The sequence below is a fragment of the Chenopodium quinoa genome, unplaced genomic scaffold (genome assembly GCF_001683475.1).
Source record: "Chenopodium quinoa cultivar QQ74 unplaced genomic scaffold, ASM168347v1, whole genome shotgun sequence".
NCBI classification, from domain to species: Eukaryota; Viridiplantae; Streptophyta; class Magnoliopsida; order Caryophyllales; family Amaranthaceae; genus Chenopodium; species Chenopodium quinoa.
Window position 1 is genome coordinate 29,594 of NW_018742393.1, and position 72,089 is coordinate 101,682.

The 72,089-nt window shown below is 36.5% G+C and overlaps 5 protein-coding genes across 5 annotated transcripts; 4 read left to right on the plus strand and 1 right to left on the minus strand.

The window, feature by feature from the left end:
- Window positions 1–17,453: 17,453 nt before the first annotated feature.
- LOC110701662 lies at window positions 17,454–18,439 on the plus strand. The gene is made up of 3 exons (XM_021879277.1): window positions 17,454–17,918; window positions 18,012–18,242; window positions 18,359–18,439. The coding sequence occupies exons 1-3, from the start codon at window positions 17,454–17,456 to the stop codon at window positions 18,437–18,439; spliced, it is 777 nt and encodes a 258-aa protein (XP_021734969.1).
- Window positions 18,440–21,821: 3,382 nt separating this feature from the next.
- On the minus strand, window positions 21,822–23,394 carry LOC110702040 (MLP-like protein 31). Its single transcript, XM_021879683.1, has 2 exons — window positions 23,074–23,394; window positions 21,822–22,370 (listed from the first exon to the last, which is right to left on the minus strand). Exons 1-2 carry the CDS (start codon window positions 23,261–23,263, stop codon window positions 22,093–22,095), a joined length of 468 nt encoding a protein of 155 aa, XP_021735375.1. The 5' UTR covers window positions 23,264–23,394; the 3' UTR covers window positions 21,822–22,092.
- A 6,202-nt stretch (window positions 23,395–29,596) lies between these two features.
- Window positions 29,597–34,986, plus strand: LOC110701668. The gene is made up of 4 exons (XM_021879284.1): window positions 29,597–29,738; window positions 29,859–30,297; window positions 30,450–30,709; window positions 34,703–34,986. Exons 1-4 carry the CDS (start codon window positions 29,597–29,599, stop codon window positions 34,984–34,986), a joined length of 1,125 nt encoding a protein of 374 aa, XP_021734976.1.
- Window positions 34,987–37,382: 2,396 nt separating this feature from the next.
- On the plus strand, window positions 37,383–39,278 carry LOC110701478 (MLP-like protein 31). The gene is made up of 2 exons (XM_021879128.1): window positions 37,383–37,669; window positions 38,705–39,278. Exons 1-2 carry the CDS (start codon window positions 37,579–37,581, stop codon window positions 38,983–38,985), a joined length of 372 nt encoding a protein of 123 aa, XP_021734820.1. The 5' UTR covers window positions 37,383–37,578; the 3' UTR covers window positions 38,986–39,278.
- A 15,234-nt stretch (window positions 39,279–54,512) lies between these two features.
- LOC110702058 (MLP-like protein 34) lies at window positions 54,513–56,027 on the plus strand. The gene is made up of 2 exons (XM_021879703.1): window positions 54,513–54,891; window positions 55,162–56,027. The coding sequence occupies exons 1-2, from the start codon at window positions 54,705–54,707 to the stop codon at window positions 55,239–55,241; spliced, it is 267 nt and encodes an 88-aa protein (XP_021735395.1). The 5' UTR covers window positions 54,513–54,704; the 3' UTR covers window positions 55,242–56,027.
- The last annotated feature ends 16,062 nt before the right edge of the window (window positions 56,028–72,089 follow it).

Genomic DNA, 72,089 nt, shown 5'->3' on the forward strand with positions numbered 1-72,089 from the left:
GATAGAAATAAAAACCCTAGTGGCCAGTGGTTAATTTGACTAGGTCAATCTTGCAATTGGAGCTGAGTAATTATTTGAGAGCAAGGGTGGGTGGTAAGGTATATATATGTAGTACAAGCTAGTAAAGGTGGAAAAACAAATTATTGAGTGCAACTTGCAAGTGATTTTTACTTTTGATGAGTATGTTGGGGTATCCGACCGAGTATGTAGTATGAACTAGTATAATTTTTCTTAAACCATTTAAAAATCGATCCTTGAGTAGAATGTCTCATGCTTATACCGATGGAATCAAACTTAGTACCATTATTTCATTTTTCCATCATCAAATTAGAGGTTATCAAACTGCGACTTGGTAGTTGGCAAATCATATATAGGATGAAACAAGCAAGTTAATTACTCCGTATATCACTATCAATTATAAACATTATAGTGAATTCACTAATGGGCCGCATCCGCAACAAAGAGAGAAAGTCCACTTCAACTCATAAGATCAAAGGAGGTTTCATCCCAAAACCATATGACAATAGGAGGTTTAGCCCCTTAACCTTATAAAGTGTTTGACTTTCTTAACTTTTATCAATGTGGCACGCTTACATGTGTTATGTGGTAGGATATACTTCAACACTCCTCTTCACATATGCATGTAAGGGTCCTTTAACTCAAGGATCACATGATCTAATTCAATTATTTGGCCCAGAATACTTAATGACACTAAAGGTCCCAAACCATGGGCCTGACAATATACTCAAACCATTAAAGGTCTCAAACCGTATGACTGGCTCTGATACCATGTTAAATAACGATCTAAGCCGCGCCCCTAACCAAGAAAGAGAGTCCCCTTCATGAGACAAAATGCGCTCTAGCCTCATGAAACATCACATGTTACAAAATTAACACTACTAAAAAATAGTCCATTTCCGACGGAAAAATTCCGTCGCAAACGCCCTGAATTCCGATCTGCTGGAAAATCCGTTTTTGACGTCGGAAAAGATTTTGTAGGGAAATGGCCTCTTCCGTTAGAAATTTTCGACGGATACAATTCTGCCGGAAATTCCGTCGAAAAATGCTGCAATAAAATTAAAAAAAGAACATGCCACACCACCACCGACACAGCGTATCACCACCTCCAACCACCTAAAAACCCACTGTCAACAACCCCACCCCCACCCAATTAACCGAACCACACCACCGCCACTCTAACCGAACCACACCACCACCGACCTTAACCGAAACACCCCACCACATACCCTAACCGAACTAGACCCACCTCCTAACCCTAACATAACCAGACCCACCACCTTAACCCACCCCACCTAACCCTAACCCTCCTAAACTAAACCCAGATCTAAAACCACCCAAACTAAACCCGGCTCACCCACCACAGGAAAAAAAAAAACAAAAACAAAAAACACAAACCACTAGATCCCCACACCACGGCCGCACCAGCCACCACATCCACACCCACCATGGCGCCACAACTGAATTTTTTTTTTTAAAAACACACAAAAAACACAAAAAAAAATAAAAAATTTAAAGACTCAAAAAACATACCTTAATAACTGAAATTGGCTTTGAATTCTTGAATTTGGTTTAAATAGGCCAAATTCGATAAACCATTAATTTCCAAAATATCCGTCCAAAAAATATCACCGTCACACCACTCGCTGTCACACCACCCACCGACAAACATCGAGAAAGCTAAGAGAAGAGAAATGAGGAAAGTGAAGAAAGAAGGAGAAGGTGCACGGATCTTGAGTAGAAAAGAGAAGAGAAGAGGCGGAGAAAAAGAGAAACAGAAGGGGCGGAGAGAAAGAGAAGGAGGAGATAGAAAGAGGAGGAGGAGTGGAGAAGAGGAGAGAGAAAGAGAAAGGAGAAGTAGACAGAGAGAAAAGATGAAATGAAGGGGGAGGGGTGTCGGTTTAGGGTTTATAAAAGGTAAGGGTTTCTTTTTTTTTTTTATTATATTCCGACGGAATTTTCCGTCGAAAATTTAATTTACGACAGAATATTTTGTTGGAAAACAAATATATTTCGAAGGATTTATTTCATATTGGAAACTTTCGATGAATTGTTTGAATTCGTCGGAAATTTCCGACGGAATATAAATCTGTCGAAAATTTCGAATTTTCTGACGGAATTATGCGTCCGTTGGAACCGGTCCGTTGGAAATGGGTTGTTTTCTAGTAGTGCAAAAAGGGACCTTACACGTGAGGGGGAGTGTTGAAGTAGGATTCACAAATAACACATGTAAGTGTCCCACATTGAGAAAAGAAGAGAGAGTTAATATAAAGGCTTTATAAGGCTAATAAGGAGCTACTCCCTCCCATTGCCATATGATTTTGGAATGGAACCTCTATTGGTCTTGTGAAGTGGACTCTCTCTCTTGATTTGTGGATGCGGCCCAAACTCGTATTTAACACACACAATATCTAAATTAGTTAGTAGATTCTTTTTTATTTCTTAACAAACCCCTCAGCTTTTACACATAACACATATGGAAGAAGGGCTTCCAACCATTAGGTAGGCCTAATTTTATTCTCAATACGTACCATCAGTTGAAAACTTGATACGGCCAAGCATCCCTTAAATTAATTTGTTGATGTAGTTTTTCCGCTCTTAGCTTGATGAATAAAGTCACATACTCTCGTCCTTCATCGTTTCCTTCACTTGTTAATACTTTGTTGTTGACTTGTTGCTCTAGTTTTACTGCAAATTCGAAGCGTACATCGCGTCAATATCATTAAAAGTTCTGTGTAATATAAAAAGACAAAATTATAATATGTAAGTTGGCAATTTGAACCATAAATCAAGATTAACAAAACAGGATTCCACATTGATATAACGTCTAATCTGCACTTTGCTCAGAACTTATGTTAAAGTTAATTATTGCTCTGTACTTGTGTAGTCATGCATCTTTATTAAAGATTTTTAATTTGGATTTTCCTTATTAACCTCTTTGTTGATAGCTTATGAACTTCTAATATATCTAATATTGCTTGTTTGATGCACTGATCATCAGACTATGGATTTATAAACTGGAAAATGCTTAGTTGAATTGAATAAAACTTGAAATTAAATTATAATTGAAGTAAATTAGTTGCATGTTTTGCATTTGGTTTTTTGCTGACTTTGATTATGAGTTTGTGCTAAAAGGGTAACTAATAATTTGAAGTAGGTTGGAGCTGAGGATAAAGAAAGAAGGATAAAGGCTGTGATTGTGTGGGGTTTGTTGTCACTGTTAGCTTCTAAAGACTCTTAGTCTCTAATAAAGATGAAGGAAAGCAACTCAGTTCATAGAGGTGAGACCTGAGTTATGTGATTAGAGATTCTTAACTTATTTTTTTGGTGAGTAGCTACTTAAAAAAGATGAGCAAAGTTTTGATATTATTTGTATGTATAGCCCCATATTCCCTTTAAGTTCACTGAGTTGCTGATATTTAAAATAAATATCTAAAGTGCAAGTAAATAAGTAATTAGGATAATTTTTTTAATTTGATCATCAAATTCAAATGTGGTGTACAAAAATTTTCAATATTAATACAACTTTTAGTTTGATTGAGAAATTCAAATCATCATTAAATTTGCTTTAAAAAATTGCATAAAACAAAAAAAAGCTTCTATGGGCCTTATTTGTTCGGTTATGAACTGGAGTCTTTTACTCCTATTATTGGCTACCTCTACCCCCATTTTAAGCTTTTTCTAATAGTGTTAGTTTTTTAAAAATTATATTCTAACTTTGTTAATTGATTGGTAATACAGGGCGTACATGTACATGGAAGAAGATATATATTCAAGACAAAGACGAAGAGTTGATCAATTAGCACTTTAGATTGTTTATAGTCATTTGACCCATTTCCCTCTTTAAACGTAGCATTCTATCCTTTGTGTACTGTATCAGATATAGAAAGTGAAACAATTACTGGTATTAGAAATGTACTAGATCATGAATCATAAGTTATTTATTAGGATTTTTAAGAGTAGATATATTGTGTAGTGAAATTCTATTGGATTTTGTTTTTTGGATTTTGATGAGTACAAATGAAATTTTTTTATAAAATCAATTTTCTTCTATATTGATGTCTTGTTTCCTATTAGATTGATTATTGTCTATTGTTGAGTTCACATGTTGATTCATCTTTATTCATTTAATTTATAATTTCACATATAATTTCTTTTAAGGTGTTGCTTTTAAGATATTTGGCATTACTTTTGTATTATTACTAACAAATACAAGTGAAAAGGTTGTTGTATATTATGACATAAGATTACAATTTTAAATTGTCTCCTAAGGTGGCAACACTTTTAATTTGTTTCCTTTGTAAAATTGTTGCCTTAGATATCATTATACCTTGGCTTTTAAAAATGTTGCTTTTGAACTAAAAAATGTTGCCTTATGAATAGACAACGGGGGCATAAACTACGCCTCATATGTGTTGCCTTAGCTACAAGGCAACACTTTTTTGATATTAGGCAATGGTTTTTCATTGTTATCTTTGCTTTGTTTTGTTGTGGTGCAAATTCCGGGTAGGGTCGAGGTTTTACTTCCAGTTGGGCCCTAGAAGGTTTGCTCGTAAAACTTGTTGTGTGCTTTTAAGTTTCTTTTAATATTTGTTTTAAATTCTGCAAAGATTGACCTAAGTGGAACTTATTACAATTCACCCCCCTCTCATAGTAGTTCATCGAAACTAACAGAAGGTAAAGGAGAGCAAGGGTGCCTTATATAGAATTAGGAAAAAGCTAAGAGGTTAATATTCCATCATTTTGAACCACACTCCTTTTGATCAATTTGCATTGTAATTTATTTTATTTTATTTTATTTTTTTTGAGGAAATTTTGCATTGTAAATTCATTCTCCATTATTTCTATGAAAGGAAAATTCTGTATTATCAAGAAGGGCGTCAATCATGTCTGCTCTTAGACCCTACATTGGTTATATACATTGACGCACATAATACTTAAGTAGGACCAACGACCAACTTGATCATATTGAAGACCAACTTGATCATATTGTAGGTGTTGGAATAAAAACTTTGAATTATTTGATATATGTTATGTAAAAATACAGAAACAAAAGATTTGAGGACAGGCAAAAATTTATATTAATACTGTATAAGGGAATTGATAGAGTATATAAATCGATTTTAGGTTAAGCTTTTGACTGAGTTGATGATCATCTAACATGATATCAGAGTTAGCGTGTCACAAAGGTCATAGGTTCAAAAGTCATTGCGTATATAATAAAGGTCATAAGAAATTAATATACTACGTACGTATTTTGTAATGAAAATTTTAATATACTGACCTGGTCAATGTAATTAATAACTCCATAAAGATCACTATATATATTAAAATTATCCTCAGTATGTTTAACATTATGTCGATTAGTTGGTGCATATAGAGTATAGACCTTAGGCTCACACAAATTTTTTCCATTGATAATATGCCAATATTCTAAATATATTTTGTACATTGACATTTGTGTTATTATGAGTATGAGAACTGAGAAGAGTAAGTTTACAGCCTTTACATGAAAACTTGGCAAATAAGTTTAAAGGCCAGGAACAACCCTTTCAAATACTTTAATTAAAAGGGCATAAGAATATGTCTCTCCATTGCATGTTGCATCAAAACACTATCTGAATTTTCTTTCAAACCCAATTTATGTCTAGTGGTTTTTTTTTTTTTTTTTTTTTTTTTTTTTTTTTTTTTTTTTTTTTTTTTTTTGTTATGCCTACATTAGGGTTGATCACTGATCGGATATCCAATCCGATATCCGATTTCGGATCGGATATCCGAATCCGAAAATTTGCAATTTGATATCCGTATCCGATCTGAAATGTTCCGAATATCCGAAAACGGATACTTCAATTATCCGTTATCCGAAATTTTAAAAACCTATATTTTTTAAATATTATTTTTTTCCATTTATTATAATAAACTGTTTCATTCATATATTAAATTATTAATATCAACATTCCTTCAAAAAAAAATTTATTAATATTGACATTCATACTTCAGAAATTTTTTTTATTAATATCGACATCAAATTACTAAATTAGAGGCAGCAGCAACAAGTTAGGAGAGCTCCAAACACAGGAAACAGAAGGAGCAGCTTCAGCTGTTAGACACCACTAGATGGAAGACCGGAAATGCAGCAGCAAACCGACTAACCAGCAGCTTGCAAAGCAGTAACTTTTAGTAGCAGCACATGGGCAGCAGCAAATCGTAGCAAGCAAGCAGCAACAACAAAACATAAGCTCAACAACAGCAAGAGGCAGCAACATCACCAACAGGGAACAACAACAAGCGACTAGGCAGCAACATACAGAGGAGGTAGCAGTAGGATCTCACTTTAAAGAAGGCACCAGCAGCACCAAATGCAGCAACCTGTCAGCCTAGCAGTGTAGCATCAAGAAGCAGCAATGAAAGGCAGGCAGCAAACAGGGAGCAACCCAAACAACAATAGGTCAGCCTTATAATCCCAAGCAAACCAACAACAAACAACATCAAAGCAGCAGCAGTACTGTAAGACAGGTAACAAGCAAAAAGTAAAGCAACAGGGCCAAAACCACTAAACCAATTAACCAAATATTAAACACACATAAAATAATCTCTACAAAGCTCCAAGCCACTACGTCCACGCTCCAAATTAGTAAATTACACCACAAAAAACAAAATAAAAAAATTACAACTTCATCTTATGTATTTCAAGCTCCAATCTCCAATCTTCAAGCTCATCTTCAACTTGTTACATGTAATCATCAACAACGCCACTTGAAGGTTGCTCAATAAGTGGTGATAACTCTACATAACAATTTTTAAAAAGAATATAGAATAAAAAATTCGTTAGGAGTTAAAACTAAATTATGCAAATTAATTAAAAAAAACATAATAACTAATAAAATGTTATACCTTCTTCAATTCTCTCAATATCTTCAAGATTTTATTCAACTACTAAAGGGCCACGAGTATTTCGCAACCAATCTTGAGCACATATCAAAGCTTCAACCATATTTGATGAAAGTGAGCTGTGAAATGGATCAAGTACTCGTCCACCCGTACAAATGCAGATTTAGACGCTACAGTGGATACAAGAATAGCTAACACATCTTTCTCCATAAGAGCTACAATAGGGTATCTTTCCCCACGTTTCTTCCACCAATCTAAGGCATCAAAGCTCTTTCCAATAGTGTTAGGTTCTCTTTCATCATTTAGATACTTATCCAAATCACTCTTTTTCTCAAGATTACTTTGACTTCCTATATCCCTCTTAAATTCAAATTCAGCCATGTCATGCCAATCCTCAAAGCTTTCATGTCTCTTGTAGTCAAATCAACCATATTGGATGGACTTGACCCACTTTGTGTTTGTTGAGAGGCATAATGTTCATACAAAGAATTTAACGCATCCCTAATCTTATCATACAACTCTTTACCCTTATCCAAATCATATTGATCATCAATATCTCACTTCACATATTGCATCTTTCGCCTTGGATCCTGTACAACAGCAACATATAACATCAAATTGATATTATTCACATTTTCCCAATACTTATCATGTTTTCTTTTCATTCCATGGGCCATTAATCTTTCCCCAAGATCACTACTTTCACACTTTTTCTTTATCATCTTTCCAATGGTAACAAGTTCTTGAAAATACACATTAGAAGTAACATACAAGGACCTAGAAAGTCTTAAAGTAGCAACATAAAATATCTTAAGAAAAGGGAGCAAAGAAGCAACACGATCCCAATCATCATCAGTTGGAACACCATTAGACTTTGTCAATTCTACATTAAATTTACCACCATCAGAAGTTTCAAGCAAATCAAAATCCTTACGAAAAATGGAAGCATATTCCAAAATCATGTAAGTTGAGTTCCACCTAGTTTCAACATCTAAGAAAAGATGACGTTTAGACTCAATTTGGTCTTGATTGACACAATTCTTAAACTTCTGCAATCTTGCGGGAGAAGATCTAACAAACCTTACCCCATTTCTTATTCTTTTTATTGACTCATCATTTTCTTTCAAACCCTCCCTCACAATCAAATTGAGAATATGAGATGCACAACGCATATGCACATATTTTCCCCCCAACACATACATCCCCATCTTTCCATCTTTGAAGTTGTCTTCTTATGTACTGAATACCTACATCATTTGAACTAGCATTGTCCACTGTTATAGTCATGACTCTACTAATGCCCCACTCAAGAAAGCATTTTTCTATCCCTTTAATTACCAATAGCCTCACCAGAATGACCGCTAATTAGACAAAAATTTAAGATATTTTTGTGCAATATCCAATTGTCATCCATGAAATGAGCAGTCAAACACATGTAACTCAAGTTTTGACATGATGTCCAAGTATTGGTAGTAAGACAAATGCGAGAAGAAGACTTGGAAAAGTAACTTTTTAGCTTCTTTTTTCCTCTACATATATACGATAACAATCTCTTGCCACAGTAAAATGAGAGGGGAAAACAAAGTTTGGTTGTGCAAATGACATGAAATAGAGAAAACCCTCATGCTCATAACATCTAAAAGGTTTCTCATCTATTATGACCATCTTTGCAAATGCTTTTCTACATTCATCTTGCTTAAATCTCCAAAGATCTAATCTACCTTTTCTCCCATTTACAAATGTCCCCGACATATAGTCATCAACACTACCATCTCCCTTAACTTGTTCAGTTTGTTCACTTTGCAAAGAAAGAAGTCTTTGTGATTTATCAATGTTAGGAGGGTATTCTTTGCACCTTAGAATATGATTTTTCATAACACTTGTACCACTCTTTGAGTCACCACAAACATCAGTTTCACAATAGTTACATTTAGCCATCTTATCCCCATCTCTTGTGAATGACACAAAGTGATCCCAAACCCAAGATCTTTTCTTCTTACCTTTTTTTGGAGCTCCAAGATATATCATCAAGCGCTCTCTCAGTTCGTTGGAATTTGAGCCTCCGAATCAGGTGGAACATCTTGTGGCTTTGGTTGTGAAGCATTTGCCGTGGATGTCAACGGATCATCACTTGAGGGGTTAACACTTGAGGGGGTAGCACTCTTTCCTGTCATATCCGCCATAAATTTGTCACTATGAGAGTATGTTAATATGTGAAAGGCCATATATGACAACTATTGTTAATATGTGAAAGAGCATTTATATAAATCATCTAAAACATGTGATTGACCTTGTACTAAAATATAAATGAACATTCATAAAAAATAACTTACCACTTCACATTAAATCTACATGTCTATATTAGTACAAAATAGATCAAATTTTCTAAAAAATTGTAACAACAAATTTACTCATTTTTAACAAAAACTAGTTAAACTTTATTATACTACTTCTCTGGTCATAATTTTAGAAGTTGTATGTATACCTCTAGTCAATTACACCGCTACAAGAACAACTGCATATTAATCAAACTAGATAAAAGCTGGAATATGAAATAATAATAATAAGCCTGTGCATTATAATGAATGCTGCATATTAATAACGTAAAAGTAACTCATAATTAGTTCTGTATTACTGGGAAATAATTTGTAGATAGTGACAGAGATATGCAATGCATCTTTTATGAATCATGAAGCATCAGAAACCTAGAGAGCAAGACAATAGATATACATAATAGATATATACAAATTAATCAATGGGTGATTCAGAATTTTAGATAGCATTCAACTATTCAAGAAAACCCTAATTTCAGTAGAAGTTGTGAAATTTGTAAAGAGAGATGGAGCTTTACCTGAGCGAGCGTTAGTTGGAAGCAGTCAAGCAGTGCGGCGACCGGCGAGAGGGAATGAGAGAGGAGTCAGGCAGAGAGATAGAGAGAGGGGGCAGCGGCGCGCGAGAGACAGAGAGAATGAGTATGAGGGATTGAGGGTTTAGGGTTTACAGTTTACACATTTTAGATTTTACTATTTTAGGCCCAAAAGGCCAAGCCCATCTTAATTTTCGGATATCAAATCGGATATGGATATCGGATATCCGATTTTATCGGATTTTCGGATATCCGAAATTTGAAAATTTACTATCCGAGTTGGTATCCGATATCCGAATTTTTCGGATCAGATATCCGATCCGAAAAAAAATCTGATCGGATATCCTAAAAAAATGGATTGGATACGGATTTTCCTGCTCAGGCCTAGCCTACATTACATACTGCTTCTACTTCTGAAAGTTTGACTCACTGACTATTTTTGTGGTCAAAATACAAGTAAAATAAATCTGACACATTTGATTATTTATACAACAGAAATAAATTAGCATGTGGCTAGAATCTTATTCAATTCCCCTTATTATAAATTTTTCAAATATCAACTTTTTATAATTTTCATTTATACATAACCGAAAATATTCATAGTCAAACATGTTCATTGGAGACTGCACAAATGCTAAGTGAGTTGAATTTTCAGGAATGGAGGAAGCATATGCATATCAATGTTTTAGGAATATGTGTCACACAAGATCCTATTTTTCTAGTCGCTTATTATGTCCCATTATCGTTGCATCAAAATATATATGCTATTGTTTTTTTTTTTTTTTTTTTTGGAAATTCTACATATTGGCCTCAAGGATCCAATTTTTCTACGTGTTTGACGAACTTTTTTCCAACTCTCTTAAGTGGCACCAAGGTTTTGAAAATTGAAGCAAACAAAAACAATTAATTAAAAGGAATTACGTACCTCTTGATGCTCTTTGCCGCAAAATTCGTTGCAATTTGAGGACTAAAGATGAGCGATGAAAGTGAATATGCTCTGCTATTGTTCCCAAAAAGAGGAAGGGACTTATTTTTTGTAAATTAAAATATTTACAAAATAAACAAAAATATACTTTTTTTTTTAATTGGTTAACCAAAGGGACTCAATTGTTTAACTAAGGGAACTCAATTGTTTTAACCAAGGGAACTCAATTGTTTAACCAAGGAGACTCAATTCTTTCCCTTATTTAATTAAAACCCACCGACAATCCAAGCCCATTCTAGCCCAGTCCCTTTTCCTTCTGTAAAATAAATATTGTTCCCTTTTTCCACATTTTGCAAAAATTGAGTCCCTTGTTTTATATTTAACTCGAATTAAATTTGTATTTTCTTATAACAAAGTACTCCGATCCGCATGCAGCAATAGTACGTAGAAGCTATAAGACCAGTTGATAGCCTGATACACACTTATAAATTGAAAATTTTATAATAAAACATGACGTTTATTTATAGTAAGGCAGCTAATTGTAGCTTATAATCTTGTAATCAACCCCATCAGTGTATATATGCACCATACATAAGCATGAAAGCACTGCGTATCATCATCATCATCATCAAGCGCTGCAAAGATGAGCTTTGAAATCTTTCGCAATGTCGAATGCTAAATCCTTGTGCATAATTGGTTCAGGAGCACCTTCATTCAGCTTCTCATATTCATAGCATAACTTCATAATGGAGTAATCGCCCTCGGCCTTCGGAGTTACTTTTATATTGGTCGAAGGTCTTGTAGTAGCTTTGCAGGATATGTCCGTCCACAATACTGTACGTCTGTACCCCAGCGACCTGTTCTCAAAACCCAGCATCTCAACTCTCTTGGCTGAACTTAATGTGGCCTCACCGTTATTATCTACAATAGCAAATTCCTAAATTATTAAAATTGTTAAGATTTTTCAATCAATATATATCATCAAAATTCGTAAATTGATCATGTATTTAAAAAAAAAAAAATATGTTGAATGTATTTAATTGGTAAAATAAAAAACGCCTTACATAAAGCCCAAATAAAAATAAATGGCCTAGAAGCATTAAAATAATTATTAAAGCTTTTTTTTTTTTTTTTAAATATTTTTAATCAAGGTTTAGAATTTGTATTATTTAGCAAAAATATATATAACTGGGTACCCAAAATTGAAACTAATACTAGGCAGTTCCAACTTTCCAAGGTAGTCTAGTTCCAAATAAAATTAGAGGTCATTTTGAATTTCAAGAATAGATTCCAACTAATTTTGAGTTTGGTTCCTAAAATTGTGATCGAGTATGTACCTAGTTATGCTCACCTCCACTAGTAGAAAAAAAGAAATAGACAACCCTCCTATGGCAACGGTTCATGAAAACCGTTGCCAACTTAAGTGAGCGCCATATTTAATATCCCCCTATGGCAACGGTTAACCGTTGCCAATTGATTAAATTTTTTTTTTTTTTTTAAAAAAAGGGTAGAGTTGGCAACGGTTAACCGTTGCCAATTTTTTTTAAAAAAACCCGGGTTTTTGTATACTACTGTATACTCCCTCATTGAACTCTCTGTTTTTGCTTTCACCTCCAAAAACGCGCGCCTTCCCTCAGCTCTCCCCAAACCATTCCTCCATTGAAGCTTCCATTGAAGGGTCCATTGAAGCTTTTGCCTCCTCACGCACGCAGTGGGTCTAGGTTTGTTCTTCTCCTCACGCACTCAGCTCTTCTCTTCTGCCTCCCTCCACATATGCTTGCATTATTGAAGTATGTAGCAGCTTAGACCTAGCTAGGTAAGTCGTAATAGCGCTCCTCCATTGTTATGGTTTTTGAGGAATTGGTCTTTAGTTAATATTGACAAGTTTCTTGTAATTGCTAGGGTTTGTCAATAATTGCTACTTAACTCCTCCATTTATACGCGCAAGGCTCAGCTCCCCCTCCATTGAACGCATAAGGCTCCCCCTCCACAAATGTAAGGCCTTTTTTAGTTATTGTTGTTGTTTATAAGCTGAGAATTGTATTTAGTACAAGCTACATTTACCTATATTTCTAAATTGTTATGAGAACTTTATTTATCATCACTAATAAAGTTGAGAATTTTATTTTATTTATAGGATAAAATAGTCCTTTTTATTTAAGAGAACAAAGTTGAGAGTTTAGGGTTTAGGGTTTAGGATTTGAATATACTTTTCTTTATGAGTTGCTTCTCACTATATATATGCGTGTTTCAGGCTAAGAAATGGGTGTCAAGGGCTTCTAGGGTAAGATCATCAGTTTGGAGAGTGGGTGGAAAACATCCTGGTATCTTACTCTGACTGTCCTTGTTCTTGCTCACTAATATCATTCTTATCTTTTCCCTTAATCTGGTTTTCTATTTGTGTTCTATATAGGTTACAATAAAAAAGATTATCAGGAATTTTTGGGCGAAGCATAGGCCTTGGCATTGACCTTCTATTTGAGAGTGTTGAGCCTTTATAGGTACTCAGGTATATATATAACTTTATGTGCTTTAAATAAGTTCTTGGTTGCACATTTTTGTGGAGATGGTGTGTGATATAACTTTAGTGCATCTTCCATCATGATGTGTGATTAATCCATTGTTTTTTAATTGATTGCATGTATCATCATATGCCTAGATACCCGTTCAAGGCTTTTTCATTTGGAGAAAGTCTTGAATAGTTCTCGGTTGGGACTGTTCTTGAACGTTTACTCTCACTTAGGTGGTGAATGTATGTCAGTTTTTTCGATTTTAAGGAACATCTTGGCTTAGAATTTCCTCGATCACCATGTTCTCTGGGTACATATGTGGGTAAGTAATTACCTACGTCGTGTATTTGGAGAACTGGGGGGAAATGCTGCCGGATTTTCCTTAAAATTGGAAATCTGACATACATTCACTAGTGAGAGTAAGCGTTCAAGGATGGGTTAGGTTGGAGTGATAAGGACCCTTTGGAAGCATATATGCATTTTTGTATCTATATGAATGTTATATGCATGTTGTGTGTTTGAATTTGATTTATATATATAATAGATGTAGCAATTATACATTATTCATAATATGTTGCCATGTTTAGAGACAATTTACTTAATGGAGAAGGATCGTGGATGGATGTATGGTAGACGTGATACATTGGAATTCTTTAATGGGGTTCAAGAGTTTTGCGAGACGGCTTCATCTTATCAGCGCAGAATGGGTTTCGAGTGCCTCTATTGTCCTTGTGTTGATTGTAATAATGTGAAGGTGGTCAATAGTGTTGATATCATTAGAGATCATGTAGTTTGTCGTGGGTTTAGGGTTAGATATCATGTGTGTATTTGGCATGGTGAAGAAGGAGAGTACAGTGGGGATGTTATTGGGTATGATGTGCATGATGATAGAAGCAATGATATCCGTGTGGACGAGGAATACAAGAATGATGAACATATTGTTGATGATGGTGCTTAGGAGGGATTTGAGGATGATCATGTGGATGAGGTTGAGGATGAAGGTGTGGATGAGATGATGCGTGGTTTTGAAGGTGACATGTTTGAGTCATTATCGAAGGCTTCTAAAAATCCTTTGTATCCTGGGTGCAAAAATACTCCAAACTATCAGCCGTGCTAACTCTTTTTAACATTAAGTCGAAGCATGGGTGGACGGACAGTAGTTTTACTTCCTTGTTGAGCGTGTTAAGTGAGATGTTGCCCGATGGGAATGAAATTCCTAAGTCTTACTATTACGCTAAGAAGCTCATGTGTCCATTTGGTTTGGAGTATAAGAAGATACATGCATGTCCTAATGATTGTATTCTTTACCGAAATGAATATGAACAATTGGAGGAATGTCGAAGATGCAAGAAGTCGCGCGCTACAAGCGCAAGAGTTGCAATGCTGGTACGAAGGGACCTCCTGCTAAGGTGTTGTGGTATCTTCCCATAATTCCAAGGTTTAAGCGTTTGTTTACCAAAAGACGCTAAAAACCTAGGGTGGCATGCAGAGGGAAGAAAGAAAAACAGGATGCTGAAGCACCCAGCCGACTCCCCGCAATAGAAGAACCTTGGTATGAAGTTTGGGGAATTTGGTGATGAAGTCAGAAATTTAAGGCTTGGTTTGTGCACGGACGGGATGAATCCATTTGGCACTCTTAGTACCCAGCACAGCACATGGCCGGTACTTTTAGTGATCTACAATTTGCCTCCTTGGTTGTGCATGAAACGGAAATATGTAATGCTTTCACTCTTGATATCGGGGCCAAGGCAACCTGGAAACGACGTAGATGTGTATCTTGCACCATTGGTTGATGATTTGAGAAAGATGTGGGATGAAGGGGTTTCCGTGTTTGATGCTCATAAGAATGAGATGTTCACATTGCGTGCAGCTCTTATGTGGACCGTTAATGATTTTCCTGCATATGGCAACTTGTCTGGGTATAAGAATAAAGGGAAAAAGGCATGCCCCATTTGTATTGATGATACGCCAAGCAGACGCCTTGATCATTCTTTCAAAGAGGTGTATTTGAGGACAAGAAGGTTGCTCAGGCGCGATCACCCGTACCGTCGGCAGAAAAAGGCTTTCGATGGGACGGTGGAAGAGGGGACTGCTCTTAGGCCACTGACTGGTGAGGAGGTTTACGCTCGGGTTAAGGGTGTACGAACAGTATTTGGGAAATCTGAAAAAGCGGCGGAATCATTTGCTCTCTTTAAAAAAGAATCAATCTTTTGGTTGCTCCCGTACTGGAAAGAACATGACGTTAGGCACTGTCTTGATGTAATGCATATAGAGAAGAATGTGTGTGACACTCTTGTGGGAACGTTGATGAATATTCAAAACAAGACAAAGGACGGAAAGGGTGCACGTTTAGATTTGGAAAAGATAGGGGTGCGTCCAGAATTGTGTGTTCAGCAAAGGGTTAGTAAGGGAAAGGAACAGGAAAAGGAAAAAGAAATGGGTTCGAAAAAGGGAAAGGGGAAGAGCAAGGGAAAGGGAAAGGCCGCGGATGCGTTGAAGAAGAAAAATGAGGGAAAAACCAAAAAGGGGAAGGCCTATTTACCTCCGGCTTGCTACACATTGTCAAGGGTAGAAAACGGATGTTTTGTGAATGTCTGTATGGCATTAAGGTTCCATCAGGGTACGCATCTAACATGAAAAGATTTGTATCCTTAAATGGAGAATTGAAGCTGACAAGTATGAAATCCCATGATTTTCATGTTCTGATGCAAGTTTTTCTACCAATTGCAATACGTGGTATTTTGCCAAAGCACGTGAGGGAAGCTATTACAAGCCTCTGTTCGTTTTTCAATACAATATGTAGCAAAGTGCTTGATCCTTGTACACTTGATGCTTTACAGGCGGATGTGGTTGTGACTTTGTGCAAATTTGAGATGTACTTCCCGCCCTCTTTTTTCGACATAATGGTGCATTTGATTCTTCATTTGGTGCGTGAGATTAAGTTGTGCGGTCCAGTGTTCATGAGGTGGTACTATCCTTTTGAAAGACACATGGGTACATTGCAAGATAAAGTTAGGAATCAGGCTCACCCGGAAGGAAGTATGATTCAAGGGACCGTGGCCGAGGAGATTGGTAATTTTGTGGCCGACTATATAGCCGTTGCGGAACCTATTGGCATTCCTACTTCTTGACATGAAGGGAGACTTGATGGTCATGGCACAATCGGGTCGAAACGAATGTCACCTGATCGAGAGAAGTTCTTACAAGCACACCTATATGTGTTGCACCATGTTGCAGATGTTCACCCATATTTAGACGAGCACATGGCTAGTTTGCGTGATGAGTTTCCGTCGAAAGGTGAAAGGGCACTGATGCAGTTGCACAATAAGAAGTTTGTGAGTTGGTTTCGTGATCGAGTGATGGGTGGAATGGATGAGAGTGTCACAGCTACAGTAAGGTGGCTTGCTTATGGTCGTAGGGATGATGTTCGCTCATTTGAGGGATATGACATAAATGGGTACACATTTTGGACTGAGCGTCAAGATTTGAAATCATCCTCGACCCAAAACAGTGGTGTAACGGTTGTGGCATCGTCAAGGGAGTTTGCAAGTGCTAAGGATAAATCACCCGTTGATGCAGAGTTGTCATACTACGGTCGAATTCAAGAAATATGGGAGCTTGATTATTGTGACTTCACGATTGCTCTTTTCTGGTGTAAGTGGGTTGATAATATCAGGCGTAACGTCAAATTTGATGACTTTACTCTTGTAGATCTTGGCAACCTGAATGATAGTGCGGAACCATTCATCCTTGCATCTCAAGCTAAGCAGGTGTTTTACGTATCTGACCTACCGACTTAAAATGGTCTATTGTGCTAGCCGGCAAAAGAAGAATCCTTGGCGTTGGAGATGTCGAGGATGAGGAAGAATATGATGCCTTTGATGACTCGGCACCTTTCACTGTTCCTAGACCTGCTGTGCCAAATGAGACAGACGACCAAGCCAATTACATGAGATCAGACCACGATGAAGGAATATTAGATTGAGGTACTGTATATTTTCTGTTAGTTTGAACTGCAGGCGTAGAAAGAATTAAAAAATCACATTTTAGGTGAAAATGAATGAAATTGTTGAAATACTTGCCCATTTTTCTTATATTCTTTTAAATGAATAAAGTAACTTGCTTCACCATTTTCTATGTTTATTTGTATTATAATTCAGCAATTTAGTTATGATTATAAGTTTACCTTACAATTCAGCAGCTAATAACGTGTTATGTTTGTAATGACAGGTTTTAACATCGAATGACGGACGATCAATACTGTGTTCGAGTTGAGGATGCTGAATCTAATGATGATGATTCATCTAATGATGGGGACCAGCTGTATGATGGGAACAAGGAACCTGATTTGGGTGAGCCAGAAGATCAGGCGCAAGATGTATTGGAGAGAATGCTGATAGATGAGTTTGAAATTTCAGCTGAGCAAGCGCCTCTAATCGATAATGCCATTATGGAGCTGTTTCGTGAGGATCAAAGTGGGAGGGGGGTGCAGGCACCAGCGAAGAAAAAGCAGAGGGGTCCGACGACAGCTTTCAAGAAACCTGTCGGTCCCATGGTCTTGAAGTATGACAGGGTAGGGCAACCCTCAGGTAAATGGCGTCGTCAGTATGCTGGTCAAGTTGGGATTTGTGCGCGCAAAATCCCCATTACGCTTCGTATGAGCGACGTACCTACAGGCTTGATTGACACGTTTTGGAATGATACCAGGGTAAGTTTTTTTTATTTCACATTATTTATAAACAATTTCAATTTATTGTTATGTTATGGGCAAACTAATAATGTTTGTTATTTGTGCTTGCAGAGTCTATTTAACATTCCAAATGAGTACGCCAAGCGAAGGGTGTTTGAATCATTACTTGCGGCAAGATTCAGAAGCTTCAAGTGTAACTTAGTTCGTCGGTTTATCACAAATAAACTTGTGAGGAAACAAAAGAACAAGAAAGGAGGTGGCAGTGATGATGATGTTATCGATGAAGAGAAACTCCCATGGAAAATATGGCCTAGCATATCGAAGGATAATTGGGAAGCTTTCGTTCTTCAAAAATGTAAAAAAGAAGAAATTGTAAGTTTAAAGAACTCTGATGAAAATTGTGTTGTAATTTATCGTCTTTTTTATTAGTAATGAAACTAACATATCTTTTTATGTAGGAAATGAGGGAGCAGAATTCCAAGAATGCATTGCAAAAGCAATACCACCATCATATGGGAGCAATGACGTATGATAAATAGAGGGATACGTGGGTGAGTGAAGGATTATACCCCACTGCGCTTCTAGGGTCCTCCACAGCGCCATCTGACTCCACAACCAGTACTTTGGTGAGTCGTGCTGGGATTTCTTTTGCTCTATGCATTCGCGGGACAAGAAAACCGGAAAATGGTCCATCAAGGCTCCGGAAACCAAAGAAATGACAGATAAGCTAATAAGCAACTATGAACTAGTGAACTACATTATTCATTTGCATGTATATCACTTTATATAAACACTTACTTCATGTTGCCATTTTGTTTTTGCTAAAGCTAAGCTTGAGTACACTGGAGAGCTTGTTGAAGGCAAGCTCGTCCCGACGGTAGAGAAGGACCCCTTTACCTTGGCTATGGGAAAGCCCTACCATCCGGGACGGGTATTAGGTGCTGGGGGGAGCTTGCTAGGATGGGAGAAGGTAATGGGTCCCGAATATACCAAATCTAGAAGATCCCGAGCAAGTGTGAACTCGCCGCAGAACTTCGATGCCACAGTGGCATCAATTAAAGAACAAGTGCGCAATGAGATGCGCAAAGAGTTCAATGCATGGGCGAAGCAAATGAATTTGCCGACCATGCCCTTTTCCTCGACAACACCGGTCGACTCAAGTAGCCACCCACGAAGAGAAGGAGAACAGGAGATAAATGCACGCGAGGAGGTACATGATTAGAATTCAACTCTATAAGTTTTGATATGTTGAGTTACGTGGGTACGGTTCTAATTAATGTTTCACTATCAATACACTATTGCAGATTGGTACTCCTTCACATGCGTACTCAAGGGGGCTTGATACTCTGACACCTCATGACTTTCCTATTCTACAGGTGATTTGTTACTTACTTTTTTGGATTGTGTTGTGTTTGTGTTGTCGTTGTTGGTGGTGTTGATGTTGATGTTGTTGTTGTTCTTTTATAATTGTTGTTGCTAAGCTAATGTTGTTCTTTTCAATCAATTTGCAAAGTTCTCCTCGGGATTGCTACACTCCCATTAGCAAATCACGAAATAAAGACCCATGCTCACATTTTCCCGATCTGTGATACTTTGACCTTTAATATCCTCGATCTTGGTCAAAGTGAGGGCTAACTATAGACGTCAAAATGTCGCACCCCCAAATATGGCCCGATGATTGAACTATACCAATGCCCATTTGGTCCGGAAGAGACCCGTTGTGAACTTTTTCACCCGGGCGAATCATATGATGGACCTTTGAATGTTGTTGCCTATGGTAGTGCACAACCGACCGAACAAGGTACGGTCCATTTGCGACCTCTTCTGCATGAGCATTATTCTGTCGGGATCCATTCTGTGGTTCTCGGGTTCGAGGACATCTTAATACCTGTGCCCGTGGAGGAGGATGAGTTCACTACACTCTGGGCAGCAAAAGGTAGTTTTGTGCAATGGTCATCCGCTTGGATACGGTTGATGAACCAGGTAATTAAGATTTAGATTTCACGCTTTAATCTATACCCGATTTTTTTCCCAAGAGTTGGATGGAAATCTTTTCTAACCATTTGTGTTATTTGTCTTATTAACCATCGAGGAAAATCCAAACTCCAAAGAAGAGGGTGGAGGGGCCAAAGGAGAGGAGTGAACATGGCTCGGTGAGTGGAAAAGCGTCGATGAAGAGCCCTTCACGAGGTTCAACTACACACCCTCCATTAGTTGAAGACACGGTGCTTCAATCGCTATCTCAGGAGTTAGCTTATTTGCACAACCGTGTTTGTGTGTTGCCTAATGACAGCCCCATCCAAATTCAACTTCCTAAGGAAATGTTCCACTACGATGATGATGCAACGGCATGGCTATTCAAAGAAGATGTGAAGGAATTTTTAAGTGGTGCAATGCTTAACATTTCCCTCATTCAAATATGCATGAGGTAATTCAACTAGTACTCAATTTATGTTATTCAGTTTAGTGGTGTTTGTCGTTTTGTTTTCGATTAACATTTTGTTATCATGCATGCAGAGCACTCCAGGAGCAAATATGGGAGCTTGAATCTCCTTGTCAAGTTGGGTGGTTATGCCCTGAGCAGATGTCCACTGCTAGAATCTTAGGCAACTCCGCTGACGTGTTGTACTATGCTGAACTGGGTATCAGGCAATCAATGAGTACGGGAGACAAGTTTATATTCGTCCCGTATTATGAGGAGTACATCTGATTATGCTAGTCAAGTTCATTTGTTTTCCCAGTTTATTTGTTGTAATAGGCTAACTATTGATTTGTTTGTCTCGTGTGTAGTTATCATTGGACCCTACTTGTGATTTGTGTTTCTAGTAACACAATCTTCTACTTTGATTCTGCTCGGTAACCTCAAGTAAGAAAGCGCCTCGTGAGGTCCATACTGCAAAAGTAAGTATCTAGTTTGTTTCAATTCTTGTTATTGATTTTCATATCTTAACTCATATGTATTGATTATACTAGTCAAATTTGAACTTATTACTTTGATTTTTTGTAGTACCATGAAGAAGATAAATCCTCGATCTCCTCGAGGTCCTACATGGAAAGCACCCAAGGTAATTCACCCATGATGTTGTGATTTTCTTACTTTACAATGCTTAAGATGTTGCTTATTTGCTATGCATTTTGATTGATGTGCTTTGTTCCTCATGCTAGTGCGCACAACAGCAAAACGGAGTTGACTGTGGCCTATACGTGATGAGATTCATGTATGACATAGTGATGAGTTATTGTACAGACACACGTCAGCTTGAAGAGGTATGCAACCCTCAAATTATTTTGGGATTTGGCAACCCTCAAATACGCAACGGTTCAAAACCGTTGCCTTTAGGGGGGTTTAAACCGTTGCCAATTTGCTCTTTTCGTGTAGTGCCCTATCTAAAAACAATGGCATAAAGCCACAAATGAAGTACGTGCTAAGGTCAAAGTACTACATAGCACTTATAAGATAAGTCCAATTACATACATCACCAACCTTATCCAAGGTTAATATTCCATCAGAGCACTTTGAATTGAACCACTCCTTTGAATTTATTGAAGATTCATTTTCCATTATTTCTTGAAAAGGAGAAATTCTGATTTGTTGAGAAGGGCATCAATAGTGTTTGCTTTTAGATCATATAATATACACGTACTCCTGCCTTATATAATATCTGAACAAGACCAAAGAACAGCTGGATCATATTCTTCATGTTGGAAACTTGGAATAAAACCTTGGAATTATATGATTTGATGTATGCAATGTTATTTATTTGAGATTCTTGCTTTATTTTTTATTTTATTTTATAGGAAAAAAATTCTTTTTCCATGCTCAAGTGGGGTCATGGGACGACCCCACTTAAACAATGTGCATCCGCCACTAGATACGTACATATAAGATGTATTCGATCTTATATATATAACTAATCAATGTTTTAACACTTAAAAGAGAGTTTCTTTATTTATAAAAGCTACCAAAAGTCCAAAACATACATCCATGCATGTGACATGATATGCATAATAACCCTTAGTATTTTAAAAGTTACAGCAAATAAACACCATTAGCTGCAACATTTAATTTGTAGCAATAGTACAAGTAGATAATTTAAGATAGTAATATACCATGCATGCATGTACAAATGATGATCTAGCAAAGTAGCAATTCATGACAAGATAAATGGCATGTACATTGGCATGCCATTGATCAAACACTGCAAAGACAAGCATCGAGATCTTTAGCAACGCCAAGAAGATAATCGACGTAAATATCTGCTTCAGGTGCATTCTCATTCATCTTCTCATACTCAAGAATCCACTTTACAGTGCAACCTTCATCCTTTGGAGTTGCTTGAATCTTCGACTTTAATGTCTTGTAGTAGTACTCCACAATATGTCCACCAAGATAGTTGTAGCTTACAAGCTTGTTTTCTTTGTCACATTCTTCAACTCTGGTCTTGACGAATGCATGTTCCCCGATTTCATCTGTTGAGGCATTGTCAAAAATAATTGTGCATCATTATTTGTTCGCGTCATAATAATAATAACAAATATGATATGGTCCTTCTCATAATTTTTTTTTTACTACGCCAATAAAGGTATTTAACAATAAGTTAACAAATACTAATAAGAAGTGTTTGGGTCCAATTCAGTCCACCTAATTGGACCTAGTCCAAATAACTCAACTCAAGCCCAAAGCAAGGTTCAACTCTCCAAAAGCATGCTAAGGTCAACAAAAGCCCAGTCAACGTGGTCAGCACACTTGGCTTCAATGGCCCAATTCTCCCTTATTGAATCAAGGTATTAAGGCCATCAATTACATCATTTTACATTCATGCAAACAAAGCCTCACGCACTTAAACTCCTGCATAGCATTCTCTCTCAATCGAACTGACTTTAGCATCGGAGGGGCCTTCCTCAGCAACCACCCCCGAGGCTAGTTTACGTGTTCTTTGCTGTGCAGGAAATCCTCGGCTCCAACGTTCTTTGGACCGAGACTCGTCTTCCCCATCTAAATTAGGCCTACCGAAGGTCCTATTGTTTTCGTACCGAAACAAGAAGTACTCCATAATGATTTGATTCAATATGATAATTTTAAAAATATTATACTCCTAAGAAATTTTTTGCTCAAATAAGTTGAACTTAACATATCCTAAATATTATCACAATAAGTGTAAAATGTTCTTACCAATGACATAGCTCCAAGTGATGACAGAACCAACTTTATCCCAACACTCCCCTTCATTAAGCTCAACTTTTGGAAATTTAATAGGGCACATTTTAGATACAAGGGACGAGTTCCGACCCCAAATTTCAAAAAACTTGTTAGCATCACATTTGAGCTCAGCTTGGCCTTCAACCCTTTGAAGCTGAGCCATTTCTCTCTCTTTCTATCTCTTGAAAATCGTATTACTCTTGATTTAAATATGGTTTTTTTTTTAATTATTATTTATTTATTTATTTATTTATTTATTTCTTTAACTGACATGTGAATGAAATATGTTATGTGTTGGGGTTTAAATAGATATGTCGGGGGGCTCAAATTAAGATAAGAGATGCACTCTCTAAGCTAGAATGTTAGTTGTATCACTATGAACCACTCCTTTAACTTGTTTGATTCCCCATTTTTTGATAAGAGATGCAATCTCTAAGCTAGAATGTTGTATCACTATGAACCACTCCTTTAACTTGTTCGATTCCCCATTTTTTATCTTGAGAAAGTCTATATTATTGCCATAATGGGAATGGACATATAAGGAATATATAGAGTAGTGATCGATCAATTTGTTTCCTTCATTTCTGTAAGTTGTTTACATTTCGCATCTTTATACATTTCAATGCAAATAAAATATAATATTATACCAATAGATACAAGAAAAATATATCAATGTAGAATCCTGTTTTATTAGTCTTGATTTAAGGTTTAAAATACCAGCTTATTATAATTTTTGTATTTATATTATTACAATAAACATTTAATAAAAATTGAAATTGACGTGACACACGCTTCAAATTTCCAACAAAAATCATGCAACATTGCAAAAACAAAGTATTAACAAGGAAACGAAGGGGCAACCTGAGTATATGACTTATTCATCAATCTAAGAGCGGAAAAACTACAGCAACAAATAAATTAAGGGATGATTGGCCGTATCAAGTGATGGTATTGAGAATAAAAATAGGTCTACCTAGCTAATAGTTGGAGGCCCTAATAATTCCACTTGTGTAAAAGGGGTTTGATAAGAAATAAATAAAAGAGGATCTATCTACTGATTTAGGTATTGTGTGTTTGATTTGTGCTGAATAAGTGAATATGGATAACAATAATGTATCAAACATAAAAACGACAAATAAAATGAATTGTTGAATCAAGTAGAAACGTAGAAGGAAATCGTCCTTGCGAATAGGGTTCCTCGTTGACCTGGTTGCTACGTCCCTGTCTAAGGTGGCTGGAAGGTTTCTCTAGATTCCCTTGTTCAAATCAATCCCTATTCATTCCCTTTCTCTGCTATGGCGGATGACTTAGCGAAAGAACCTTCGGAGATTGAATTTAAACAATCCCCTTTCTGGATTCAACTCGAAGATGTGCCTTTCAACAAAAGGAATTTGATGATGGCTCGTTCAATTGGAGACTGTATGGATGGATTTTTGGAATTTGCTAATGATGGCCTTTAGGTTGGAGTGATGTTATGCATATTAAAGTTCTGCTGATTTTAAATAAACCTCTTCGAAGAGGAATTGGTATTGCTAGAGGCCCTACCTCGTCCAAATGGGTGGGGGCCAAATACGAATTGAACGTCTTGCGGATTTCTGTTTTTACTATGGCTGTCTGGACCATGTTGAAGAAGATTGTGAAGATGGATTAGCAAAGGAGGAAGTAGTATACAAGTATGGTCCTTTCATGCGGGGATCGCCAAAGAAGAGATTAAAAGTTTTTGCCAGTGATCGTGAAAAAGAGAAGAGATTGTTAGGATAACTTAAGAGTGGAAGCTCTGCTGCTAGGCTTAGTTACTCCGATCCGAATGCTATTAAACTCAAGGGGCTTTTCATCATCCCCTGATGTAATCTCTAACTACCTGAGCTTAGAGGATGGTCTAAATAAAAAAGAGTTGATTGCTGTTCATGGTTCTATAAAGGACCATGGAATCTTCGTTCTCTACTGGTACTGGTATTGAGAATGTTGTGACTCCTAAAGGAAGCATGGTCCCTAGAACTTGGAAGAGGGTTGTTAGAAAGGGTTCTTCTCACTACTACATTTTTGATCTATTGCAACCCCAAATCCGTTGCATTAGGCGTCAAAATCCGTGGCATTAGGCCTAATGCAACGGCCATGTACCGTGGCATCTGCTAGCGTTGCAGTAGGTTTAATGAAACGGCATATGACACCTAAGCCACGACATCAATGATCCGTGGCGTTAAATCAATACCTGATGCAACGGCAACATTATTGCCGTGGCATTAGCTATAATACCTAATGCCACGGTTTCCTACACCTAATGCCACGGTGCATATACCCTAATGCCCACGGTTCCCTATACCTAATGCCACACAATGCATATACCCTAATGCCACGGTTCCCTATACCTAATTCCACACAATTCATATACCTAATGCCAATAATAATAATAATACAATTAAAATCAGAATTTTCAAAAAAAAAAAAAAAAAAATTAGAATTTTATTAATATGAATTCAAATTGTACATTGTTATCTCTAAGGAAAATTACAAAATTAAATTAACACTAGTTAAACTAAGGAAAAAACAATTAAAAGTTAAAACTAAATCATTTTGTCCGCCAAACAATATTTTCGGCAATTCTTTGGACCGCATTATCATTTCTTTCTCCTGCTTCTCCAATTTCTCGTAAAGCAATTCATGAAGCATCTTCTTCAACTTCAGTATTATCCACCTCTAGCACTGTTTACACATATCCAACCCCTAATAAACAAAACACACAAACAAATCAGTGAGATATATAGTCAGGCTTATGCCATAGCTCTCTCCCGCTTAGCAGCAGCCTCCTGCCTCTTTAGCAACTTGTACTATATTTGTTCTACAGAGCCGACACTGTCACACCATCCTTCCTGAATACATAAACATTCAGTAAGATGTATAGTCAGGCTAAGGCCGGATCTAATGGGTGAACATCCCATTATTTCGAAACACTTCATGCTTTACCAAAAACCAAGCACTGATTTTAAGATGTCATAGTATGCATTGTCAAAAAGAATCTACTAACAACACTCCAAACTTAAGGGAATTAATATCTAAAATTTTGTAATAGATTTAAGGATGGAAATAAAACTAACTGTGTATGAGGATAGGCAGGTACATGAATAAATATTCTGAACATGAGAATAAGCATGCACTATATGACAAGAACATACTGAAATTTCACTTGGCAACTAAGCAGGGGTCAATAAACAGAGATTTCTTAAATTGCTTTTTTTTTCAAATGTTGGATAGAGTTAGCCTCATGTATAGTATAATACCATGGTTACTATTAAACCATGAAAACGATCCAAGTAATGATGGTTGCCAAGGAGGAATTAAGGTTACAAAGGTCTGATTAATAATATTTTTAGATTGCCAGATCCCAGTCCCAATCAAAGAAACCAAAGAGATAATAGACGTTGACAATAGAGCAAGTAATCACCTCTATTTCTCGAACACGTGCCTCCTGTAGAAGTTGTCGATGAGCTTTCTGCTGTTCAGTTTGACTTTCTAAAGCCAAACGCACACGCCTTGCTCACACCCGAGCTTGAACTCTCACTAAAGCTTGCATACAACGAAGAGTTATAGTAGCTTGCTTTCTCACAGCATGCCCTCTAACAAGTGCTTGCAGTCTTACCAATCCTTTCAATGCTCTTAGAGCTCTCTTAGCCTAATGTAGAACACAAGAATCACAGTTAACAATGAATACTTAGTTGAGGCATTTAAACACTGGCACACTAGGAAGCTGAATTCACTAACTATTATTAACAACAGCTAAAGTAACAAATTCCTAATTTTTTCAATATTGTCATATTAAATCAGTAAGATCATCACATAAATATAGTAACTTTCAGTCGCTTTAACAATAAATAAAGTAACAACCATTGCCTAACATTGAAATTGATGTTTTTCTTTACTCTTTCTTTTGACATGACATTCGAGAAAGTATGAAACCACATTACCAATTCTAATGCTTAATTTGGTCACTTAACCACCATAACAACAATCAACCAATGTAAATTCAACTAAACTTTATTCATGTATCAAACAACCACTAATTAAATTCAAACAATTAATCATGAGCATAAATCATTTGATAATATTTAAAGCACTAAAATTAAAACAAAAGTCAGAAATTTTTAATCAAAAGAAACGGATAACCTAGAAATTAAAAGTAAATATCAAGTTTAGTAGCACACGAGTCTAGACACCTGGAGATTGATGTTGAGTCACAAACTAAGTGTGAGTAGAATCCTTCTAGTTGGAGCAGCATGAATTAAACTAATCTTAAAAATAGCCCAAGCTTAATTGCATCCCTATTTGAAACCCGTAACAACTATTTACATTGGAAAATCAAGAAAAAAAAATCCCCAAACCCCTAAAATTTGATTTCATGACTAATTATAGTCTTAAATGGAAAATCAAGAAATGTAAAATCAATTTACATTGACGTTGTAAAAAGAAAGAAACCCTAAAATTGAATTCATAAAACTTGGAATTAATCGAATTTAAGGCAAAGAAACTATCGTTCGCGAGAGGTTAGACAAATTTTGTGCAAATGATGCTTGGTTCACTCTGTTTCCGGATGCTAGTGCTGAGCATTTGATCAGGTATAAGTCGGACGACACGCCAATCCTTATCAGATTTCAGAGGAAAGTGAGAAGGAAAAACAAGAAAAGAAAGACCCCGAAATTTGAAACGAGTTGGCTCCTTGACAACTCGTGTATAGACACTATGAAGGCTTCATAGGATGCTTCGAGGGGTGAAATAATGCTTGGGGGTCTTATGACTATGGTCAAAGATTTAAAGAGATGGAGCAGTAAAAACTTCGAGAACCTGGAGAAGCAAATCGAGGAGGTTGAAAATAAGATTCGGGAAGCACAAAGCAAAAGTATAAGTGCTGCTAACAGGGCTTTATGCTCATCTCTCGAAAAACGGCTCGAAGATCTATGTGACAAACAGGAGGCGTACTGGTACCTCCGTTCTAGAGTGTATGAAATTAAAGATGGGGACCGCAACACAAGTTACTTTCATCACAAGGCCTCCCAGAGACAGAAAAAGAACGAGATCAAGGGACTCATTGACAAGAATTGAAAATGGTGCGAGGAGGATGATAAATTGGAAAGCATAGTTCAACACTTCTATGAGGAGTTGTTTTCGTCGACTATGCCATCCAATGAGGCCTGTGCGTCGATTTTGGATGCTGTCAGTAATGTGGTGTCAGCAGAAGATAATGCAGCGCTTCTCAAACCCTTCACCAAAGCCGAAATTTTTGAAGCATTGAGTGCTATGCATCCGTGCAAAGCTCCGGGACCGGATGGGATTCATGCCATATTCTATCAAAAGTTTTGGCACATAGTGGGAGACCAAGTAGCAGATCATGTTTGTGGTATTCTTAATGGCTCCTTGTCTCCGGCTCAGATTAATGGCACCAACATTGTTCTAATTCCGACGGTAAATTCCCCTACCTCTCTGTCGGCGCTTCGCCCTATTGCTTTTTGTAATGTGATCTATAAATTGGTGTCGAAGGCTATTGTGATGAGATCAAAATCAATCCCGAAATAATATCTGAACATCAAAGTGCCTTGTTCCATGATAGCTTTGGAGCTTTTCCATACTATTAAAAAATGAAGTAAAAGCAGGAAAGGTTTTGTAGCTTTGAAGCTCGACATGATTAAAGCATACGATAGGGTTGAGTGGTCTTTTCTTGAAAAATTGCTGTTAAAAATGGGTTTTGCGGCTCCTTGGGTCAATGTGGTGATGAATTTTGTCAACTCCGTGTCCTACTCTTTTATTATTAACGGAGGTGTTTGTGGGGAGTAAGCTGTCCCGGGGTCTTCGACATGGTGATCCCCTCTCACCATAATATTATGATGCCTGATGCTCTCTCGGGGGTATGATCAGGAAAGGTGTTGAGAACCGTCAGATACTCAGAGTTAGAGATAGTAGACAGAGCCTATAAATTTCTCATTTATTTTTTTGCAGATGACAGTCTTCTTTTTGCTAGAGCAAACTGAGAGAAATGCGCAAAAATAGTTGAATTACTCAACTTATATGAAGCCGCTTCCGGGCAAAAGGTCAATTATGAAAAATCAGAAGTTTCTCTTAGCAAAGGAGTCGATATGTCAAAGCAAAATGAGCTCATTGATTTATTGAAGATGAGAAGGGTGGATGTTCACAACAAGTATCTAGGGGTTCCTACGATAAAATATCCATTTTTTCTACTCTCAAGGGCCTTGTCTGGAAAAAGCTACAAGGATGGAAAGAAAAAACTACTCTCTAGAGCCGGGAAGGAGGTGTTAATCAAATCGATGATTCAAGCAATTCCTACTTATCTTATGGGTGTTTACAAAATTCCGACAGGGGTGCTTGATGACATTCGATCAATGACTGCAAGATTCTGTGGGGAAGCTCCTCTTCTCGAGGGAAAGTCCATTGGCGAAGTTGGGATTCCATGTGTACCCCTAAATGCCTTGGTGGTCTAGGATTTCGAGATATGGAAGTTTTCAATATAGCTCTTCTTGGCAAGCAAGCATGGCGCCTCATCCAAGAACCGAATTCTCTGTTTGCCAGAGTAATGAAAGGCAAGTACTACCCACATTCTTCTTATCTGGACTCATCTCTAGGTCTTGTTGGAAGTTACTCGTAGAAGAGTATTTGGAGCTCAAAATCTCTGATTCTTGAGGGGTTGATTTGGCGGGTGGGAGATGGACGACATATTAATGTCTGGGATGATCCTTGGGTGGTGTATGATGAAGGTAGATTCATTTCATCTCCGAGGTCTGAAAGTGTGTCCCTAGTTCGTGATCTTATCAAACCGAATAGTTTTGAATGGGATGACGAACTACTGTCCAGCATATTCAATGAAAAAGACTGTAGCAGCATACTTGCTATACCATTAAGCTTTAGAAGCCCAAGTGATTGCTTAACATGGGCCTTCACGAAAGATGGCAAGTACTCGGTCAAATCAGCATATCTTTTGGGGAAATCTTGCAATTTGGATGATTTCCATAAGGTGTGGGTCGAAATATGGAGTATGGACACAACCCCAAAAATCAGACATTTTTTATGGCGACTTGGCACTAGAACTCTGCCTGTTCGTGAGCTTCTCAAGCGGAGGCATATGAGTGAAGATGATAGATTTTCGTGGTGTAACCAAACCGAGTCTGTAAACATGCCTTGTTTGAGTGCAACGCTGTAAAGGAGCTTTGGCGTGATTCTGGCTGTGCAGACCTGATTCAAAAGCGCAATGAAGTTAACTTCCAAGAGCTATTTTTAAGTTGGAATCATTTTGATGTGAAGAAAAGGCAGGCATGTGTGGCGCTGCTCTGGTTCATTTGGTATCGCAGGAATGATAAAGTTTTTAACAACAAGGAAGTGCCGCACCATGTTGTTCTTGATAGAGCGCTCAGACTTGTTGAGGATCACCGGAGCTATACGAAGAAAATATATGGTCATTTGCCTAAGCCGAGAGAGAAGAGCTGCAAAATATGGAAGGCTCCTTCGGGTTCGCTTGTCAAAATAAATTGTGATGCAGCGATTATCGAAGGGGGTAGGATTGGCATGGAAGCAGTGGCTAGAGATGCTCAAGGGAAGGTTATCTTTGCCGGTACAAGGAGAATGCGGGGGTTCTAGACCCCTGAGATTGCTGAACGCAAATCAGTGCACTTTGGCATCAAGCTGGGCAGGAAGTTTGGACTCAAAAATGTAATTATTGAGTCGGATTGCAAAGCAGTTATGGAGCGTCTTGACAAGGCTTCAACCTATCTAACGGACCTCGACAATGTTTTAGATGATGTTCTTGATCTTAGCTCTTGGTTTAATTTTATTAAATGGTCACGTGTTAAGAGAGACGGGATCTATGTCGCTCACCATCTTGCTAGATTAGTGGCCTTTGGTATAGAGCAAGTTTGCGTTAACCATTGCCCAAATGAGATCTTCTCCTATGTAATAACGGACACTTTGTCCATGAATTAATGAAGCTCTAATCTTTTCTCAAAAAAAATAAAAAAAAAAATTGTTCAATCAAGTAAAGTACTTAATTTGATTGAATAGTTGGAAGTGGTTTACGTGCTTCCTTTTGTCATTCAAATTTATTTTAATAATCTTCGCTTGATGTTGATTTTTGTTAGTTATATTGCATCATGCTAATCAGAAATTGGTTAGTATGTTCAAATCTTTAAATGGAGACAAGTGGGGATGTCTTGACTTATTAGCCCCAAGCTTGAGGCAAAAATTGAAAATTTTATACCAGTACTTTTGCCAAAATGAAAGGGAGCATCCTTGCTTACCCCTACTAAAAAGAAATTAACAAAAAGACAAAGGTTAGCATAAGAGGAAAAGGACTCCAACTTTCCTTTAGAAGAATAAAAAAACAAAATTATAATGTTTTCGAAGAAATAAGGATTAATGACTTAATAATTGATTCATCGTGATGTATGTAGCATTGCTTATTTGATTTCAATTTTTTGCTACATTCAAAGGATCGATGCCTTCTCGCAAGACAAAGCTCCAGTATATATATCTTCAAGGGAACTACGTACATCTATGAGCTCTATCTTATAAGTACATGAACATAAGATGTATTCTTATATAATACAAGATTTAACACTTAAAAGAGAGCTTCCTTATTTATAAAATTAAAGCAACCAAACATACATGCATGCATGTGATATACATAACCCTTAGTACTTAATTAGCAGCAATAATACCAGTAGATAATTTAAGATCGAGTAGCTGATGACTTAACATAGTAATAAATCATGCATGTTTAAACCATGATGATCTAGCATGCATGACAAGATAAAATGGCATGTATATTGACATGCCATTATTGATCAAACATTGCAAAGACAAGCACCGATATCTTTAGCAATGCCAAGAAGATAATCGACGTAAATATCTGCATCAGGTACATTCTCGTTCATCTTCTCATACTCAGAGGTCCACTTTACAGTGCATCCATCGTCCTTCGGAGTTGCTTGCATCTTCATAATTGTTTTTTTTTTTGTTTTTTTTTTTTTTTTAAAAATCACGGTTACATAGTTCCAAACTTCCAAGTGATCAATTCAATCTGATAAAAATACTCGTAAACAAATATTTGCTCAAAAATTGTGCTTAACATATCTTAACTACTATCACGGTAAGCTATGGAACAATAAGAGTAAAACGTTCTTACCAATGACATAGCTCCAAGTGATGACAGCACCAACTCTATCCCAAGACTTTCCCTCATTAAGCTCAACTTTTGGGATTTTTTTAGGGCGCATTTTAAATATAAGGAATGGGTTTTGACCCCAAATTTCAAAAAACTTATCAACATGACATTTGAGCTCAGTTTGGCCTTCAACCCTTTGAATCTGAGCCATTTTTTTTCTCTTTTCTTAAAAATAATATTACGTACTCTTGATTTTAAAACCTTTTTTTTTTCCTTAACTGATTTATTGTGAACTAAGTTTTGCCTTGAGGTTTAAATAAAAGTGTTGGGATCTCAAATTAAGATAATTTCAGACATGCACTCTCTAGAGTGGCATGTATGTTGTTTCACAACCATTCCTTTAACTCGGTTCAATTCCCCATTAATTCTTGAGAAAATCTATATTATTGCCATAATTGGAATGGACATAGAAGGAATATATAGAGTAGTGATCAATTTATTTAAGTTTTTTTACACTTTGCATCTAATACTATACCAATAGATACAAAATATATATATATATATATATATATATCAATTGCAAACCAAACTTTCACTATAATAGGGCAACACTCCTGTTACAACCTATTACACACGGACCTTTCTCACAAGTTCCTACTCGGAAACTTGCTACACTCACAAGCTACTACCCGTACGCTTGCTACCTCACAGGTTCCTACCCGGAAGCCTGCTACACTCACAAGTTCCTAATCGGAAACTTTCTACCTGATAGGACCCCATCCTTCCTAACCTAAGTACCACACTTAGATCAGATTCACACAGCACTCCCAGAGCGCTCACACTCGGCTTCTCACTATAAGCTCACTCACTGTGCTCTAAAAGCTACAATTGAATTCCTAAGAATTCAAACACACCTAAAAACCAATTACAACTCAAAGACCCACTCTAATATATAATTGGAAAGCTACACATGAAACCCGAAATCAAAATGATAAAGCTTAAACCTTTGGCAAACTTACTCTTAAGCACTTAGTGGTTTTCACGCTAAAACTCTCACTTTACTTTGAAAACATTCTTGCTTATTTATAGAAGACATCAAGATAGCAAAGTAGGGTTTTGAGAAATGATAAGCTAAAGATAAAACTGAATTTCGACCTTATCATATTAAAATAGAAATCAAGTAAACTTAATTTCGTTTTTCCAGAAAACCTCATCTTGTCAAATTCGTTTTTAGAAAAGATAGAGTTTAGATGAAAAAGATAATTCCAAGTAAAACAGATTTTAAAAGACAAAATCAAATAGATTCCTTTTCATAAACTCATAATAATCTCTTACTTACTTACGAATTGATTAGCTTGCCAAGCTTTATCTGATTTCTAATAAGTCCCATGCATAATAAACAACATTTACATCAATCCTAAATAACAAACTTATCTTTCACACAACCTAAGTTATGAAGTTCATCTTTCGGTTGATATCTCGAGCTCTGCATTGGTTACTGATTCTTGGGATCACGTTCCAATTAGAACCGCAGCCTAGGTCACCACAACCTGCTGTCATTCTTTTCCAACATTACATCAGAACTCGCAGACCAAGCCCTGTTGGAACTTGTTGTCAAGCTTTTGTTATGAAGCTCTTGATATGTTCCTGTTAGGGAACACCTTCTAGTTCCATCCATCTTTGTTCAGAGAACTTCTTTCTGGAACCCTTCCTCTGATCTTACTTATCATCCTTAGTTAGTCTTCTTAAGTTTCTTTGTTCCAGACCTCACTTCAACTCCCAGAGTTTACTTATTCTGCAAATTAAATTAAACATCAAAACACTAGAAAACTTTCGTTAGATAAAAGTTTGCTCAATCATTAACATCATCATCAAAACCTTTTAATGGTCAACACCTTCCATCAATCGATCGACTCAACATAGAGATATTAGAAACTTGTTCACTAAGAGTATATTAGTAGTGTTCTAGGGGAAAAAATGGCTCAGCTTCGAAGTGTTGAAGGCCAAGTTGAGCTCAAGTGTCATGCTGACAATTTCTTTGATGTTTGGGCTAGCAAAGCTCACCTTATTTCCAAAATAAGCCCTAACAAAATCGCCAAACTGGTCGAGGGGGAGTAGAATAAGGTTGGTGTTGTCATTAACTGGACACATCTCATCAGTAAGTATATATTATACCTTACACATATACTTGGTCTTATATTCTCGCTGTATTTTATTCACCTTATTTTTACTTATCTAAGATGATATCTTGTTCGTTTATATTTATTATTCGATCCAACATCTTATTTAATAGAGTAAGAAGTGTGCTATACTAAGACAAATTAACATCTCCAAATTCCGAATATGTAAAAGTCATACAACTCTTGTCTTACATAGTACGAGTATATCTTAATTATTGATTAGTAGTGCTACAAATACTTTTTGTATGTGTCTCTGTATACGTAGATGATAACGGTGAAACTTCACTAATTTCAGCCAAGACAAGAGTCGAGGAGCTGAATTTCAATAACAGGTCGTTGAGGTATAATTTGTTTGACGGATATGTCATGCAAAACTACTACAATTCCTTCAAGCCCAAGATGGAAGTCACCCCAAACGGCGAGGGCTGCATTATGAAGTGGAGCATTGAATATGAGAAGATGAACGAGGATTCTACTGAACCAAAAATGCACGTTGCTTTATCACGCGAGCTTGAAAAAGAAATCGATGCTCATCTTTGCAGCGCTTGATGATGATGATAAGCCGCGCCATTGCGCATGCTTTTATGCTTATTGCATGGTTCATACATTGACGGAGTTTATTACAAGTTTACAACTAGCTGACTTACTATAAATAAATGGGCAAGTTATGCTATATTTGGCTACGTAACTTAAATTTTAATTCTAAGGTTTATGCGTGGAATGTATATCATGCCTTGATGCATCTTCGTCAGCATAATGGAACTCAGCACTGTACTATCCAATTGATTTGGCATCCACATGAAGAGGAGTGTTATCCCTGTTACAATTGTTAGTAGTGTGTTTGATGTAATCATACAAAGTTTTAACAAATCCTATGGTACCATCTGATAAATAGAAACAATAAGTCTTGTGTAAGTTAATTTTATTGTAAAACAGTCAGTTTAAAAGTAAGTTTAACTATTTTTATAGTAACTTTAACCCCTTAAAGAGTAACTTTTAATTTTTTGTTGGTTTGAATGTTATTTTAATGTGTAATTTCTTATATATTCATGATTACATAATATAAAGGTTATAATGTAATACATTTTAAGTTTTTATAAGATAAAATTTATTATTAGAAAAATAATAACTTTTGTAGTATAAATGGTAACCTTAAATATTTTTAAGATAACTGTTACCCGTCTTACAATAAATTAACTTACAACCGCCTTTTTGGAGAATTTGTGAATAGAAAATATTATTCAAACATTATCCTCATAGGTTTAAAATATTATTATATTATTGCATAATTTAGTAAAAAAAATTCAATTTTTTTTAATAAATAATATAAAAACATTTGATTTTTTTGAAACAATATAAAAATAATTGATTTTGCAACAAACTTAATTATACAATTCACAAAAAAAGAATGTTTTGGGAGAACGAAAAAGTCATTAATGCATATTTCGTTAATTACAAATTAAATTCTTATATGTGGCTATCCACATGGTGTGACCACTTCAGATATACTTCCTCCGTTTTTTTTAGTTGACACTTTTCTATTATCACACTTACCAACGCATTTTTTTAACGCTTAATATCTCTAATTATCAACATTATAAAGTTATAAAAAGTGGATATTAATAAAATATACATCGAGACGATTCAAACAAGATCCTACATGACTATATTTTATCGTATCTATAAATCACAAAAGTGAGTCAAAATGTAGTGTGTGAATAACGTAAAAGTCAAATGATGTCAACTAAAAAAAACGGAGGTAGTATAAGATAACTACTTGTAATTGAGTAATAGGGATTTTTCTTTTCTCTTGAGGAAAAGGAGTAATATGGGTTATTGCAATGAGCAAATAGGGTTCCTCCGACAGATGCGGGGTTTGTCTAATGGAAAATTGAAGTTTTTTCGTAAATAGGTTGAGTTATTTTTTTATTAGTTATTTGAAAAACTTAAAACAAAAGAATGAGAAAAATGTTCAATGTCCAACACTCTCTTCTCATGCAAATGTTCAATGTCCATGCCCATGCCAGTTCCTCAATTAAAAATTTTAAATATAGTTATTACAAGGTTTTGAATACATGTGATTTATGGAATGAAAAGTGAAGACATAACATTAATCTCCCATTTTTACATTAATGTTAAATGGTTTCAAATAATAAAAATAATGTCTTATAGTTATAACTGTACTGTGTAATTATTTATGCCTCCGCCACATCTACACTAAAAGAAAGTATTTTATACTTTTTATTTATCTTACTCCTTACGGTAATGATATTTTTTAAAAATCAAATATTTCATATTATGCAATTACTTATCACATCATAACTTCAAAATTTTCTCATATACAAAAATCATAGCGAAAAGAGAGTGAGGGATAGCTCAAGTGGTTAGAGCTTCTCTCCCGATTTCAGGAGATCCTGAGATCGATTCTCACCTCTGTCTTTGTGGCTCTCTAAATACTAAAAAAATTAAATAAATAAATAAATCATAGCGAAAATAACAACCTGCGGTATTACGCTGCCCGAGATTCACACTAGGATTCAAATAAAATATGATTTAATTTGATAATTCATTTATGTAGTTATTAGCTTGGAATGAGAAGTGTTTGCTCTAAATAAAAAAATAAAGGAAGTATGTTTTTCTTATACTGTATATTTATTATTGGTATAGTATTAATTAGATTCCAAGCCAGGCCATCTGCATCAAATTTATAAAGGTTCAAAGTGTAAACAGCTTTACAAAAACGTAAGAAAAAAATTTGATTATCCCATATATTCATTTTATGCCTATTCCCTTAACCATATAATATAGGATCTTCTTTTTGAAGAAATAAAGGGGAATCAAACAAGTTAAAGGAGTGGTTCATAGTGATACGCACAACATTCTAGAGAGTACATCTCTTTATCTTAATTTGCGCCTTTAACTCTTCTATTTAAACCTCAGAACATAACATATTTTATATGTTTGTTAAAGAATAGAAAAACATAATTAGATCAAGAGCAAGATTATTTTTATTAAGAGATAGAAATTAGAGAGAGAAAAAAAATGTCTCAACTTCAAAGGGTTGAACGCCAAACTTAGCTCAAATGTGATGCAGACAAGTTTTTTGAAATTTGGGCTCACAAACCATTCCTTGTACCTAAAATGTGCCCTAACAAAATTCAAAAAGCTGAGCTGAATGAGGGGGAGTGTTGGGATAGAGTTGGTGCTGTCATAACATGGAATTATGTCATTGGTAAGAACGTACATCTTACAATAAGGTTATGTTTAGTTCACCTTATTTATACTTGTCTGATTTGATATTAACTTATTATATAATATAATTTGACCTAAACTTAATTTTTTTAATATTTTTAAACTTAATTTTTATGATGTTTTGATCTAAACTTATTTTTTTATCTGATCGGTCTGAACTATTTTTTTTTCTTATAATTTTATTGTAGTTATTGCCTGATTTGTCCAAATTTTGATTTAATATATATGCTTTATAAGGAATAACATATTTCAAATGGGGTCGTAGTATTAAAGTGTATATTTTTTTCCATATGTAATTTTCAGAATTTTTACATTACGAAATTAAAAATATTTAGCAATAAAGTCGCATATGAAACTATAAGTATGACATGAACGTATTTTTCTAATATGATTTGAAATAAATAATAGGGTCCTTAAATAAGGTGAGCTAAATATAGCCTTACTGCTGCATAGCTTACCGCAATAATATATAGGATTTGTGAAGTTAAACTTATTATTTGAGCAAATATTTGCTTAAAAGTATTTCTTAAATTATCAGATCGAATTAAATCATTATAGAGTACTCTATACTTCTTGTTTGTATGTGTTTACATATATATTGCTAAATGTTAAACAATCAACTCAACCAAAAGTTTAAGTTGATAGTTGAAGCCTAGAATCGATATATACTTTATCATGCGAAGAGCCCTTTGGACTTGAAATGTGGATGCGGCATGGGCCCCCTCATACCCAGTGAGAAATATTTCACTTAAAAGTGGAGGTAGATGAGATTTGAACCCGTAACCCCCTATGTGTCACGCACGCTGGCTCTTAAATCATGTTAGAGGACCAACTCAATTAATCAAAAGCTTAAGCTTATGGTTGAATTCCATGATCGATATATATACTCTATCACTATATATACCTTTAGAATTCATGAATTTTTTTTTGTTTGTGAAAATGATACTATCAAATATTATTACGAACAAGATAGCTAGTAATGCATAATATTTCTAAATATGCCTCTGATCCACAGATGAAGTCGGGGAACGAGCAATCGTGAAGACAAAAATTGAAGAGCTTAACGACGAAAACAGGTGTGTAAGGTACAGCCACCTTGGTGGAAAAATTGTGGAGAAGTACTACAAAGAGACATTAATATCCAAGATTCAATTAACTCCAAAGGATGAGGGTTGTACTGTAACTTGGAGCTTTGAGTATGAGAAGATGAACGAGAATGTTCCAGAACCTGATATTTACGCCAACTATCTTCTTGGCGTTGCTAAAGATATCGGTGCTTCTCTTTGCAATGCTTGATCAATGGCATATATGCCATTTATCTTGACATAATGCATGCACAATTTCGGTGTTGATTACGTACTATATACGAAGTACTACCTCCGTATCCGCTACCGATCTTAAAATATCTATTATATGTTAAGTCATCCGCTACTCGATCTTAAAATATCTATTATTACTACAAAAATGTTGATAATGGTGTTTATTGCCATTGTTGGTTGTATGTTATTATAAGGTTTATACATATCACATGCATGTATGCCTGATAAGCTTTTATAAATAAATAAACTCTAAATCTTTTATTGTAAGTGTTTAACATTGGCTTAACAATATGGAGTTCTTCTTATGTTCATGTAAATAGGGATGGTGCTTTTTGTAGTTAGACTTATGTTGAGTCCCTTAGGTTTTGATTGATAGTTTTGAATGATGACAAACAGCTAAGGGAAACAGGTCCTTGAAAGTGTTCGATACAGTTGGGGGAACCAGCTAACATAGAACACTGTTTCCCCAGACAAGTTATTACTTACATGAGTTTTCTTATTGAACTAACTTGTCTTTATACAGGGAACAGTTATATGATAAAAGTGTTATGTACTGGTAGGGAACCAGTATGTACTGTTTCCATGGTTGCTACGTGGTACAGCAGTCACTTACTTTATATTGTGCATTAACCTTATTGATTGTGCAGAATATAAGTTGATTCCAAGTCTTGAAGCAGATAGGACTTTCGAAGAGATTGAAGAAAGTTCCATTGGTTACAATTGAGGTTATCTAAAGAAGGTTTTCAAGACTTGAAGTTTACATGAAGGAAGATCCACATCAAGAAAGAGCTTTTTAGGATCTTCATGTAAATGCTCCGTAGTATGGTTTATTAATGGATATATAAAGTGCTTTAAATATATCGAGCATCGTTGTGAAATTTGGTACAAGGATTGGAACAAATTTCATAACATGTTCAAGTCAGGGAACCAGGTCTGGGGACCAGGTTAACTGATCAGGTTATTAGAGCTGCGATTTTAAAAAGATTTTATAAAAAGATTTTTTATTGAAAATTCAGTTTTGAAAATATATCTTGGCAGCTGTAAATAGATGTGATATAATCTTTAAATACCTAAAAACTAGGAGTAATTATCTTGAGTTGATTTTATCTTATAATAGAATCAATTAAAGATAAATACTTACCTAAATCATGTTTATCTTATTGGCATGATTTATGGTAACTAGGGTTTCGGTTTTCTAAGACTATAAATACGATCTATTCGCTAATAATCAGAATAGATCTCTCACACGCATAAAAAGGAGTTTTTCATTATTGAGAGCAAAAGCACTAAATCCATTATTGAATCATATACAAGAGCATCTAGTGTTTAATATTTTCTCTACATTAACTTTTGAGAGTTAGATCATTAGAGAGTTTTGATCTTGTAATTGAGTCTTTGGCAAAGAGGCTAAAGGCTGGGTGAGTGTTTGTGAGTTCAAACACGTTTAGAACTTACGAGTGTAAGTTGAGAGCATACTCGGAGTAGAGTGTGGGGTTTGCTGGTTCCCGGAGTAGGGAAACAGCAGAGTGTTCTTTGTCTTTGTTTTTCGGAGTAGATTAATAAAGAACTTAGGATAGGAGGACGTAGGCCTGAGTTGGCTGAACCTCGTTAAATTTGTTGTCTTCTTTATTGCTTATTTATATTCCGCTGCATAAGGGAACCAGCACAACTGGTCCCTTAACCATAATTCGAAAAGAAGCAAAATTAGCCAACGATTACTTAACACTCAATTCACCCCCCCCCCTCTTGAGTGCCCATTGAACCTTCAATTGGTATCAGAGCCTAAGCTTCTCGAAAGAGTAACATCTAGAGGAGTTAAGAATGAGTACTCAAGAATTAAGTGCAATCGGTTATGACAACAAGTCACCCAAGTTTAATGGAAATAATTATGCTTGGTGGAAGAACAGGATCCAGAATGTTATCATGGGTATTGACTATGAATGCTGGCTCGTAGTTAAAAATGGTCCTAATATCATTCTCAAGACAGATGTTGAGGGGAACCAGGTTCCCAAGAAAGATAGCGAATTGGTCACTGCTGATTACAAATTGCTGGAGAAGAATGCTAAGGCAATGTCAATACTACAACAAGCAATAGGTGAGACCGAAACAAATCGTATATCTGGCTGCAGTAGTGCTAAGGAGATATGGGACACCCTTGAATTTGCGTTTGAGGGAACCAGTGAGGTAAAACGGTCTAAAATTGATTTAATCATGTCTAAATATGAATTGTTTGCCATGAATAAAAATGAAAAAATCAATGATTGCTTTCGTAGGTTTATGACTATTGTAAATGATCTTAGATCTCTTGGTAAAAATTTATCTGACGAGGATCTTGTGAGAAAATTATTGCGTAGTTTAACAGATGCATGGACAGCCAAGGTAACAGCAGTATACGAAGCAAAGGATCTGTCTACCTTGTCTCTGGAACAGCTGATTGGTTCCCTTATGACTCATGAGATGTTGATTGACTCTAAGTCTGAGAAGGAACCAGCAAGAGGCATGGCGCTTAAGGGAACAGTAGAAGATGATGAAGATGAAATTAGCATGATTGCAAAAAGATTTTAGAGATCTCTTCGAGATCAAAGAAAGAATTTCAAAGGTAAGCATTTTAAAAACTATAAAAAATCTAACTCTAATTCTTCTTCTACAGGATGTTTCAAGTGTGGAGAAAAAGGACATCTTATTCGAGATTGTCCTAAGTGGAATGACAAACAGTCTAAATCCGGAGATAAACAAGCATACAAGAATGCCATGATAGCTTCCATGTGGGGAGACTCTGACTCAGGGTCAGTTGAAGAAGAAGGATCACCCAACTCAGATGTTTGCCTAACTGCCTTTACAAACATCAAGGAAAACAGCACTGGTCCAGGAACCAGAGGGGGAACCAGTACATTCAACAAATGCTTTATGGCAAAGAAGGATGTACTACATGAACGCAAGGTAAGCTTAGAGCAAATTAGAGAAGATATGCATGAATATGATAGAGAAAATATGCTTGCTTGTATTGATTCCTTACTAGATGAATGCTATAAACTAAGTGAAACATACATAACTTGCAAAAGAGAATTAAAAGAAAAACGTGGTGAATGTAATATTGCTATTGCTAGTTGTGATCATCTAGAAGGAGTCTGTTATGAACTAAAAAATCAAGTAGCAGAACTAGAGGTTGAATTGGACAAGTGTAAAGTGGAACTAGAAAAGGAAAGATCGTTTGAACCAATTGATGGTGAAGAGGATCTGACCTCCTGGTTCCCTAGAGACTTATCAACCACTAGTGATACTCTTGATTTCTCAGTAGCTATAAGTAAAGCAAATTCGTGTACTAGAACTTCCTTGTTGAAGGCCTTTGAAACATTGGCTTACAACCTGGAAAACTCTCACAAGGAAATTGCTTCACTTAAAGCTGCACAGTTCACTGTTTCCCCTACAGGTACCAGTGTAGATGTCAGTAATACGATTGATAAGTATGAAAGTAATATTTGTGATTTGCATGCGGAAATCAATCAACTGAAAAAGGACAAGCAACCAGTGGTTGTTGACATGTCTATTGACTCTATGGTTTCAAAGCTTAATCTACAATTCGAAGCTTTAAAAAGTAACTTTGATTTTCTTAAAGAGAAAAACGAATTGTTAACTAAAACACTTGAAACCAGAGAAAAAGAACTTAATGATAGTCATAGACATGTGGACAAATTATTGAATGCTCAAGAATCCTTAAATTACCTGACTTCATCAAGAGGAAACAGAGGAAAAGTTGGTCTTGGTTATACTAGACAGAGAACCAGGACTAACTGGTCTCCCAGAGAAACCACCTGGATCAAAGAATATCAACGAGGCAAGTATGTCATGACTAAAGAGATGCATGTGTGTTTTCATTGTGGTAAAAATGGACATAAGATACATGAATGTCCAGCTAAGAAAATTAGTGCTAATAAGAACAGCAAGGGTGTAAAATATGTGTGGAGAAGAAAGGATCAACAAGATGTTAATGTTGTTGAAAAGGGACCCAAGTATGTTTGGGTTCCTAAAACTAATGTTTGATTTGCTCTTGCAGGCTAGAGTGAAGGGAGACACCTATTGGTATTTGGACAGTGGTTGCTCAAGACACATGTCCGGGGATAAAGATCAATTCCTTTCACTAGTGGCCTTTGATGGAGGAAGTGTCACCTTTGGGGATAACAGCAAGGGAACCATCACTGGTTTAGGTAAGGTTGGTAAGACACTTTCTAACGCAATAGATGATGTTTATTATGTTGAAGGCTTGCAACATAATCTCTTGAGTATTTCTCAATTATGTGACAAAGGTAATATAGTTGAGTTTCAAGCCAACCTATGTCACATAGTTAACTCACAAACAGGAGAACTTGTATGTGAGGGAACCAGGAAGCATGATGTTTACATCACCTTCTTAGATAAAATCCCTCAAGACAAGTCCATCTGTTTGAGAGCTGTTTCTGACAATAATCAATGGATTTGGCATAAGAGGTTTGGACATGCTAGCCTAACACTTCTAAACAAACTTAAAACACGTGACTTAGTTGTAGGCCTTCCTAACATTAAGTATGAAGCTGATAAAGTTTGTTCTGAATGTGTAAGGGGGAAACAGGTCAAAATTTCTTTTAAGTCTAAAACTGTTTTGAGTACCAGCAGACCCTTCGAACTTGTACACATTGATTTGTGTGGTCCCATGAGAGTACAAAGTCGAAGAGGTCATAGATATGTCTGTGTTATGGTTGATGATTATTCTAGGTACACTTGGGTAATGATGTTACACACAAAGGATGAAACGTTTGAAGAATGGGTAACATTGGTGAAACAAGTGGAGAACCAGCTCACCCACAAGCTGGTCTCGGTAAGATCAGACCATGGTACTGAATTTGATAATGCTAACTTTATTGATTATTGTAGGGAACATGGAGTTAATCACAACTTCTCAGCCCCTATAACACCTCAACAAAATGGTGTTGTAGAAAGGAAGAATAGAACTCTTGAGGAGATGGCGAGGACGATGCTCATTGAGAGTGGTCTCCCAAAGAGTTTTTGGGGAGAAGCTGTTGACACTGCTTGCTATATATTGAATAGAGGTCTCATTAGACCAAAGTTAAATAAGACTCCCTATGAACTGCTTAAAGGTCGAAAGCCCAACATTACATACTTTCGCATTTTTGGATGTAAATGTTATGTGCATAATAATGGGAAGGACCAGCTTGATAAATTTGATCCTAGAAGTGATGAGGGAATCTTCCTTGGATACTCTTCTCACAGCAAAGCATATAGAGTCTTTAATAAAAGGACTCTTCGTGTTGAGGAGAGTGTCCATGTCATTTTTGATGAATTTAACATGTCTTCTGAGATTGCGCAGGTACAACCTGATGAAGTGATTGGATTGATGGATTTCACGGGGAACCAGTATACTGGTCCCACGGATGAAGTGCAAGAAGATCTAGGCCTACCAAATACTCCACCAGATGATAATGATGAAGTGCCTAGAGAAGAAAATGAAGATAATGAGGACTCTGAAGGGGAACCAAGTCCTGATGGTTCCTCAAATAATAGACAGGTAATGAGTTCAGGGGGAACAGAAGAAGGTACCACCCTGAACCTGAGGTAAGTAATGATAGAGGAAACAGCATGAATGTGAATCCTCCTGGCTCCTCAGAAGAAGGAGAGATCCACGAACATGCTGGTTCCCAACTTAATGAGAAAGCACAAAACAGTCTTAATTTTAAAAGTTATAGATATCAATCTTCTCATCCCACTGATCAAATAATTAGTGATATAAATAAGGGGATTCAAACGAGAACAAATGTTTTTCAAAACTTTTGTGCTTTCTATTCTTTCCTGTCTAATGTAGAGCCTACTGACTATAAAATGGCATTGACTGATCCTGATTGGGTACTAGCTATGCAAGATGAGTTAAATCAGTTTCAGAGGAACCAGGTTTGGCACTTGGTTCCCCGTCCCAAGGAAAGATCAGTCATTGGCACTAGATGGGTCTTTAGAAACAAGTTAGATGACCTTGGTACTATAGTCAGAAACAAAGCAAGGCTAGTGGTGCAAGGGTACAATCAACAAGAAGGAATTGACTATGATGAGACGTTTGCACCAGTAGCTAGGCTAGAGGCTATTAGGATTTTAATTGCTTATGCTGCTCACATGAATTTTAAGCTGTTTCAGATGGATGTAAAGACTGCCTTCCTCAATGGATATTTAAAGGAAGAAGTATATGTAAAGCAGCCACCTGGTTTTGAAGATGCACTGTTCCCCCAACATGTGTACAAGTTGGACAAAGCATTATATGGGTTGAAACAAGCTCCGAGGGCTTGGTATGAAAGATTGTCCAATTTCTTGATGGCAAATGATTACAAGAGGGGAACAGTAGACAAGACCTTGTTCATAAGAACCAGGGGGAAACACTTGATTGTAGTACAAATTTATGTTGATGATATTTTATTTGGTGCTACTAATCAGGTTTTATGTGATGAATTTGCTAATCTTATGCAGAGTGAATTTGAAATGAGCATGATGGGAGAACTAGGATTCTTCCTAGGGTTGCAGATTAAGCAAATGGATGATGGAATAATGATCCATCAACAAAAGTACTCAAAAGAGTTGCTGAAAAAATTCGGCATGGAGAACAGCAAAGCTTATGATACACCTGTTCCCCCATCTACAAAATTAGATGCTGATCTTAAGGGAAAAGATGTTGAAGCTTCCCTTTATAGAGGAATGATAGGTTCTCTACTTTACCTAACAGCTAGTAGACCTGACATTGTGTTTTCTGTTGGTTTGTGTGCTAGGTTTCAAAGCAATCCAAAGGAATCTCACTTGAAGGCTGTTAGAAGGATACTTAGGTATCTTGTAGGAACAACAAATCTGGGATTGTGGTACCCCAAAGGCAGTACCATTGATCTTATTGGATACACAGATGCAGATTATGCTGGTTTCTTAGTTGATAGAAAGAGCACATCAGGTATGGCACACTTTCTTGGCTCTTGTCTAATTTCATGGGGTTCTAAAAAGCAAAATTCAGTGGCCCTATCCACAGCAGAGTCTGAATATATAGCTGCAGCTTCATGCTGTTCCCAGCTACTGTGGATAAGGAACCAGCTGAAAGATTTTGGTGTTATTTATAAAAGTGTTCCTATTTTTTGTGATAACACTAGTGCAATCAATATTTCAAAGAATCCTGTGCAACACTCCAAGACAAAACACATTGAAATAAGACACCATTTTTTAAGAGACAATGTGGAAAAAGGATTGGTGGAGATGTTGTTTTGTAAAAGTGAAGATCAAATTGCTGATATCTTCACAAAGCCTTTGTGTAGAGAGTCTTTTTGTAGGTTAAGAGTCCTTTTAGGTCTAGTTAGATTTTAGGTATTGGCTTCAATTACTTCCTTCAATGATTGGTTAGAATGGTATTCTCTTGTATAGTGTGTGTACATACTTATGTTGATATCTTTCAAGTGTTGTGTAGATGGTTCAAAATCTCAAAAGGATTGAGAATCATTGTTGTAAGAAACAGGTGAAATCAGGCTGAATTGCCAGAAACAGCGTGACATGGTTCTATACAGGTACCAGCAAAGGGAAACAGCAGACCAGCTCTGATATGTCATCCGATAATATCTTTTATTTTCGGAAGATTACTATAAGATATTTCCTTTTGGAAGGAATTTATCTTATTTCAGTTATTTAATCCCATATAAAAGGCAAACATATCATATGCCTTATTTATAGTTGGTTGAGATAATTATGGTAAAAGATAATTACCAAATTTTTGATTTCATTTTAAAAAAAAAAAATATCCTTTACAGTTGCTTTTTATTGGCTCAACTAACTCTTTTCTTTCCTTCTTCTCTCTTTGTGCTTCATTGTTAAAAATATACACTAACCCTTTGTGCAGATCATTAATCATCATCACTCGAAATTCTCTCTCTCTCTCTCGTATGCTTTAAATTCATCATTGTTCATTCGGTTACTGTTCACTCAAGGAACCAGCTCAGTCTCAGGGGGAACATCAGATGGAAGCATAAGTGTCCTTAAGCCCGAAGTTGGAGGAAATTCAGAAAATTCAGAGTGAAGAGGATGAAATAGAGATTGTTGGTTATTATGAGGAGACACCCATTGCTAAGACCATGGTACGAAGTAGAGTAACTCAATTAAAGAAGTTCACTGAGAAGGTGCAGGAGGAACAGTCCATTGACGCTGTTCCAGGAACCAAGAGAAAAAGGGTACCAGCAAGAACCTCCTTGCTTGATTGATGTGATGCTAGTTTTGCACTCGTTATGCAACAAGGAGAACATTCTGAATCAGTACATATCTCTCATGATTTCTTAAAAAATAAAAAAATAAAAAAAAATAGAGGAACCAGCAGGTCAGGAAGTGGTTCTGAAACAGATTGGAGAACCATGAGAATATTCTTAGTAAGATAATGAGATTGGTTCAAGTAGAGCATGATGACAAGGTTGAGTGGGATGAAGAGGAACCAGATGATGATGCAGAAGATGTTGCAAAGTTCGAGGAGGAGGAAGGGAACAAGAATGATGATGAGGAGTGATGCTGTTTCTGTTCTTGTTTCCTCACCCTCATGTTTATTCTAAAATAACTGATTTTGTTGGTCTGTCTACTTCTCTCCATTCCATGAACTTTCTTTTTGGATGGATTTGGGCTTCTTTGGTTGAACTTTGTTGGCTTGTATGAACTACTAACTCTGCTATGGTATGAACTGTTTGACTAATCTCTTTTTGCAGCATAATGCTTGAATGGTGGTTGATGCCATTGTATGGATAAGCACATTAACTTGTGCACATTGCTTTTACTTGTGGATACTTTTTAATGATGCCAAAAGGGGGAAGTAGTTTGAAGTTGAAGCCTAAGGTTTAGCTAGTTTAGATTGAGTCAGTTTGAGGTTTAGCTAGTTTAGATTGAGTCAGTTTGAGTCTTTTTATTTCGTATTTTCTATTTTCTGTTTAGGGGACCAATTAGCCTAACTGACTTGTTCCAAAGAGTTTTGAGTCCTTGAAGTTTTTGACGGTTTTCTTTTTGAGCATGTCCACAGGTTCAAGAACTTCAAGAGTTTGTCATCATCAAAAAGGGGGAATTTGTTGAGTCCCTTAGGTTTTGATTGATAGTTTTGAATGATGACAAACAGCTAAGGGAAACAGGTCCTTGAAAGTGTTCGATACAGTTGGGGGAACCAGCTAACATAGAACACTGTTTCCCCGGACAAGTTATTACTTACATGAGTTTTCTTATTGAACTAACTTGTCTTTATACAGGGAACAGTTATATGATAAAAGTGTTATGTACTGGTAGGGAACCAGTATGTACTGTTTCCATGGTTGCTACGTGGTACAGCAGTCACTTACTTTATATTGTGCATTAACCTTATTGATTGTGCAGAATATAAGTTGATTCCAAGTCTTGAAGCAGATAGGACTTTCGAAGAGATTGAAGAAAGTTCCATTGGTTACAATTGAGGTTATCTAAAGAAGGTTTTCAAGACTTGAAGTTTACATGAAGGAAGATCCACATCAAGAAAGAGCTTTTTAGGATCTTCATGTAAATGCTCCGTAGTATGGTTTATTAATGGATATATAAAGTGCTTTAAATATATCGAGCATCGTTGTGAAATTTGGTACAAGGATTGGAACAAATTTCATAACATGTTCAAGTCAGGGAACCAGGTCTGGGGACCAGGTTAACTGATCAGGTTATTAGAGCTGCGATTTTAAAAAGATTTTATAAAAAGATTTTTTATTGAAAATTCAGTTTTGAAAATATATCTTGGCAGCTGTAAATAGATGTGATATAATCTTTAAATACCTAAAAACTAGGAGTAATTATCTTGAGTTGATTTTATCTTATAATAGAATCAATTAAAGATAAATACTTACCTAAATCATGTTTATCTTATTGGCATGATTTATGGTAACTAGGGTTTCGGTTTTCTAAGACTATAAATACGATCTATTCGCTAATAATCAGAATAGATCTCTCACACGCATAAAAAGGAGTTTTTCATTATTGAGAGCAAAAGCACTAAATCCATTATTGAATCATATACAAGAGCATCTAGTGTTTAATATTTTCTCTACATTAACTTTTGAGAGTTAGATCATTAGAGAGTTTTGATCTTGTAATTGAGTCTTTGGCAAAGAGGCTAAAGGCTGGGTGAGTGTTTGTGAGTTCAAACACGTTTAGAACTTACGAGTGTAAGTTGAGAGCATACTCGGAGTAGAGTGTGGGGTTTGCTGGTTCCCGGAGTAGGGAAACAGCAGAGTGTTCTTTGTCTTTGTTTTTCGGAGTAGATTAATAAAGAACTTAGGATAGGAGGACGTAGGCCTGAGTTGGCTGAACCTCGTTAAATTTGTTGTCTTCTTTATTGCTTATTTATATTCCGCTGCATAAGGGAACCAGCACAACTGGTCCCTTAACCATAATTCGAAAAAGAAGCAAAATTAGCCAACGATTACTGAACACTCAATTCACCCCCCCCCCTCTTGAGTGCCCATTGAACCTTCAACTTATCTTATAAGTCCTCAATACATCTCTTAAGGCGAACTTTGTCCTAGATAGAGGTAAGCTAGCACACCAGCCAACCAGGTACTCTTGGGAACCAGATGATCACCAAAAACAATTGGAGTCGATTCCTGAAATTTCGAAGCCGGGCTTGGAACTAGTTAAAAGAATCGGTTCCTAAAATTTTGAAACCGGGCTTGGAACTGTCGAGGACTAAATTCGGGTATCCAAAGTTATACTTCATAATTATATATACTACATGATGTTAAGAAAATACAAATTCTAGTATCTTAAATTAATCGTTTATTTCATTTTAAAGCTTTAATAATTGCATTTGTTAACAGTTTTAGGCTAATTTATGTTTAGGAAAATGTTATATAGGCTACATATAAGGAACTAAAATTGAAAAAAAAAAAAAATGAATAGCATTAATTACATTGATTCATGCGTGATTTTATCATACATTCCTAAATTAATACAAGTACCAAATTAGGATATATATTAAATGTTGTTCTTAGCCCTAAGAATTACATATACCCTAATTTTTGTTCAAGATTAATTAGTATGCCTTTTGGGTTTCACTTGTTTGGGGGTTTTTTATGTGTCCTACGGGAGAGTTACAATTTCCTAGAATGCTCCTTCCTTCGCCTGTACCTGCACAAGTAACGGAAAACTCCGGCTGGGGCTGGGGTGTTCCGCCTCCGAAGATTAAGTTAGTCTCTTTCTAAATGTGGAAATAAGACAATAAATGCTTCTCGATTTGAGAGCGTTTTGCAAAGGGATTTGTGTTTTGTTGGTTTTTGGGAAAATGATTCGATTCCCATTAATGAGGTCTGCCCTTACTATTTATAGTAGGGGAGAGCTGTACCTCAATTAGGGTACAAGGACACGTGTCGCAAAGGGATTGGGCCTTTGCTGACCGTTGCAAGCTTGACACGTGGCAGGCCTTTATTGGGCCACGTGTCTTAGGGTATTTTTACCTTAAACATCACTAATTAATTAAATATATTGAACATATATATTCTTTTAAATGCATACATTAGTATTTATTGAATAAGTTGGATACCCAGACAGTTCTAGAAAAGTTGGAAATTAGAACCACACATATTTCGATGGCAAAAGGTTGGAAATTGAAACCAATTGATTGCAATTGAGAGATTATTATATCACTAGGCGAAAAATGTAAATCCGCACCGGTTCAAAATCCCCCTTTTGCACTGGTTTTGAACCGGTTCGGATTTGAGGGATGCTAAAAAAAACACTTTTCGCACCGGTTCAAAATCGGTGGGAAAACTAAGAATTAGCACTAGTTAACCGGTGCTAAAAGTAAGTGCCACGCTTTTTGTATTTTGGTTTTAATTACAATTGGCGGCGGTTAACCGGTGCCCATTATACCTTCAAAAAATAAAAATAAAAATTGCAATTTTTCCACTCAAAATTCATCAGACAATGAACCCAGAAACCCAGAATCGTTTCCCTAAAAAAAAAGAAATACCCAAATCATAATATACATTAATCACACACACACACACACACACACACATTCATCAAATAAATTGTTATTTTACAAATTATAAAATAATAATAAAAAAAAAAAAAAAAAAAAAAAACAAAACAAAACAAAACACCAAAATCTTTGAATCTTGAATCTTTCTTCAATCAAGGAGTCGCTGCAGTTGATTTTTTTTTTTTTTTTTGAAGGAATACTACCTGCAAAATTGTAACGATAGATTAGAGAAGAGATTAGAGAGAAGAACGGGAGATCCCAGAAAAAACCAAAAAAAACCCAGAAAAAACCCAGAAACCCAAAAGACCCAAAAAAACCCAGATTTTAGAAACCCAGAACCCAGAAAAAACCCAGAAATAATCGAGAAAAAACCCAGAACATAAAAACCGATACACAAAGCTAAAGAACACAGAAACCCAGAACCCATAAAAAACCCAAAAAAAACCCACAAAAACCCACAAAAACCAAGAAAAAACCGAGAAAAAACCTAGAAACGCAGAAAAAATCCAAAACCCAGAAACCGAAATGCAAAGCTAAAGAACCCAGAAACCCTAACCTCAAATTTCTGATTTTTTAATCGAAAATTCAATCAAATTTGTTGTGGTTGACAGCTGCGGCGATGGTTGTTGTGGTGACGGCGGCGGCGATGGTTATTGTGCTTGGTTTCGAAATTCGATTAAGGCAGGTGGTTGTTGAGAAGAGGAAGAAGAACGAGAGATCAGAGAAGAACAAAGAGATCAGAGAAGAACGAGAGATCAGAAGGAAGAGAAGAAAAAAGATCAGAGAAGAGATGAAAGAGATCAGAGATGAGATGAGAGAGAAGAACGAGAACAGAGATGAGAGAGAAGGAGAGCAAAATAGATGCGGATGAAAAAGAGTTAAGGGTTTATAAGATTAAAGAGCCCGGATTTTCTTTTTTATAAAACTAAGGAATTAGCACCTGTGAACCAGTGCGAAATCTCTTTCTCCCCTTTTTTTTTCTTTTTTAATCAAACCAGTGCGAAAAAGATAATTTTGCACCGGTTTGGTTGGAACCGGTGCGAAAACTCTATTTTCCAATCCCGCCTATTTTTTTAGCACCGGTTTTCATAAACCGGTGCACATTGTGCGGTGCCTATTTCATTTTTTTCTACTAGTGTATACACTCGGGTGCACTATACATCCATGAGCATTATGCTCTCATTTTGATGATTGTTTTTCATTTAATTATCAAATGAGCAAAAACTAATTTTCTGTTAGTTAGGTGCACGGTACACCCGGGTGTGTATAAAATATTTCAATTGCGATTGGTAAATAGTTTTCTTAACTGGAATGAAACCGCAGTATTTTGAAATCACCAGTTACTAACTAGCTAGCTAATTCCAATAATTCTGATTTAAAAAATTACCCAATTTTTGCTCACTATTAATTGCTTAGTCCTAGATCGAATTTGGTCGTACGTGTTTCATTTGTCTGATTTAACTTTAATCTAATGATCTAATAACATTCTTATGATTTCATTTGTCATGATGCTATATAAAATAATTTTATTGCTTGCAGAAAGCTAAATCTGCAATAGGGAAAGGCAAGGCGGCTATGCTATGTTACCAGAGAGAAACTGTAAACTGGCAAAGAAGGTTGTGGCTGTGGTGTATCTTCAGCAACTGTAAACTGGTTTGGCCACTAGAGAGGATATTCTGAAAAACTACTTTTGTATAATATGATGTAGGGTTTTTGAAAGAGGGTTATATTTGTCCTTTTTGGCGTTCCCCTTTAATGATTACGTTTTTTATTTTATTTTTTTATTTTTGCACATTTCCCTCATACACATGGATATGCAACTATCCTTATTTATCAAAATATTTATATACTTTCAATGCTATTATTCCTATTTACAAAAATATTCACATACTCACAATACAAATATTCCTATTTTCAAAAAGTTAACAAAATGACGTATTACTTGACATATGTGATATTTAATCATTTTTTCCACTATCTTTCTTCCTTATTAACCGTGTAGAATCAGTAAACGTAACTTTCTTTCAGGAACGAAGGGATTAATATCTTTAATTAAATGAAATAAACATTATAAAAACATACCCTAAATAGAAATGGTGCAATCAGGGGCGGAGGGAGGGCACCTGGTAGGGCACGTACCCACTACCAGGATTTTTTTATTTTATTTTATTTATTTATTTATTTATTTTTAAGCATTAATTTTTTTTTTTTTTAATTTTGATATATTTTTTTTTTTATCTAACAAGATTTGCACACAATTAACCACTGTAATTTGCTAGCGGGTCTAGTATTTTTAATCCTAGCAAGTTAATACAAAGTACTTTAGATGCATGTGTGGATAAGTATTGTGATTAAAATTATCTATGCCTTTTGTTTTACATTAGATTGTCCATTTTGCCCTTTTTAAATACTAACTCTATGTAATCTTTAATCATGCTAGCTAGTAATGAGTGAGCTTCCTTGATTGTAACAATATAAATTGATACTCCGTAATGATAATGTAGATTTTCCCTCATACTGAAATGTTATTACTTGTCAATGTTGTGCTCACTTTTGTTTATTTTAATAGTAACGGTGGTTCATATTTTGCTCCATGTTTGATAATAATTATTTTATATAATGATATTTCTTCGTAATGGTAGTCTATGTTAATTGGCTATTTTATTTTTTTAATATTTAATGTGATATCGAATTATATTATTTGATTTATATTAGTTGGTGGTGCCCTACCAACGTTAATTTATAAAATTTTGGCTCCGTTACTGGGTGAAATTAATATGCAATTTTCTAAAAAGAAAAATGGTGCAATTAAAAAAAAAAAATAAAAAAAAAAAGGAAGTATATCATTAGCTGAAGGGAGCAATATTATTAGCATTATAGCATAACTAAGACTTGGATTTAGGGTTTAGCTTATCTCAATATGTAGACCTTTACCTCCAAATCATAAAAAAAAAAAAAAAAAAAAAAAAAAAAAAAAAAAAAAAACTCAAATAACAATGCATCATACACTCTATTGATGCCTTTCTACTAGGGCAAACAAATATCTGATGCAGGGAGTCGTATTGATGATATTATAGCTTGATCCCAAACACTTGGAGTCTTGGATGTACTGGATCAATCTCCTTGATTTTGCATCATGGACCCACTTTATGTGAGAGCTTTATTAGTCAAATAGGATAATAAAAGAGGGACGGAGGGAGTATGATTTAACACAGCTCTTTATAAAATAAAATTATTCCCTTATACAATAACGTAGATTTTTGCCTCCAAGTCTTTCATTTCTATACTTTTAAATAACATATACTCCGTATCAAATAATTCAAAGTATTTATTCCAACACCTACAATATGATCAAGTTGGTCTTTGGTCCTGCTTAAATATTATATATGTGCATCAACGTATATAGCCAATGTAGGGTCTAAGAGCAGGCATACATCTTCTTGATAATGCAGAATTTCTCTTTCGAAGAAATGATGGAAAATGAATTTACAAATTGATCAAAAGGAGTGGTTCAAAGTGACGGAATATTTACCGACCTCTTAGCTTTTTTCTATTATATAAGACACCTTTGCTCTTCCTTACCTTCCATCGATCGATCAACTCGACCTTGAGATATTAGAAATTTGTTCAATCACTAACAGTATTTTAGTAGTGTTCTAAGGGAAGAAATGGCTCAGCTTCGAAGTGTTGAAGGCCAAGTTGAGCTCAAGTGTCATGCTGACAATTTCTTTGATGTTTGGGCTGGCAAAGCTCACCTTATTTCCAAAATAAGCCCTAACAAAATTGCCAAAGTTGAGCTTGTTGAGGGCGAGTGGAATAAGGTTGGTGCTGTCATTAGCTGGACATATCTCATCGGTAAGTATTATATCATACACGTACTGACTTACTTAATTGATTGGTCCTATACTAGTTGTATGTATTTTATTCACTTGACTTTTACTTGATAACTCGTTTATATATATTTTATTATTCGAACTAACATAATCATAATAAAGTAAGAAGTGCACGTGCTATACCAATATATATAATTATATATCAACATCTCCAAACATTTTATATATATACTACGTATATAGCTTTATAATAAGTGCTACAAATAATTTCCATCTGGATTTGCCACTGCAGATGATAACGGTGAAACTTCATTAATTTCCGCCAAGACAAGAGTTGAAGAGCTGAATTTCAAGAACAGGTCGTTGAGCTAAAATATCCTTGACGGATATGTCATGCAAAGTTACTACAAGTCCTTCAAGCCCAAGATGGAAGTCATTCCACGGCGAGGGCTGCATTATGAAGTGGAGCATTGAATATGAGAAGATGAACGAGGATGCTGCTGAACCAAAAATGCACGTTGCTTTATCACTCGAGCTTGCAAAAGAAATCGATGCTCATGGTTGCAGCGCTTGATGATGAAGATAAGCCATTGCGCATGCTTTCACGCTTATGCATGGTGCATTACATTGACGGAGTATATTACAAGTTTACAACTAGCTGCCTTACTATAAATAATAAATGGGCAAGCCATGCTATATTTGGCTATTGTTAAGTGAAAAAAAAAATAAAAAAAAATAAAATCGAGCGAATGAAGAAGAACGAAGAGCTGAAGAACAAACTAGAAAATGAAATCAACTCCGCAGAAGAAACGCAACGAGCTATACATGCTCTGATACCATGTTAAAAACTGAAGTTCGAAGCTCAAACAATCATCAATGGCAGAACCAAGGTGATTTCACCATTGAAGCTTTGCACAAATCAGAGATGAAATGTAGAGAGAGAAAAGTGTTTGAGAGAAGTTAATTTTTGTGTGATTTGATTAAGAAGAAATAATGATAACAGCTGAGTATTTATACAAGAAAGTAAATAGCATAATTTCCTCAACAAATTAGTATTAGTTGTAACAAACTAGTGAGCTGGCAAAGTTTGTGTTTGTTATAGCTGATTTTCTCTTTACTCTGCTTCTAAACTGTTCTCAACATAACTAAAATTTTAATTCTAAGGTGTTGATAAGTATATTAGGTGACTCGTACTTCGTAGCTTTGTCCGCCCGATCGGGCGGACATTGCCCGGTCTGACCGGGCGGAAGAAGAAGAGGTGCCTGGCAAATTCGTTGAAGAAGCTGCTCTCGCGCCCGACCGGGCGAGCCTTCGCCCGACCGGGCGAGCCTTCGCCCGATCGGGCAGACCTTGCCCGGTCTGACCGGGCGGTGGGGGTTGGATACGTTGAAGCATTCGTATGGAGTTTTCTTCTCGCGCCCGATCGGGCAGACCTTGCCCGGTCTGACCGGGCGGAGAAGGAAAAATACGGAACGCGGATTTTGCGGTTTTAGGTTATCTTATTTTATTATCTTTTTGCCCAAGTATCTTTTAATTAGGGATTAATATAAAACCTCCCTAATATCAGTATTAGGGTTAAGAGAGACAGAGTGAAAGCCGTTCTTGAGAAATACAAGAATCATCTTTGTAATCTTTGCAGTTTATAGTGAAATCATTCGATCTCGGTGCCCGTGGACGTAGCTATCACATCGATAGTGAACCACGTAAATTCTTGGTGTTGTTCTTATTGTTTGCATTGAATTTCTTTATTGTTTTCTTGTTTGTTTACGACCTTTGCTTCCGCTGTCGCACAACAATTGGTATCAGAGCCAGGTTCAATCCTTGGAGAGTTTCTTGAAGATAACAATGGCAGGAGATTCAACAATAAGAATTGAGAAGTTTACCGGGAAAAATAGTTTCGGGCTATGGCAAATTAAGATGAAGGCTCTGTTAAAACAACAGCAGATATGGCGTCCGTTGGCTCCAAAGAGTACTACTTCGGAGTCAGGAGACGGACCGACTGACTCGCAGTTAGAAGTTATGGAAGAGAAGGCACACTCTACCATATTACTTAGTCTTGATGATCAAATCATCACGGAGGTGGCTGATCAGGAAACGGCGGCTGGATTGTGGCTGAAGCTGGAGTCATTGTATATGACTAAGTCGTTGACCAACAAATTATTACTGAAACAGCGGTTGTTTAGCCTCCGGATGCAGTCAGGTACTTCCTTACGGGAACATCTAGAAAAACTTAACTCTATTTTGCTTGATTTACGTAATTTAGATGTTAAAATTGATGATGAGGATGCTGCGTTGATTTTACTTGTATCTCTACCGTCTAGCTTTGAGAATTTTGTAGAGTCTTTTGTTGTTGGTAAGGATTCTATAACCTTAGAAGAAGTGAAGGCAGCACTTCATACTAGGGAACTCAGAATGAAAGCTACGAGTGATAATGGGGATAATGGTAGTGGGTTGTTTGTTAAGTCCGGAAAGTCTAAAAAGAATAAGGGGTTTAACAAGGGGAACAATGCTGGGTCGGGTGCTGGAAACGGCAAGGATGGATCTAGTAAAACTACTACTAAAACATGTTATTACTGTAAAGAACCGGGTCACTTTAGGAATAATTGTCCGGTGAGGAAAAACAAGTCCCAGGCTGCTGTAGTTGAAGAGAAACCGAATGAGAGCTATAATTCAGAGGAAGATTTAGCATTAGTCAGTTCTGCTAGGTCTGATGATTTATCTGATAACTGGGTTCTAGATTCGGGGTGTTCGTTCCATATGTGTCCACGTCGAGATTGGTTTGATACATATGAACCTCGCAATGGGGGTATGGTTATAGTCGGTAACAATGCTCCATGTAAGGTCACAGGTATTGGTTCCATGAGGTTGAGGACTGTTGATGGGCGGAGGTTAACTTTGACTAATGTACGGCATGTTCCTGCTTTAGGAAAGAATCTGATTTCATTGGGTACCCTGGATGACTTGGGGTACAATGGTGTGTTTTCAGATGGGGAGTTGTGTATTTTCAGAGGTTCTGAGTTGGTACTTAAGGGTATCAAAAGGAACACCCTCTATGTTTTTGAGGGTGTTACACTGCCTAGTTCTGCGGTTTGCGCATCTGTATCTCACCAGGAGATGACTAAGATTTGGCACATGAGGCTTGGTCATATGGGGGAGAAGGGGATGCAGCTATTGTCCAAGAGGGGTCTTCTATCCGGGGTCAAGGTTGCCAACCTTGAATTTTGTGAGCATTGTGTGTTTGGAAAGAAACACAGGTCAAAGTTCAGCAAGGGTGCTCACATTACTGATGCAGTGCTCGATTACATCCATTCAGATTGCTGGGGTCCATCTAGAGTTGAAGGTATGGGAGGTTACCACTATTTTGTGTCATTTGTTGACGACAAGTCCCGATACACATGGCTTAGGTTGCTTAAGTCAAAGGATGAGGCCTTCAAAGTTTTCAAGCAATGGAAAGCTTTGGTGGAAAATCGACAAGGAAGGAAGATCAAGAAGCTACGAACGGACAATGGGCTAGAGTTTTGCAAAGACGAGTTTAATCAGTTCTGTGCAGATGAGGGTATAGGTCGGCATCATACTGTCAGGAAGACACCACAGCAGAACGGTGTAGCAGAACGGGTTAATCAGACACTGCTAGAGAGAGTTCGATGCATGCTCTCTAATGCAGGGCTTGGGAGGAGGTACTGGAGTGAAGCTGTGTTAACAGCTTGTTATGTCATTAATAGGGGTCCTCATTCTGGAATTGATTCCAAAATTCCGTTTGAGATCTGGAGTGGTAAGTTGCCTAATTTTTCGAATTTGAAGATTTTTGGTTGTGTTGCTTATTATCATGTTATTGAGGGTAAGCTGGATCCACGAGCCAAGAAGGGGTGTTTTGTTGGGTACGGGGATGGTGTGAAGGGGTTTAGAATTTTTTCACCTTCGGAGGGTCGGGTCATTCTTAGTAGGGATGTTACTTTCGATGAAAACACCATGTATTCAATTAAAAATGCAGAGATTTCAGATTTGAGAAGGGAAGGAGACAATTTATTACAGACAGATGGGGTACTTGAGGTACATCAGTCTACCATTGCTGATTTACCTCGGGTACAATATATTGATGATGATGCTGATGTTCCAGTGCCGGGTACTCCTGAACCTGAGATTACTCCTACTCATTCTAACTCTGGGGATGAGGTGGAGCAATCTAATCAGGGGTCATCTAGTCAACCTGACACCATTCTTGAGATGCCTAAACGAGTTATCAAGAAGCCTGTTAGATTGATTGAAGAGATGGAGGGAAGAAATTGCTGTGTTGATGCGATGACAGGTTATGCATTGAGTGTAGCTGATGATGTAGAGTCATTTGAACCTGCCACATATAAACAAGCAATTAGTTGTAGTGAGTCTGCGCAATGGCTTGCCGCAATGGGTGAAGAGATGCAGTCTCTTTACAAGAACAGAGTGTGGGAACTGGTAAAGGTACCGGAAGGGAGGAAGCTTGTGGGTTGTAAATGGATTTACAAGAAGAAAGAAGGGTTGTCGGAAACTGAGCAAATACGTTTTAAGGCTAGGCTAGTTGCTAAGGGGTTCAGTCAGGTAGAAGGGGTTGATTTTGTTGAGATATTCTCACCTGTGGTTCGACATACTTCTATCCGTGTGTTATTGTCAATTGTAGCACATTTTGATCTTGAGCTGGAGCAGTTGGATGTTAAAACGGCTTTCCTTCATGGCGATTTGGAGGAGGAGATTCTGATGAAGCAGCCCGAAGGATTCGAAGTTCCTGGAAAGGAACACTATGCCTGCAGATTGCTAAAGTCATTGTATGGACTTAAGCAATCCCCCCGACAGTGGTACAAAAGGTTTGATTCTTTTATGGTTTCACAAGGTTTTGACAGGAATTCATATGATTGCTGTGTGTATCATAGTAAGCTGGATAATGGTTCCATGATTTATCTTTTGTTATATGTTGATGACATGTTGGTTGCCACAAAGAATAAATCTGATATTGCTAGATTAAAGGAGATGCTTAACTCGGAGTTTGACATGAAAGACTTGGGTGCAGCTAGGAAGATTTTGGGTATGGAGATCTACAGGGATCGGGCTAGAGGTAAGCTTTTCTTGACTCAGAAAAGCTACATTGAAAAGATTTTGTCTCGTTTTGGGATGGAAAAATCGAAGCCTATAAGTACGCCAACTACTGTTAGTTGTAAGTTGTCTTTGTCTATGTCACCTCAATCAGAGGAGGAGTTGTCTTATATGTCTAGAGTTCCATATGCAAACGCGGTTGGTTGTTTGATGTATGCTATGGTCTGTACTAGGCCGGATATTGCGCATGCTGTTAGTGTTGTAAGCAGGTTTATGGCTCGACCTGGGAGGGAACACTGGCAAGGGGTGAAAAGGATTTTTCGCTACCTGAGAGGGACAACTGATATTGGTCTTGTGTACGGGAATGGTAGGGAATGCTTGGTCACTGGGTACAGTGATTCTGATTATGCAGCTGATGTGGATACCAGGAGGTCTGTGACTGGTTATGTGTTCACTTTGGGTGGTTCTGTGGTTAGTTGGAAGTCTACATTGCAGTCATCAGTTACGTTGTCAACTACTGAAGCTGAGTATATGGCTTTAACTTCTGCAGCTAAGGAGTCTATTTGGCTCAAAGGCCTAGTAGGTGAACTGGGTATTGCACAGGATTTTGCTACAGTATATTGTGATAGTCTAAGTGCGATTTGCTTAGCTAAAGATCAAGTACACCATGATCGGACGAAGCACATTGATGTCAGGTATCATTTCTTGCGTACTGACAAGAGGATTAAGGTGAAGAAGATTGGGACTGCTGACAACCCGGCTGATTTCTTCACTAAGCCTGTTCCGTTTAGCAAGTTTAAACATTGCTTAGACTTGTTAAATATTGATTACTACGTGATGTAGTAGGCCCTGAGGGGCGAAGTTGGGGAGCTCCTGGTGTAGGTGTGTTGGCCTTAAGGTGGAGCTTGCCCGGGGCTTGTGATGCAGGTGGAGCATTATGAGTTGTTATACTTGGAGACGAGTATGTGATGGGTCTTGGTTGAAGACTTATCGGGATGTATGGCTTATGCATGAGTCCTGCATCGGGTTTGGCTTGAGATGTTTTTTTCACTATGTCTTGATGGGGTTGTTTGCTGACTACGAGTTCTCGTCAAGGTGGAGATTGTTGATAAGTATATTAGGTGACTCGTACTTCGTAGCTTTGTCCGCCCGATCGGGCGGACATTGCCCGGTCTGACCGGGCGGAAGAAGAAGAGGTGCCTGGCAAATTCGTTGAAGAAGCTGCTCTCGCGCCCGACCGGGCGAGCCTTCGCCCGACCGGGCGAGCCTTCGCCCGATCGGGCAGACCTTGCCCGGTCTGACCGGGCGGTGGGGGTTGGATACGTTGAAGCATTCGTATGGAGTTTTCTTCTCGCGCCCGATCGGGCAGACCTTGCCCGGTCTGACCGGGCGGAGAAGGAAAAATACGGAACGCGGATTTTGCGGTTTTAGGTTATCTTATTTTATTATCTTTTTGCCCAAGTATCTTTTAATTAGGGATTAATATAAAACCTCCCTAATATCAGTATTAGGGTTAAGAGAGACAGAGTGAAAGCCGTTCTTGAGAAATACAAGAATCATCTTTGTAATCTTTGCAGTTTATAGTGAAATCATTCGATCTCGGTGCCCGTGGACGTAGCTATCACATCGATAGTGAACCACGTAAATTCTTGGTGTTGTTCTTATTGTTTGCATTGAATTTCTTTATTGTTTTCTTGTTTGTTTACGACCTTTGCTTCCGCTGTCGCACAACATAAGGTTTATGCGTGCAATGTATATCATGCATTGATGCATCTTCGTTGTATAAATTAATGAAGCTATTTTCAATTACAGTACATATTATTGGCTAAATTCCCCAATTGAATCAGTACGCATGCAATTTTTATATTATCGCGCACCAATTGGTAAACAAAATACTAGAAGGGTTTACAACAGTAATGCAAAAAAAACACTTGTCTATATAATAAACATCCATATAAATAATGTGAAAGTGTAGCAAAAATGATTAGAGGCTCTACCCAATTAGGGAGCCATGACATCCATATACATAATAAACATGATGAATGTACACAATTATATTTTCATAACATGTAATTTAAGTTATCATGGTAAAGAGCTTATACACACAATAATTAGAAAAATGTTCACCAGTAAAAAGCAATAATTAGAAAAATATATATTCAATGCAACTAACCGTTAAAAATAAATAAATAAATAAAAAATAAATATCATGAAATTATTTTAAAACAAGATCCGTTTATAAGTTCATATTTTAACTTAGGTGTATTATATATCCTGATTTTCACTTATCTAAACTTATCTTAATTTAACTGAAATTATCTGAACTTAACTGAACATATCTGAACTTATTAGACCTTATTAAAAAACTTATTTAGTTGTAATAAAAACTTAGGTAACCCTTATCAGATTTTATTTTTCCTAAACTGAACTTATCGATCTAAAACTAAACTAAACTTATTCAAACTTATTAGACATAAAATAAATGAAAATAAGATGAACAGAACATACCCTTATGTTTTGACCTGATCTAACTTACATATGCATGTATGAATATTAATTATCATACAATATTCATTCAAAAATTTATGTAGTTAAAATATAGTTTTTTAATTTGGACGTGTCCCTAAAATTTTATTCAGGGTTTAGGAAAAAAAAAATTTGTACAAAACTCGAGTGACTCAAGCATTTTGCGCTAAAATTTTCTAATCTCTTACATCCACTATATCATAATAATTGACTTATATAGTCAAACTTGACACATATATCAATACACGAGTTTGAGTATTAAATTAACTTGACTATAAAACATTAATAAAAATTATTTTAAAAGTTAATATTATTAAACGTCACATCAATATCTTTTTAAAAGCATTTTTACATGGTAAAATCATTTTAATGTATTACTCAAATATAATCAATGTTAATATATGAATAAAAAAAGGTAAAAGTGTGCAGTGTTAATAATTTTGAAACAAAGGGAATATTAATTATTGCACTCAACAATTAAAGAAAATTCAACTTTATCTATTAGGGTAAACAAATATTGAATAATGTAATATTGACAACATTATAGCCTGAGTTAGACATGAATTAAGGCTTAGTTCTTGTAAAAAAAAAAAAAATAGTTGTTCCATAATACAATGTAAATCGTTGCCTCCAAAGTTCAAATCCGTTTCTATTAAAAAATAAAAATAAATCATGTAAAATTACATACATCAAATAATTCCAAAGTTTATTCTAACATCTACAACTTGATCTAGTTGGTCTTTGGTACTGCTTACATTTTATGTGCATCACAGCATGAGTGTATATTATGTTCAAATATTCAATAGTCTAAAAGGAAACATTATTGATGCTCTTCTCAATAATTCAAATATTTCCTTTTATATACGGAAATAATGGAGAATGAATCGTGAATGAATTAACTTTAAAGGAGTGGTTCAAAGTGATGGAAATCTGGAATAAGTATATTATCCTTTTCTAATGAGAAAAACTCTTATGGTATACTTTCTCATCTTATATAAGACCCTTGCACTTCTTTACCCTCCATAGATCAATCGGCTTAACCTCGATTGAGAAAATCTATAATTTGATCACTAATATTAGTGTTCGAGAGGGAAAGAAATGGCTCAGCTTCAAAGGGTTGAAGGCCAACCTGTGCTCAAATGTCATGCAGACAAATTCTTTGACATTTGGGCTAGCAAAGCACACCTTATTCCGAAAATAAGCCCTCACAAAGTTCCTAACGTTGAGCTTGTTGATATTAGATGTTAATCTAGAAAAATCTATGTAAAAAAATCTAAACAAGAAACTTGTAGAACATGTTTCTAGAATATTGTTAGTAAAAATCTTAGGAAAAATCTAGAATTAGCAACCTAGATTAATCTCAAGAATTATCTAGATATGAATGTAATATGCTAGAAAGTGTATAATACTCTAAGTTTAGCTAGAATAGCCTAGAAACTAGGAGCTTGCAATGTCGGTACAATCACCGACTTACCAAGGCTATAAATAGCCACTTCTTGTACTTTGGAAAAGAAAGTAATGTAAGCTATATTCACTTAACAATTCAAAAATATTGTCTTATTATCCAACTCATCTTTACTCCTCTCCTAACTTGCAATAATAACCCACTAACTTCCGCTAATATTTCCAACATTTGGTATCAGAGCCACTCAAATCCTAAGCCTCCAATTTCCATCCATCATCTAAACTCCATATCAATACCTTCAAATGGCCTCCCCTACTCCAAACACAAACACAAACACAAACATTTTCAATCACCAAGTTAATTGGGTACCTACATTTAAGGGGGAGAAGTATGATCAATGGAGCATGTAAATGAAGTCCATCTTTATCACCCAAGATATATGGGAAATTATACAAGATGGATATGAAAAACCCAAAGATGTCAATAAAGAGGCTTCTTGGGATGACACTAAAAAGTGTCAATACAAACAAAACAAAAGAAGGGATCATTATGCCCTATCTATAATATATCGTGGAGTTGATGAAACAATTTTACCAACAATCATGGCTGCTACAACGGCCAAGGAGGCATGGAGCATCCTGGAGACAAAATATAGAGGCTCGGAAAAGGTAATTCTCTTTAAACTTCAATCTTTATGGGGACAATTTGATAGTATGCAAATGACCGATAATGAATCAATTCAATCATATGTTGACCGAGTCACAAATATTGTTAACCAAATTCGATCTAATGGAGATACCATTGAAGATGTTAAAATAATCAGGAAAATATTAAGAACTCTTAATAGAAAATTTGATCATGTTGTGGCTGCTATAGAGGAAGCAAATAAAGATTTAAACTCACTAACCATGACTGAGCTAATAGGCTCTCTATTAGCTCACGAAGAAAGAATTCGTAGATTTGAGGAGCAGCCAGTAGAGCAAGCTTTTCAAGCTAAATTAAAATTTTCTAATAATGGTGAAAATAAAAATGGCCACGGAAAAAAATTTCAATCAAAAAGAGGAAATTTTAATAACCGTGGTAGGGGGAGAGGAAATTACAAAAATCAAGGGAACCGAGATAATAATCAAAATAGCTCATATTGTATATTATGCAAGAAAAATGGTCACAACACAGTACAAAAGATTGTCGGTACAAATGCAAAAAATGTACCCGACATTGTCACTTCGAAAAAGATTGTTATTTCCGGCAAAAAGAAGAGGTCAATTTCACAGAAAATAATAACTCTCATGATCAGTTATTTTACACATGTTTAAATGCTCAAGAAGAGCAAAATGATGTATGGTACATAGATAGTGGTTGTTCCAATCACATGACCGGCAATAAAAATTCATTTGTTAATATTGATGAAAATATAAAATCACAAATAACACTTGGTGATGGAAGTAATCAAGAAGTTGTCGGAAAAGGAACAATCGTTGTTAAGACTAAAAATGGCTCCTCTAAATACATCCCCGATGTCTTTTATGTCCCTGGGCTTGCTCAAAATTTGTTAAGTGTAGGCCAATTAGTCCAAAAGGGATACATGGTAAAATTTGATAATAACCAATGCCACATATATGATAAGAAAAAGGGGCAATTAATCACTACTACTAAAATGGCTCCAAATAAAATATTTCCACTTAAAATGCAATTGGAGTCTAATACTGCCCTAAGTTCAATAATGGATGAATCCACCTTGTGGCATTTAAGATTCGGGCATTTAAATTTTGACAGTTTAAAACTGTTAAGAAATAGAAAAATGGATTGGGCTACCACCAATCACTAATGAAAAGAAAATATGTGAGGGTTGTGTCTATGGCAAAATGCATAGATCACCATTCTCAACCTCATCTTGGAGGGCCAGAGCTCTATTAGAACTTGTCCATGCAAATATATGGGGCCCTACCAAGAATCCGTCTCTTGGCGGAAAAAGATATTTTCTGTTGTTTGTTGATGATTTTTCACGCATGATGTGGGTATATTTCTTAGAGAAAAAATCAGAAGCATTATCCCACTTCATGCAATTCAAAGCCCTCACAGAAAAACAAAGTGGGCATTCAATAAAGGTTCTACGAACCGATCGTAGGGGAGAATTCACAAGTAGTGAGTTCAACAAATTTTGTAAAGAGCATGGAATTAAAAAGGAGCTCACAGTCAGCTACACACCACAACAAAATGGTGTGGCGGAAAGGAGAAACAGGACAATTGCTAAAATGGCCCGCAGTATAATGCAAGGTAAAAATCTACCTAAATACTTTTGGGCGAGGCTGTTCACACAGCTATCTACATTCTCAACAGATCTCCCACAAAATCAGTCAGAAGCATGACACCCTATGAAGCCTGGCACAAGAGGAAGCCAACAACTGAGCACCTTAAAGTTTTTGGGTGCATTGCATATGCCCACGTCCCGAAGGAGAATCGAGACAAGCTCGATGGAAAAGGAGAAAAATGTATCTTCATTGGATACAGTGACGAGTCTAAAGGATATTGTCTCTATCAGCCCGAATCCAAAAAGTTGATCATCTCAAGAAATGTCATATTTGACGAAGGAGCACAATGGCAATGGAATAAGAACAATCTAGAGGTTCCAGCAGCAGCCATTCCACCACCAAGCCCAGATCAAGGAGTAGGCCCAAGTCAGTCACCAACACAATCATCAGCAAGTCCATCACCATCAAACAATCCAAGATCACCATCAAGATCAAGTTCAACACCAGAAACAAGTCCAAGACAAGAAATTCGAAGATCCCATCGAGATCGGCGTCCCCCAGGCTACTTAGAAGACTATCAATGCAATCATGCAATCATGGCACTCTTCGCAGGCGAACCACAAAATTTTCAAGAAGCTGCTCAAGATGAAAAATGGATCAATGCCATGAATGAAGAGATCAAGATGATAGAGAAGAATAACACATGGAAGCTCGTGGAGAAGCCACAAGATAAAGAAGTTATAGGCCTCAAATGGGTCTACAAGACAAAGTTCAATGAAGATGGCTCCATCCAAAAGCACAAGGCACGTCTCGTAGTCAAAGGCTACTCACAGCAACCAGGCATTGACTTTAATGAGACATATGCTCCGGTGGTCCGCATGGAGACAATCAGGTCAGTCCTTGCCCTTGCTGCACAGTTCAAGTTATCAGTTTATCAACTTGATGTCAAGTCTGCATTTCTCAATGGGGAGCTAGAAGAAGAGGTGTATGTTGAACAGCCTCAAGGATATGTAATCGAAGGCAAAGAAGACAAAGTTTATCGCCTTCAAAAGGCCCTCTATGGGCTCAAGCAAGCTCCTCGAGCATGGAACAGCAAAATTGATGGCTATCTTCTCCAAAATGGGTTTACAAAAAGCCCAAGTGAGCCATCACTCTATATCAAGACTCAAGGATCAGATTTTCTCATCTTATGCCTATATGTAGATGACCTCATCTACACAGGCACCGATCCAAGGATGATAGAAGAATTCAAGAAGGCAATGATGTCAGAATATGAGATGACAGACCTCGGAGCTATGAAGTACTTCCTCGGCATGCAAGTCAAACAAAGTCCAGGTAAAATAATTCTCTCACAAGAAAAATATGCTGAAGATATGCTCAAGAAATTCAACATGGACGATTGTAAGCCAATGGCTACACCAATGGCTACAAATGAGAAGCTCTCGAAGTATGATGGCAAACAGAAGATGGATGCATCACTCTATCGAAGCTTGGTCGGATCTCTCATTTATCTCACAAACACAAGACCTGACATTGTTCATGCAGTTAGCATCATTTCAAGGTTCATGAGTGACCTAAGCAAAGATCACTTAGTAGCAGCCAAAAGGATACTTCGGTACATCAAAGGAACAAAGAGCTATGGAATAATGTACGAGTCCAAGAACAACTGCAGGCTTAAAAGCTACACAGACAGCGATTGGGCAGGAAGCATCGACGATCGAAGAAGTACAAGTGGATACGTGTTCCAGCTAGGATCCAAGTCTATCTCATGGTCATCAAAGAAGCAAGCAACAGTGGCACTATCATCATCTGAAGCTGAGTACATATATCAGCAACAAGTGCGGCATGTGAAGCAGTATGGCTAAGGAGAATCCTAAAAGATCTACAACAAGGCACAGAAGACCCAACTACTCTCTATTGTGACAACATGTCAGCCATAGCAATGACAAAGAATCCGGTCTTTCATAGTCGCACGAAGCACATCGAGATACGACACCACTTCATCCGAGAACTAGTCGAGAAACAAGAGATCAAGTTACAATTCTGCAAGACGGGGGAGCAACTCGCAAATATATTTACCAAGGCACTTCCAACAGAAAAGTTCATCGAATTTAGAAGACAGCTTGGAATTCAAGATTTTTCAGATTAAGGGGGAGTATTAGATGTTAATCTAGAAAAATCTATGTAAAAAAATCTAAACAAGAAACTTGTAGAACATGTTTCTAGAATATTGTTAGTAAAAATCTTAGGAAAAATCTAGAATTAGCAACCTAGAATAATCTCAAGAATTATCTAGATATGAATGTAATATGCTAGAAAGTGTATAATACTCTAAGTTTAGCTAGAATAGCCTAGAAACTAGGAGCTTGCAATGTCGGTACAATCACCGACTTACCAAGGCTATAAATAGCCACTTCTTGTACTTTGGAAAAGAAAGTAATGTAAGCTATATTCACTTAACAATTCAAAAAATATTGTCTTATTATCCAACTCATCTTTACTCCTCTCCTAACTTGCAATAATAACCCACTAACTTCCGCTAATATTTCCAACAGTTGAGGGGGAGTGGAATAAGGTTGATGCCATTTGTAATTGGACTTATCTTATGTGTAAGTATTACATCTTACATGAACTTGGTCTTAGACTATGGTTATGATTCAATCACCTGATTTTTACTTATCTATTATTTTATTTTATTTTTTCTGAGTTAATCAATAGTTAAGGGTATTATATGGAAAAGGGAACAAAATAGTTTAGATCAATGCTGAAAATTTTTCTTAATATATGTTAAATATCTTGTTATAGTGATTTTAATACAGTTGATATGTCATCTTAAATTTATACAATATTACTAATAAAGATAGAATAATTATTTTATAGCAAGAAAATTTAACATTGCAAAAATATTATATTTTACTAATATATAATTAGCTTGGTGATATGATATTAACTGTCAAAGTTGTGAATCAGCCAAATTATGGTATTTAACTTGAAGTGAGGGGAATATATCTTAAACCTAAATGAATAATGATAACTAATATAGATTAACGTTAAAGAATAATACTGTAATTTATTTTTTTTATTTTTTTTTGAAGGAGCATGGAATAATACTGTAATTAATTTTGAAGGGATCAACTGTATATCTAAATGTATATGATAAGGTGAACCCACATTAATGTACGGAAAGACAAGAGTTGAGGAGTTAGATTTGGAGAACAGATTGTTCATATACAATATTATTGATGGACATGCCAGGCAAAACTACTACAAGACCTTCAAGGCCAAGATGGAAGTATCACAAAAGGGCGATAACTGCATCATAAAGTATTATGTATACCATGGAATATGAGAAGCTGAATGAAAATGCTCCTGAACCAAATTTGCACATCGATTTTAAGCTTGACCTCGCAAAAGAAATCGATGCTCATCTTTGCAGCGCTTGATGATGATGGTACGCCGTTGTGCATGCCTTCATGCTTATTACGCATGGTGCACAACTGTATGTTCGGTTGATTATATATATGTTTACAACTAGGTGAGCTAAGCTAGCTGCCTTAGTGCCTTACAATAAATAAATGATTATTGACTTGCTATATTTGACAATAGATAAATTTGTCTAAGCTAGTCGATCTTCAAAATATTGCTTCTTCATTATTGTTGTCGTTTATTGGAATGTAACGTAACATTTGATTGTAAGGTTTTACGCGTCTAATGACGTTATTTATTATGCAGTTGTTTTACGTTAAATTTTACTTCGCATGAAAATTTTACATGACTATTACTATACTTAATTTTTATTGACCGATTTTTATTTATATTTCATTATTACTTCTCATCTCACCACATGATCGATCCACATATACTTTTATATATGTGGAACATGTGGTAGGATAAGAAATAATAAAAGTAGAAGGGTATTTATCAATGGTACACCTAAGGTTCGGGTCTTTCTCAATGATACACCTACTCAACTATTCTTTATCAGTGGTACACCCAAGGTTTCACACAGTTGTCAGTGGTACACCTACCGTACCCTTTCCGTTAAAAAAACGTTAGTTTTGACTTTTTTCGATTTTTTAACTTAAAAACTGACACGTGGCGACCTGTGATTGGTCCAAAAAAATAAAATAAAATTTTAAAAAAAGTTAGATTAATAAAATAAGAAATTAAAATAAAAAAATTTAAACTTTTTTTTTTTATTTCCCCTTCCCCTTTCCCTTTCCCTTTCCCTTCTTCCCTAAACCACCACAAACATGACCCCCACAACAAGCCCCACCACCAACATGAACCCCACAACCAGCCCCACCACCAACATGACCCCTACAACCCACCACAAGCAACCACCGTTCCTCAACCTACCACAACCCACCACAAGCAACCACCCTCTCTCAACCCACCACCAGTAACTCCCATTAACCCACCAACAACGGCGCCCCCTTCAACACACCACCAACATGACTAATAACCCACCCCTTAAAGAACCCTCCACCACCGCAACCCACACCAACAAAACCCTCCATCAACAGCGACCCACACCAACAAAACCGACCACTCCACCTCCTTCCTCTCCCAAATCCAACCACCCCACCCCCTTTCCCTCTCAAATCCGATCACTCCACCTTCTTCCCCTCTAAAATTCGACCACCCACCCCCTTCCCCTCCCAAATCAGACAACCCCACCCCCTTCCCCTCTAAAATCCGACCACCCCACCTCTTTTCCCTCTGAAATCCGAGCAATCCACTCCCTCCCTAGCGCCGTCATCCATCGCAACCCTAAACCTTTGAACAAAATCCGGCAACCCCCCTTCTCTTTCTCTCTCCTCGAGAAGAAGAGATTGAAAATGGTTTCGACCTTCGATTTCCCCTTCGACCATACCTTTGACCTTCGATTTCCCCTTCGACCTTCATCCTTGATGGTTTCATCGGAAATGGCGGTGGATTGAAGAATGAGGGGAGAGAAGAAGAAGAGATCGAAACTGGGGATTGATTTTTCTAGGAATTTGCAGAGAGAGAATGAAGGAGAAGGGGGCTGGGCGTTCGTGGTGGCTGGGTTCAGGGTGGGGGGTTTCGGGCGGTGGTTATGGTGGGGATGGGGCTGGGTTTCGGATGGGGATCAGGATCCTATTAGATTTGTTTTAATATGCGTTTTGTGAATATTAACTTTTAATTTTTTTTTTTTACAAATATGACATTGACAATATATATGCTCATAGATTATTAATAAGCTTTGTAAAAAAAAACAATTAATAATAATAATAATAATAAATTGTGTTTTATTGAAGAGCAATAATAATGACTTACACTCACTCTAATATAGCGCAAATAAGACAGGAAATAAAACAAACAACAACAATCAAACCAAACCAAATCACACTAGCTTATGCTAGCTTATTAGAAATTAAAAGCAAAACATAACATCAACCTAAGCTAGCTCACCCTTTGTTCCTAAGTGTTTCGGTATGAAAACAATAAGACCTTCGGCAGGCCCTTTTCAAGGGAGAAGACTGATCTCGGACCAATTGATGAATGGGCTGAGGGTTTCCTGCACAACAAAGTACACGTAAACTTCTCCCTGAATTCGCTAATACCCCTAAGAATCGCATTTCCTTTTCTCCCTTATTCACTACAATTCCGAGATTTAGACCAAAATTCACTGCTCCAAACGAATAGATCAACAAATTACGAGTCTGATAAAGGTAATTTTTCCCAAAACTTGTTCGGATTTCCTTGTTTTCCAAAGTTTTCTCCTTTTTCGGATTTCTTGATTTTCAAAAAAATATGGTTCAAGACCGAGGATGGGGTTCCTCCATTGGGTGCTCAGTGTAGCCAGCCACTTGGGCAAATGCCGCCCTTGAGTAGCTGAACTTTTCTCCCTAAAAGAGAGGATAGGGTTTCTTCTGGGGAACCTCCCATTGCTGAGATACCACTGGCTTCAGTGCCTTACCGAGGTTGGGAAGAGGCATGCACTTCCAG

What these genes read in the sequence shown, in the direction of transcription:
- LOC110701662 (XM_021879277.1), top strand. Translation starts at nt 17,454, where the DNA reads ATGACGGACGATCAATACTGTGTTCGAGTTGAGGATGCTGAATCTAAT. An exon ending in CGTTTTGGAATGATACCAGG is followed by an intron (nt 17,919 to 18,011) that starts GTAAGTTTTTTT and finishes TTGTGCTTGCAG; the next exon opens with AGTCTATTTAACATTCCAAA. An exon ending in AGGATAATTGGGAAGCTTTC is followed by an intron (nt 18,243 to 18,358) that starts GTTCTTCAAAAA and finishes CTTTTTATGTAG; the next exon opens with GAAATGAGGGAGCAGAATTC.
- LOC110702040 (XM_021879683.1), bottom strand. Translation starts at nt 23,263, where the DNA reads ATGGCTCAGCTTCAAAGGGTTGAAGGCCAAGCTGAGCTCAAATGTGAT. An exon ending in CACTTGGAGCTATGTCATTG is followed by an intron (nt 22,371 to 23,073) that starts GTAAGAACATTT and finishes ATGCCTCAACAG; the next exon opens with ATGAAATCGGGGAACATGCA.
- LOC110701668 (XM_021879284.1), top strand. Translation starts at nt 29,597, where the DNA reads ATGGAAGTTTTCAATATAGCTCTTCTTGGCAAGCAAGCATGGCGCCTC. An exon ending in ATCTCTAGGTCTTGTTGGAA is followed by an intron (nt 29,739 to 29,858) that starts GTTACTCGTAGA and finishes TGTATGATGAAG; the next exon opens with GTAGATTCATTTCATCTCCG. An exon ending in CCTTGTTTGAGTGCAACGCT is followed by an intron (nt 30,298 to 30,449) that starts GTAAAGGAGCTT and finishes TTGGTATCGCAG; the next exon opens with GAATGATAAAGTTTTTAACA.
- LOC110701478 (XM_021879128.1), top strand. Translation starts at nt 37,579, where the DNA reads ATGTGCCCTAACAAAATTCAAAAAGCTGAGCTGAATGAGGGGGAGTGT. An exon ending in AACATGGAATTATGTCATTG is followed by an intron (nt 37,670 to 38,704) that starts GTAAGAACGTAC and finishes TCTGATCCACAG; the next exon opens with ATGAAGTCGGGGAACGAGCA.
- LOC110702058 (XM_021879703.1), top strand. Translation starts at nt 54,705, where the DNA reads ATGGCTCAGCTTCGAAGTGTTGAAGGCCAAGTTGAGCTCAAGTGTCAT. An exon ending in TAGCTGGACATATCTCATCG is followed by an intron (nt 54,892 to 55,161) that starts GTAAGTATTATA and finishes TTGCCACTGCAG; the next exon opens with ATGATAACGGTGAAACTTCA.